This window comes from Phallusia mammillata, chromosome 2 (genome assembly GCF_965637545.1).
Source record: "Phallusia mammillata chromosome 2, kaPhaMamm4.hap1.1, whole genome shotgun sequence".
Lineage (NCBI taxonomy): Eukaryota > Metazoa > Chordata > Ascidiacea > Phlebobranchia > Ascidiidae > Phallusia > Phallusia mammillata.
This window is the reverse complement of record NC_137253.1, coordinates 3747497-3819180: the sequence shown is the minus strand read 5'-3', so window position 1 is coordinate 3819180 and position 71684 is coordinate 3747497. Positions and strand designations below refer to the sequence as shown.

The 71684-nt window shown below is 38.4% G+C and overlaps 5 protein-coding genes, 1 long non-coding RNA gene and 1 pseudogene across 11 annotated transcripts; 4 read left to right on the top strand and 3 right to left on the bottom strand.

Annotated features, from left to right (window-relative positions):
* Positions 1-12455: 12455 nt before the first annotated feature.
* On the bottom strand, positions 12456-16983 carry LOC145214771 (uncharacterized). 3 transcript variants are annotated; one of them, XR_013857124.1, is made up of 5 exons: positions 15826-16983; positions 14980-15531; positions 14762-14900; positions 14175-14362; positions 12456-13274 (listed from the first exon to the last, which is right to left on the bottom strand). It is a non-coding gene; the product is annotated as an uncharacterized LOC145214771 (long non-coding RNA). The 3 variants fall into 3 exon arrangements; XR_013857123.1 differs by having other exon boundaries at positions 14980-15160; XR_013857122.1 differs by having other exon boundaries at positions 14980-16983.
* An 8361-nt stretch (positions 16984-25344) lies between these two features.
* On the top strand, positions 25345-26778 carry LOC145212199 (receptor-interacting serine/threonine-protein kinase 1-like). Its single transcript, XM_080080238.1, has 3 exons — positions 25345-25359; positions 25662-25834; positions 25893-26778. The coding sequence occupies exons 1-3, from the start codon at positions 25345-25347 to the stop codon at positions 26776-26778; spliced, it is 1074 nt and encodes a 357-aa protein (XP_079936364.1).
* A 4554-nt stretch (positions 26779-31332) lies between these two features.
* On the top strand, positions 31333-32226 carry LOC145214599 (uncharacterized). The gene has a single exon (XM_080083160.1). The coding sequence runs from the start codon at positions 31407-31409 to the stop codon at positions 32214-32216; it is 810 nt and encodes a 269-aa protein (XP_079939286.1). The 5' UTR covers positions 31333-31406; the 3' UTR covers positions 32217-32226.
* An 8532-nt stretch (positions 32227-40758) lies between these two features.
* On the top strand, positions 40759-44400 carry LOC145213981 (uncharacterized). 2 transcript variants are annotated; one of them, XM_080082400.1, is made up of 8 exons: positions 40759-41031; positions 41163-41335; positions 41396-42246; positions 42407-42535; positions 42616-42672; positions 42762-42938; positions 43006-43110; positions 43640-44400. In XM_080082400.1, exons 1-8 carry the CDS (start codon positions 41014-41016, stop codon positions 44398-44400), a joined length of 2271 nt encoding a protein of 756 aa, XP_079938526.1. In that variant the 5' UTR covers positions 40759-41013. The 2 variants fall into 2 exon arrangements, with proteins under 2 accessions (XP_079938526.1, XP_079938527.1); XM_080082401.1 differs by lacking the exon at positions 42616-42672.
* A 4251-nt stretch (positions 44401-48651) lies between these two features.
* LOC145213982 (uncharacterized) lies at positions 48652-50429 on the bottom strand. 3 transcript variants are annotated; one of them, XR_013856938.1, is made up of 3 exons: positions 49179-50429; positions 48982-49114; positions 48652-48767 (listed from the first exon to the last, which is right to left on the bottom strand). XR_013856938.1 is itself a non-coding variant. In XM_080082402.1 (3 exons), the coding sequence occupies exons 1-3, from the start codon at positions 49942-49944 to the stop codon at positions 48747-48749; spliced, it is 837 nt and encodes a 278-aa protein (XP_079938528.1). In that variant the 5' UTR covers positions 49945-50429; the 3' UTR covers positions 48652-48746. The 3 variants fall into 3 exon arrangements, 1 of the variants encoding a protein (XP_079938528.1); XM_080082402.1 differs by having other exon boundaries at positions 49262-50429; XR_013856939.1 differs by having other exon boundaries at positions 48654-48719.
* A 7273-nt stretch (positions 50430-57702) lies between these two features.
* On the bottom strand, positions 57703-60994 carry LOC145214499 (uncharacterized; annotated as a pseudogene).
* A 4404-nt stretch (positions 60995-65398) lies between these two features.
* Positions 65399-70405, top strand: LOC145215411 (uncharacterized). Its single transcript, XM_080084113.1, has 9 exons — positions 65399-65793; positions 66401-67266; positions 67576-67692; positions 67927-68078; positions 68284-68314; positions 68581-68684; positions 69048-69212; positions 69614-69644; positions 69935-70405. The coding sequence occupies exons 1-7, from the start codon at positions 65606-65608 to the stop codon at positions 69186-69188; spliced, it is 1599 nt and encodes a 532-aa protein (XP_079940239.1). The 5' UTR covers positions 65399-65605; the 3' UTR covers positions 69189-69212; positions 69614-69644; positions 69935-70405.
* The last annotated feature ends 1279 nt before the right edge of the window (positions 70406-71684 follow it).

Here is a 71684-nt window from a genome sequence, read left to right as displayed (position 1 = left end):
CCAGGATCTAAAGCCTGAAAATGTTATGTTTACTGAAGAGCTTCATTGCAAAATTATCGATTTCGGCGGGGCCGAACTGGCAACTTATAGTATTTCGGCAACTGTGAATCCTTTGGCACGAACCAAGAAAGAAAGGCCACAATACACTCCCTCTTACACTGCTCCAGAAAAACTGAAGGATCCCACCATGAAACCAAGGAAGCAGCATGATGTATATGCTTTTGGCATGTTAACTTACTGGCTTCTTGCTCGTAAAGCCCCCCATCCACATCTGACCGGCGAACAGCTAAGAAAGCTTTTGCAACTAATCGAGAACGGAAAAAGACCAGACTGTGGAGAAATACAGAATTGGGTGCAAACTTTGGTCGGTGAAGACAGAGAAATCGTAGAGCAACTCCAACTACTGATGAAGCGATGCTGGGATCAAGATCCCACAAAACGTCCCACAATGACTGAAATAAACGAGGAAATAAAAACAATTTAAAAAAAACAAAAAACCACAAAGGTACTTTCTCAAGTTTTGGCGACTTTGACTCAAATGGATTTGGATGAGCAACCGCAAGTCAGTGAGAGTCGAGGCGTTCCTCTTCACTATTTTTCAACTCGAACCAGAAGTTTTCAAGGTAAATTAACAAACCAAGAGATAAAATTTCCTGTTTGCAATAAGCTTTTAAAGTAATTCCAAGCAGAAAAAAGACTCGGCTATTAGATACTTTGACCCCTAGGAACTTTGGTTATTCTAATCCTGTTGACAGATAAGAGGTTGCTTATTGTTTTATAGGAGTCCCCCGTTATTAAACCTCGCACTTTTCCAGTAGGACCAGCAGTTAAAACGGTAGTAAAGATGTATTAGTACCGAAATCTATTTGAAACACTGACGATATTGCTCAATTATGATTTTTATTTTCAGTACCCTCCACACCAGGTGGCACCGAAGAACAGTTGAGCAATCCAGCAGAGGTTGTACAAGTATATCCGTCATCTCAACAAGGAGAAATCCCCACCTGTAGCCACCAACAGCAACCAGGTATGAGATATATTGACAAATTGGAACTTGTAATTAAAATAATAAACCAAGATCTGAATAACTGGCAATTGTCTCGTAAAAAACGTTTGCTTACATAAATTAACCTAATGAAATAATATGGTCTGTTTTCCAGGGCTTTTCAACTTTTAAGTTTGCAACCCTTTACAATTTAAAGAAACTTCACGCCCCTATGCATAAAGTAAATGTTTACTCATCGGTTTAAGTTAGCATTTCCATTGTTTTGCATGCAGCATATGCACTTCGATTGTATTGAAGCAGTTATTAACTGGAATCTCACGCACATCAGTTTGATGGAAAGTCAATATTTGATAAGCTGCAGTCAGTGTACACTCTTTCGACCTATAAGGTCTCATTAGTGCAGCTGGTGACAAGAGATAGGCCGCATTGGCTAGTTTAGCCACATAACGGCGCTCCACTTTTTTATAAGTAACATGGGAAAAGCCCATGCCTCACTTAGTCTGTGCAATGCCACAACTAGTCACAAACCATAAATTTTCAACGTCTTCAGTTTGGTTCCCAAGCAGTTGCTTGGCCATTATGAGCCAGTTTCATCTGTGCTGTATGTCCAGTTGTGGCATCGCACAACAAGTGAGGCACGGGTTTTTTTTACCCACTTTCTTTCAACAAACTAGAGTGCAGTCGAATGGCTAAACTAGCCAATTCGGCCGATCTCTGATCACCAGCTGCAGCGATGAGACCTTATAGCTCGAAACCGTATGTACTGCCTGCAGCCCATCAGTTATTGGCCCTATGCTTTACAAGTCAATACTTGTTTTGCACTTTGTTAGCAAACAGCATTTGTCAATTAATAATAGTTATTGATTCTTATGTCTAGTAGTAAACCATCAATACTTTTATTGCCCTTTACATCAGGTGACTCGGAGAATCGATTAACCGAATCAACAGAGGGCGCACAGAAGCATGTACCGTATTTTCCTCAACAACGGGAAGTTTCCACCACCAGCAGACCACAGCAACAAGGTATAAAACGAATTGGCTTGAAACTTGTATTGATCGCGTAACAATTCTGAAAGTTACATTGTTAAAAAAGAATTGTTTTTCGAAGAACGATTAAAAATACATTTATGTGAGGTTTAGGTCCCACCAGACACGATTCCAAAGGACTCCTTACCACAGTACGAAAGTTCATCGCACGTTTGGGCAGCACATCACCACAACAACCAACAGGTGAACCAATCACAAAGTCACACGTTGCGCAAAATGATTGGAAATCGTGTGCTGGCATTCCAGCGCTTGACCTTGCTAATGCTGACGTTTCGTTTTCCATTCTTCAACCACAAGCAGTTCTGAAAAAATTACGGTTTACATTGCTAAGATGAAAATCATTTTTAAAAAACGAAAAAGAAGTTCTTAAAAAGTCGTTATAAAGTAATTACTAAGGAATTAAAACGCTTACAAACACTTATACGGCTACAATTACACTGAGTAACTCGACTGTTTGTAAGTAGATGTTTGTTTTTTTGATTCTATGTCACATTATCAGAAAACCAAACAACACAGTATGTATAATTAATGTTTGTTTGAGAAACCATATATTTACAGTGCACTTCACATCACAGAAGACCGAGGAACGATCAACCGAACCAACAGAGGGCGCACAAGTATATCCGTCATCTCAACAAGGGGAAATCCCCACCTCTAGCATCCAACGGCAACCAGGTTTGAGACATATTGACAAATTGGAACTTGTAGGTAAAATAATAAACCAACATCTAATTATTTGCAATTGTTTCGTAAAAACTGTTTGCTTTCATGGACTAATCGATAAAAATCATATGGTCTGTTTTCCAACTTTCAAGTTTGCAACCCTTTACAGTTTAAGAAACTTTTTAGGCCGTTTTGCACAGTAAATGTTTTGAAACATCTTGTCGGTTTGAGTTAACTTTTCCATTGTTTTGCATGCAGCATATGCACTTCGCTTAACTGAATTTTCAGCGGTTTAATAACTGGAATCTCACGCACATTAGTTTGATGGAAAAGTCAATATTTGATAAGCTGCAGACAGTGCACAGTGTTTCGACCTAAGCGGTCTCAATACTGTAGCTGGTGACGAGAGATCGACGGCATTGGCTAGTTTAGCCATTCAACGGCACTCTAGCTTAGGGGCATCAGGGTAAAACCCATGCCTCACCTAGTCTTTGCGATGACACAACTGGGCATAAACCACAAATTTTTACCTTCTTCACTTCGGTTTTCCAACAGTTGCTTGGTCGTTGTGAGCCAGTTTCATCTGTGCCTTTTGCCAGTTGTGGCATCGCAGGCTAGGTGGGGCATGGGTTTTTACCCTGTTACTCCCAACAAACTGGAGTGGCGTTGAATGGCTACACTATAGCCAATGCAGTCGATCTCTCGTCACCAACTGTACTGATGAGACTTTATAGGTCGAAACAGTGTGTACTACAGGTTAATTGTGTAACAATGCTGGAAATTACATAGTAAAAATTATTCACCTTTTTAGAAAAACCACGAATAAAACACATTTATATTATGTTTAGATCCAACCAGACACGGTTCCAAAGGATTCCTTACCACAATACGAAAGTTCATCTCACGTTGGAATGGAACATCACCACAACAACCAACAGGTAAACCAATCACAAAGTCACACGTTGCACAAAATGATTGGAAATCGTATGTTGACATTTAAGCGCTTGACCTTTTAAATTACGATACTTTTTGTTTTCATACTTAAATCACAGCCAGTTCCGAACCAACAGGGGGCGCACAAGAACATGCACAGTATTTTCTTCAACAAGGGGAAGTTTCCACCAACCGCAGACCGCAGCAACTAGGTATTAAACAAATTGACTGGGTAAAACTTGTATTAATCGTTTAACAATACTAAAAGTTACATTGTTGAAAATTTTCACATTTTTTGGATAAACATTGTTCCAAAAATTATGTCAAATTTTAATATTGTTCAGATCCTACCAGACACGGTGCCGAGGGACGCTTTACCACAGAACGGAACTTTACCAGACGTTTTAACAGCACATCACCACAACAACCAACAGGTAAACCAATTAAAAAGTGACATGTTTGACCTTGGAAACAAATTTCATTGTTTATACCATACGCATTTATCTACGCATTACAACGCCTTGCCAACTGTCAATAATTCATTAATCGTAACCAATTTTCCGCCAAATCAGTATTATCCGACAAATGTCAAAAGCTCAAACCTCTCACAAAAAAATCCGGTTTTCCATCCGAAACAATAATTAATCTAACGAAGTGTAATTTATCACTCAATATCTAAATGGTAAAGGGCAAATATGACGTCATTTTACATATTTATGAGCTGCAAATCTTCTTGTAAAAAACGACTTGAATTGTTGTCATAAAGTCGTCAAACGTACGCGACCTGTTTGTTGAAAAGTCTATATTTATTATGCGCTACTGACACAATCACACTCGGTAACTGGACAGTTTGTACGGAAATGTTTTAGCGTCATTGTCACTTTACTTGGATAACCAAACAAGACTGCATGTTAAATTACAGGATATTTTTAAAACCACAAATATTTTAGTGCTCTCCATATCAAACAACACTGAGGAACGATCAACCGAACCAACAGAGGGCGCACATGAGGCAGAACAAACCTCTATACAACAAGGAGAAATCCCCTCTTCTAGGAACCAGCAACAACCCGGTATGAGATGCATTTAACCGTTGTAGTATGTATTTATGCCGATAGCGTTAGTTAACAGATTAAACCTTCAGCTTCAGTTAATTGATGTCAGAGTTGAAAACTTTTTTGTTCGCGAACAATTCGTGTCAACGAATTATTCGTTCTTCACAGAGGACGAATGAAAATTGTGTTTTAATCATGTTTTCTCTATTTAAGCCATAAACCGTTAATTGTGAACCGCCAGTTTTACTCCAAATGTCGCGGGTTCCTGCCAGGAAGAACAAAAACGTTCCTGCCGAAAAGTAGACAATGTGATTTAAGCCACAAAAAACGGACTCGCCTATTAGATACTTTGACCCATAGAAACTTGCATTTAATCTAAACCTGTTGAGATATAAGGTGTTTCTGGTTGATTTGTGACAGTGTGCTTTTTTGAAGCTGAAACCAGGACCAACCGTTAAAACGGTATTAAAGATGTATTACTACAGAAATCTTTTTGAACCACTGACGATATTGCTCATTCATTATTTTTGTTTTTAGTGCCCTCCACTCCAGGTGGCACCGAAGGACGGCCAACCGAACCAGTAGAGGGCGCACAAGAATATTCGTCATCTCAGCAAGGGGAAATCCCCACCTTTAGCAACCAACAGCAACTAGGTATGAGATAAACTGACTAACTGAAACTTGTATTTAAAATAATAAACAAAAATCTCAATACCTGGCAATTGTTTCGTAAAAAACGTTTGCTTTCATAAACTAATCTAATGAAATAATATGGTCTGTTTTCCAGGCCTTCCCAACTTTTACGTTCGCAACTCTTTACAATTTAAAGAAACTTTTTCACGCCCTTTTTGCATTAAGTAAATGTTTTAAAACATGTATGAACTTGGCGGCTTAAGTTAACATTTCCATTGTTTTGCATGTAGCATATGCAGTTCACTTAGACGTATATTGCAGCGGTCTACAGACAGTGCACACTGCTTCGACCTATAAGGTCTTATTAGTGCAGCTGGTGACGAGAGATCAGCCGCATTGGCTAGTTTAGCCATTCAGCGGCACTCCAGTTTGTTGGGAGTAACAGGGTAAACACCCATGCCTCACTTAGTCTTTGCAATGCCACAAGTGGACATAAACCATAAATTTTCACTGTCTTAACTTTGGTTTCCAAGCAGTTGCTGGGCCATTGTGAGCCAGTTTTATCTGTTCTGCATGCTTGCAAGAGGTGAGTGACCTGCCCAACGAGATAAAAGGGTACGGCGTGAATGTCCAGAGCTATTTGATTTGTCTGGACTCCTGACGGAAAACTTGCGTTTAGCCTCCTTGTTGTTAAGGTGAAAGGCCGCTGAAACCGTTTTAGTTTCGCTTAGCTTTAGCCGCCACATCTGAAGGTAGCCTGACAGGACTGACATGTCCTGGCTAATTATCTTTTCCACGTGTTCTCTGTTATCGGAATGCATGATAGCCAGGTCACTGGCATAGGCATACTTATTACAGACTGTAGTGGGTATACCGCTAGTGTATGTGCTGAACAGTAGGGGAGCACAAACATACCCCTGGGGCACGCCGTTCTTGATTGTTGCTGGTCCTAGGGTGGTCTGGGCCCGATGCTTTACCAGGCTTTAGATGTTGAAGGTGCGCAGACAGGTTGGCGTCCGGCCCTCTGGCCTTTCGTATGATAACTCGCGAATTGATGCCGTAAAGTTTCCAAACTTTTTTGACCCACGATCGACTTTTGAGATAGTGCAACTCTCGAGATCTACCATTTAAATACAAATTAACGAAGAAATAGCGAGAACGAACAAAGTAACAATTACTACTGGAACTATTACTTTTGTAACGTAACATAGAGTACACTTATGAACTTATTAACATGTCGTTATGATTAATTCACACAATAATGTCATCCATGTACAGCAACGCGTTTCAAAGCAACTATTTTAAAAAGTTTCTGCAACGCTAGCGATCGAATTGATGTCAGTCCGAGATTGACCAGTCGATGGCGATCTACGGGTTGGGCAACCCTACCGTAAAGGTTCCGTTCTTGACCAATTGCGAAGCGATGGCGTTTGGGACACTTTGACGGAGGAGTTGCCGATTCTATTTATAGTGTCCATGCTTTTCGACTGGAATGTGTGAAGTCATGGACTCCATCGCTTCCGCCCAGCGATGACGACCTGTGACAACCTGGTACATCTGAAATTAGTTGATATCGTTGGGAGATCTTCTCATCGTTTCCGTACTATTCCTCTATCTCACAGCTTGGTACCAAGCAGTCTGGCGTTTCAGCCACGCATGCAAATTGTCATGCAGTTTGCTGGACAATCCCGCAACGAACATAGTCTTGCAGCTTGCGCACGATCGTATGTATGACGTCATAAAAGTCCCATGTGTTGGTGACGTGTACTGATTAGAGCTTTCTGTGTCGTTGACATATATTGCATGAGACAAAATCCTGACGTCAACTTTATTATTTACCTTTATCACAAAAGTATGGAGCAGTGGAACTTTTTGGCGCAGTACAATTTGTCTGCGGCGAAAAATGTCTGCAGCGAATTTCGAAATTAGGTTATTTTGTTTTTTGACAGAAGTTGTAACTGAAATCTGAAGGCAGGCCTATTTGATATCAATAGGTTGGGTACTGCAACCATAGAGTAAATGAAATGTCTTAGAAGCAGCGTTACGTACCAACGTAAAGCCAATGTTACTGTGTACTATTGCATTTCATATCCAATCTGCCATGACCCTCATTTGATGGTGTGCTGACTCTTAGTTTGTTACATACAGCACTAGAAATGCTTTCCCCAACCACTTTTCATTCTCCATTTTTAAAGCCAATCAGTTACTACAATCTTTGCCAATTAAGACTTTTACATTTCACCGAGGAAAATCAGTTCTTGCTGATATTTCACGGCTTAAAAAGCGTTTGCTTTTGTCTTAACATTTCACATTCCATGTAAAGCCCTTTTTACCTGTTATTATTTTCACAGCAAATATTATATTTGCCAATAAAAAATAAATTTTATCGGGCTGTGTTATAACACAAGTTCTAAAATTTTAACACCGCCCGATACGAAACGGTGATTTTTGCGTACCACAAGCGCTACTAATCGAACACTTGTTGGTGAATCGGGGGAATTTTAACAAAAAAACGTCTCATACCCATGTGAGCCATAAGATATTACGATGAATGAATTTCTAAAATATATGGCATTACAGACTAAAAAACACATATTTATTTCTGAAAAAACTGTGTTTACATTAACCGGTCTCAAAATATTAAAGTTTTTTTGAAACTTAATAAAATACAAACAACAATAGTTTTCATTTTCCTGCAGATCAAACTGACGAATTCAATCAACACATACAAAATTATGTTGATTTATTGAAAACAAAAAAGTATGACGATGCGAAAACGGCAAGACAACAACTTTCAAGGCCAATCACAGGTCTGGGGCTCACTGCAGAAAACCTGAAAGAAAAAGCCACAAAATTAAGAAATGAAGGCAAATATTTGGAAGCCATTATGTTGTTTAGCATTGCCGCAGATTTCTATGTGAAGAAAAATCCCGACTTTTATGCAGCGATAAGTGTAGTTGTGTGTGCGGAGGAAATTCAAGAAGCAATCGAACTTTTGATGAACAATTCTGATTCATCTTTGGACTCGAGAAAAACAGAAATCGTGCACGATCACGTGATCCCACTAATGTGTGACATGATTCAGCAAATCCGCGACCTTCAAATAAACGAAGAAATTCGATGGGAATTAGAGGTTCGATGTTTGCATCAGATTGAAGCGAGTCAACGTTACATCGGCGATTTGGCATCGCAGAAAACAACATTAAAACTTGGACTTGAACTTATGCAAACAAAGTTTGGAAATAAAAGTTCAAATTATCAAGTCTACGGTCACTTGTTGCACAATCTTGGTGTTGTTTGCAGAGAAACTTTACAAATCAAGGAAGCAATCGAATGTTACACAAAAGCAATTGAAGTTTACAAAACAGCGGAGGATTTACCTGAGGAACAACGACGAAAATGTATTGCAAATAGTCTAAGAAATTTGCAAAGAATTGGAGCATGGCATCCTAAACATTCCAAAGAAGAAATGGAAACAAACGTGCGTATGTTTAGCAGCAATAAAACATGACCAGAGCTGTCCGCTTGACCATCACTTACCTCCGAAAAACTAGATGATACGATAATCTCTAACATGAAATAATTACTTCAATAAGGGATATATAATTATTGAAACTGGATGTAACTGTAAAATATACTATAGTAGTTAATATATCTAGTTGAACACTAACAAAATGATAAAATACCAAAGTACTGTCAAAATTTGAAGTCAAAGATAAGTTCCCATGCAACAATACCCCAACATAAGGTGGAAAAAGTTCAGTCCCCTTACCCATCTACCCAGCTAAAAGCACAACCTAAACAAGTGAGTTTTTATAGTGTTGATATATGCACACTTGTCAAACACTTTTAACTCGTCTTGCCTTGTTGCCAACAGAGGCGTTGGATTCACACTGAATCACAAACCATTAGTTCAGAAGGAGGAACACTAACAGCCGGTGGTTGTCAAGTGAAAATACCTGAAAATGCCTGTAATAGAGAAGGGAAAATTGTAGTCTCTTCCCATTATGGACACCAAAATACGAAGGTGGTATTCAAAACTTAAAAAATTTTCATGATATGCTTTTTGGTTTGAAAGTGTTTTCAAAGTTGTCATGCAATATAGATGTAGATATTTTTCAAATTTCTTATATTTATCAGATGTTACAATTTTTTTGGCTGAAACGTCTTTTTCCCTTTCTTGCCAAAAGGAAGCAAAAAGCAAGCATACAGTCAATAACAGACTGTTTATTTCCATTTTTTAAGATTTGTCCGGCAGACATAGAGAATGATTACATCGGTCGACTCACTCCGATGTTGAAATGTGAACCAGAAGGTTTCAAGTTTAGAAAACCCATAGAAATCACACTTCCTACATGTTATCGGAATGTCGAAGTATCTCCTGTATCTGTCAAAGTGTGTAAACTGCTTTTGTGACTAAATAAGTGATGTTTGTCACTGTAAAGCATTGACATCTTTTCACAAATTTCATCATATTTCAATTCGTAAACATTTCAATCAGGTTTTTGTTTTTTGAAAAAGATTCGCCACAAAACAAACGATTCCGACTGGGATGTTCTGACACAATGCTCAATGGATCAAACAACGCGATCGTTTACCTTCCAAACTGACCACTTTAGCATGTATGGCATTACACACAGATTAGTAAAATACATCGTTGTTTGCATTGCTAATTAAACACTTGTATAAAGCTATGATGTGATCTGCACTGTTGGAAAGTTTATCGGTTTGATGAAAGAGACGGCAATCATCCTGGCAGTTTCTCCTTGCGAGGAAGACATCGTATCCGAAATTGTGATACATGTCCTTGTTTGTGACAACATTGAACCAACGAAAGATGTGACGCCCCTCAACTTGATTTTTGACAAGATTATTCTGTTGAGGTTGATTTTTGAGCCAAAAGCTATTTAAGCCTAAAACGTAGTGGTTACTAAGCACATTCTAGTGGTTACTATGCATCTTTGTTCAGATTATTATTAGTCCACCGTTTTTTCTTATTATTTCTTTTTGAGTAAATACTGATGGTATCTATTACCTAGGTGAAATAATAAAATCTAAACATAAAAAACCGGTGGATGGCTTCAGACTTGTTAAAATTTCCAGTCTATTGAATCAATGACGTAAATCTGTATCTTTGCAAATTCTCTTAATGCAGGAACCAAGCACAAGATGTCCAAATCCTAATAAGTTCTGAAAACACAATAGCAAACCCTGGCGAACATATTGCTACACTGGAGGGCATCAGAGATTCCTGGCAGTTTCGCCTCAAAAGGACGGACGGCGAAAACTGGAAACAAGGGATTAAGGAGATCAAACTGGAGATCAGTTTTAACAATCCAAATCTACGGGATATCGACAAGTCTGTTTTCTTAGAGAAACGCCATTTAAGTAAGTAACAAATACGACATCTTTTAAATAATATCAGCTTTTTCAGTTTAAATCCATGTAAAAAAAAAAACACTGAACAATTTTACAAAAAAGCGCTATAAAACTGTTACGGATATTCGACTGTTTTTAGTGTGAAATTGTCGTTGCTTGGAGTCATAAAAATGTAGAAGCTCATAGTCGAAGATTGGTTATGGTAAAACACTTTTAATGCATCTTACTCACACCAGGATTTTTCTTGCCTCAATCTTAACACTCAATTTTGTTTCGTTTTTAATTTAAACTTTTTTGAGTGGATGACTTGAGTCTTGATATCCAATATAGTTTGCAACACAACCCTTGTCAATAAATTTTTAATAAACTCGTTTGAATGCAATAAACTTTAATTTGTATCTTTAGCTCCAACTGGACCGAATCAAGTGACAAACATTGATGCGAGAGGAGGTTCGGTAAATTTATAATTAAAGGAGAAAGTCTTCACAACGTATTTTCATATTGTCGTTTCATTGTATACGCGATTACGTTTAGAAATGTACTTCTGTTTTTCACTCTGCTTGATTGCATTTTTGTTTTTCAAAGTGCTTTTTTTGTTTTCATTACATTTTAATTTGTTTATATTTTAAAATGTTAAAGGCGTGAATAGAATAAACAATTTGGATTTCGACCATTTTTTGCTGGGTTATGTAGCAATCAACATGTAAAAACATAAAATTATTAGTTAACAGTCAATCGCAAATTATAACTTGTGTCCAAGATGTGTGTGTTTACCTTGTAACGTCAGCGTCTGTGTTTTAGATTTATTTGTTGCGCGTGTGTTTGTGTGTGAAGGATTAGCAAGTCGCTGTTTCCTTTTGTAACTTGTGTGCAGACATTTGTGTATCCTGCTGTGTGCCTGTTTGTGTTATTTAGTGTCTCGTCATTTTTTCTCGTAAGAATTTCGTACCACGTGTTTGTGTGCATTATAAGGCCTTGTATGTTTCGCTTCTCTCTCTCTGACTCCTAATATCTGACTCGTAGTACGTCATACCGTTAATCAAGTCAGATCGCCGCTTTTACAAGTTCTGCACGAGTCTAAGGAAACAGTTAGCGACGACAGGCAGTTATTCGTACCAACAATTGAAGTAACGAGCTGCCACTACCGTTGGATTACGTGACGTCAGATAGCCGCCACAAGCAACCACTATTAGCTATTTTTTTAAGAGGGAAAACAATCGCATGATCATTTCAAACTCGTCTGTCTCGGCCAAATAACATGAACCGAGGCAAATAATGGGATGTGTACCTTTTGATTGACATAGGCTTAACGATAGCGGCTTGTTCTGCCACGCATCTTACTGTAACCGTGCTCACATTCCACGCTATAGGGGACGCCAACACACGGGGCAGGGACTAAGAGATAGCAGTTCAAAGTTTAACAAACTCTGTGACTGAGTGCCAGCAAACGTTACATCGGGGGTTTGGCATCAATGAAAACAACAATAAAACTTGAACTTGACCTTATGGAAGCGAAGTATGGCAAAGAAAGTTTAGAGTATAAATTCTATGGTGCCTATTTGAACAATCTCGGTGTTGCTTGCGGTAAACTTTACGATTCAAAGAAGCAATGTTCAGCTTAAAATCAACACGATTTCATCTATTTTCCGTTTGTGGGCACTCTATATTGCTTCGTGTTTGCCATTGACAATTCAACCTTACAACTTACTCCTGAAATCCCGTAAAACTCACTAACAGTGCAGCGTACTTCATGATGTATTCACTTTTATGCAATTTAATGAAATTCGACATGATGTGATATAACACCGTGAAATTGCAAAGATTTTATTCGGGTGAGTTCAGCCACAATGGAACACTTCTGCATGAGCAGATTGTTGAGCTTCGAACGCCATGACATTGTGCAGTTATTGCTCATGCTAAAAGGTACATAAGCGCAAAAAACTCTCAACATAAGGTTGAACAAACAAAAACGACCCTGCCCTGACATCTAGCGGACGGCCGCAAACCGCCACTGACTGCCCCAAGCAAGCTTAAAAACATTGACATTTTCTCATAGCCGAACTTGAGAAGCACGACATCACACATTCTTTCTCCAGGGCACCAACTAGCGATACAATTTGTCTAGGCATGAGTGTTTTTAGGCAGATAACTAAGATGTGCCCAATAGTCAATATAAATATAATGATTTTAAACAAACAGCGCAAACCCCATCTGTCATTTTTCATTTTCTGCCTGTGACATTTGTTAGAAAATAACACCAACCATAACCTGGACACCTGTAACTAAACATAAATGCTTTGTCACAATAAGAACATACAAACGAAAAGTTGAATTGGTCATCGAAGCAAACGGGTTAAATAAGTGACGCATTGTTTAACGGCAAATCTTATGGAAGGCGATTCCCTCTCTGTGAAGATGGACTGAGTTTATTGTGGTGTCGAAAAATCCCTTGTGGTCCCGGAGTCAGGCCTGCACCGAATAAACGCTGGACCCGGTTGTTGTTGTTGTTGTTGTAGGACGTTCCTCGTCCCAGACGAAACATTTTGTGCCGCTTGATTCTAAAGTGAAAAATGTAAAATTCGTAACGCCATGTCTATGAACAATCATGTGATGGTCAATTTTCAAATCGTCGCACGTTTCAACCGGGAATAACTGGCCGCTTGGTGGCGCAATGCGCGGTCAGTTACCAAAAGGAAAGACTTAGTGACGTCATTCCGAGAAGCGTTTACGATGAACGTTAAATATTTGTGAAGTGATATCTAACGACGGTTGAGGTTGGTCGTATAAGACAATATGTTATCTCGGGGGTGTCCAACAGTCAATGTTAGGTATATTATTGCCACAATTAAAAAAAATGCCACAAGTATGACAAACCACATTTAATTCTGTATGTAAAGCATCTTAATATGTGAAGCTGTAGTATACACCAGGGGTCACAGAACTTGTTTCACAAGTTGTATAAATTTTGTAATAATGCGTGAGGGCTAAATAGTTTAAAAAAACGAAAGCATGTGGTCTTTTTGGTGTCTTTTTTGGTGGCGCGACTTGTAAATTGCAAAATAGTGTGAAATATATAAGAATCACTTCTACCGATCAATGCCTCTTTATTCAATTACAGAATTTTCTCTGTGTTGTAACAAAAAGTGGCAACACTGCGAAACTAGGTAAAAACGGCAATACTACAATTTGCATCAAGTTAATTACGTTATAATATTCATGTCGAGCTTCACTTTATACATTTAATCGGATATGCTCTAAATGGACCATTAACTACACTAAACGTTTGTACAGACTGGAACACCGAAGTGGACACGGAAGCGTATACCAGTTGGACACCTTTCAGGGGTATCAGGTTTAAATAGTGGCCCAAAACCGACATGTTTTATTGTATTCGTACATTACACACCTTTGATACGCCCGACGTTTACGCCTTTTTTGAAGCTACCAGTGTGACATACCTTGAAGGGTGGTTCAGTGGCAAGTCGAGGTGTATTAACAAATCTGCCAGTGGGCGCTATTGATCCATGATTTAGTCGCAGTCGGGGATTTCCCGTTGTTGTTATCTGCAAAATTTGTCCTTCGTCACATTTATCAAGTGCCGTTCCACTTCAGTGATTCCTCCCACTAGTTGTAAAGGAAGGTAGGACTGCAAGAGAAAGCTTCATCAAATAAAGCATTCAAGTAATTCCATGTACATACCGAGAATTAAATTGAAACACCTTCAAGTTAAAAATGACACAAATAATCACGGTCAGAATGAGTCCCCTCACAGACTATTATGTTCCAGAATGCAATAAATAAACAAGAGGTAGACAAATTGGTCATTGCTAAAAACCAGTGGCACAAAATAATGTCACAACAACTAATTGTGTATGTTCAACTTAAGGTTATGGTAAACACAAAACTCCTGAAAACCACAAAACATCAACTATCGCATCTACAAAAAACAACATGGTATATGCTGTTTCACCATAGGAAGTGTTTAGTGAATATCGATTGTAATTTGTACTTTTGCACAAGTCAAATTGAAAATTTTAATACAAACCTGCAAACAGGCATCATGACTTTTTGTAGCCAAATCTTATCTTGTAAATCAGTGATTATTATCCCCACAGCATATCAATTATAATCATCAGCAGTCAAACCTTTTTAAGAAGTTAGCAGCCCAGCTCCCTAGTCTGATACTAAAAGTCAACAGTTTTAAATAAACATGTACAAATTTACACAAGTATTAATGCAAAAAACACAAGAACTGATACCTACTTTTGTTAACTGTAAAAGTTTCATCCATAATTTTGTATGCAAAAGGGTAACTTTGGAATCTTATTTCCACATAATGATAGTAGGTTTGGCCAATTCATGCTTTTATAATCTAGTAAGTGGGGCATTGTCATGTGATCAATGATCTGGACTGTTACATCACTGAGTTGTAATGTTGTTGGTCCTATTAAAGAAGAAATATTGCATTGAATAGACATACTCTACATTCAATGGTCTAAAATTAAATGCAGAAAACTTCAGTGGAATCAAGCTAAGTAAAACCAATATAAAAGTGTCATTTAGAACGCCTAGGCTTAATAACAAAGTAACACAAAATCAACGCTAAAATTCAAAAACCTGAACACAAAAAGACCTACTTCAGTTAAAAGTAAAATTGTATCCACAAATTTGTATCCAAGAGCTATTTGGGATTATTTTCTCATTCAATAATAGTTTAATTTTGGCCAATTTTTCATTTTTGTGATTGTGATTGGGGTATTGTCAAATGATCAATGATCTGGATTGTTACAACATTGAGTGGGAAGGTTGTTGGTGCTTTTAAAGAGAAGAAATACTACATTGACTAGACATACTCTAAATAATTAACCCACTATGGCCCAGCCAGAACACCAACAAAATTGTACAAATTAAAACTAAGATAAAAGTAATTCTGCTGTTGCTGCCAGGCATAATGTATTACCAAATGTGTGGCTCTTCTAACAGTTTTTATTATAACAAGCAAACATTTCAATGTTTAATCGTAAAAGTGACATTTAGAAAGGATGGGCCTGTTACAAAACATAAAATTAGCCTCTTATATGAGCACAATATAACTGTTTAACAACAAACCTTAGCCAAAAGTGCTTTTCCAAATGAGGAATATAGATTTCAACATATGGACAATTCAAATCTTTTTTTCAAAAAGAAAATGTGAAAACATTAGCAAGGATTTATTTGGAAAAAATACACAATGAATCAACTAAGCATAGTCCTTGCACAGTTACATAATATCTTTCCATTTCTCCATGTTGTAACATCCTGGAATAAAAAGACAGTTAAAATTTTTACAATTAAATGTTTGATACAAGTAATAAAACCAGACTAAACAACACCGATGAACAAACCAAGTAGACAGAATAGCTGTTGATGAAAATACCAGAAAAATATGGGTTAGATTAAGCTGGAAATAACCTAGGATGAAAACATTGTTGATTAGAAACTTGCACTTTATAAAGTTTGTGTGCACTTTAACTGTGACATCAGATTCACACAATGCTCATTTGTGACATCACAAATTCACAATTTAAGTGCACATCCAATTAGCGAACCGGTAATGTCACGAAGGTAAACTGAAGGTACGGATTTGGTGTTTTTATTTGTTTTAAGTTGCTTGGTGCCATCGTTTGGTTCATGCATTGGTTTTTCATCCACAATTTTTTTCCTTTCCACAAAATCACATAAACAAAAAGAAAGGTTAATATTGTTTATTTGCACATGTTGCAATAAACACAAGTTTTATGCGACGTTTAGTTAAAGAAGGAAATGCGCGATCTGACTCCAAAAATAAGAACTCTAAAGACTCCTGACTGATAACAACTAGAACGTTAAACAAGGTTTATTAAAAAAATATATATATAAAACTACAACAAACGTAAAGAATATAACGTCGGCGATAACTTCGTCTAAAGTGAATAAGCAAGAGAATGACCGTTTTATTGAATTAGCAAACGCAAATATATAGTCAAGCGACAACGTGGTATTATAACTCGGGGCAAAGGTAGTGTCGCTCCGAAACAATAGAAATAATTGCTGCACAACGAAGGCGGCTACAAGACACGTTTTTACGATTACTTATAAGTGCTAGGGCGTGTGGTTTTAGGAAACGCAATCAAAGGCCGCTAGACTTAAAAGTAAATACAAAATTGCCTTGACGTGTCAGATGTGCCGCTAAAATAAAAATACACAAAAATATAAAAAACACATTGCTACACACACGAAAACCCAGCAGTTGAAGACACGGTGAAATGTTTGTAGTCCAATAAATTTAATGTCAAGACCTTCGCTTACATCGGTTCCTATTGTGCGAAATAGATCAATTGTACGCCGCATTAGTTACCCAAACACAGTCCAGCGTCTTAGAAAAGATACCATTCAGAACTGCGCTAAAAAATTCGCTCTAGGTCAATCCGACATGGAACAAATCGCGGTTTAGTTCAGACAGTAGAGACAATTGTGATGCGATAAAGTTGAAAGTTTTTTTGGGGGGTGGTCGTTGTTTACCTTCATGGTTTTTAAACCGGCTGGAATCAAACCGGCTATTTTCTATTGTTTTATCGTGGTAACAACCGCTTGGTTTTCGCAGCTGTGTCCTGTGCTTTCCTGGCAACTTTATCATGATGTCTCATATACCTTCTATACTTCTTTAATGTACAAGTAAACAAAATACAATACACCCCACATAATATCGCCAACATTTAGATATTTTTACTCCTTAATATGTTGCATGACAACAGAATGTGGTTGTTGTAGCGGACAAATTATACTCACAAATATTACCAGCATGTAAAAACAATGATGACCCATAGAACGAATAATTTAGGTTTGGGTTTAAAGATCATCGATTCACAAAATGTTTTTGATTGGGGTTTGCAGCAGCCAGCAACACAGTAAACACATTAACCGCAGAATCACTCAGATTAATACCAACACTTGCTCCATGTAAATAGTCGCGTTTCTATCGTTGTGAAACGATACCAGGTGCGCTTTGGAAAAGAGCCCGTCACGCATTCGTGTCGTTCTTAAGACTAACCCAACCCACCAGCATTATTGTTGCCAATTAAGCGACGTGGCGAGACTCGGCTGAAAGCCTCCGCACCTATTTTTAACCTTTGGTTCTCTACCAATTAAAATTGCCGATAGACTTTTTGTTTTCGATTTACATGTTGCTAACAATATCGCAAATGCTGTCAATGTGCTTTAGATACGTTACTCAGAAGCGCTTGAAAACAACAAACGATTTATGCTTATTGTTTGGCTGCAATCCTGTGTTGGGCAACATTTAATGCACAAACCTAAATGACAAATTTGGACTATATTTAATTATTACTGTTTTCAAAATTAGTTAAACGAGTGGTTTATTGGTGTGGTGGGTGATTTTGTGCGTTAATAAGATTTCGAATTTCTGAGTAGTAGATGTCAATTTATAATTATCGTCGGCATATTTCTAAGCTCAAAGAAAGATCATAACAATGGCCTTTCATGAACCACGCTTAAATTGGTAGAAATATTTTGAATGTTGAACCGACCTTTAGCGCAAAATTAATTGCTTTTGTTTTCAATGGGGCGTGCTCCGTGCCTTTGTCGTTGTTTTATCGAAACGTTTTACCTTCAGAGTAGGGGTTAAATAACATTGCTGTAAATAGTTCGACTATTAATATGAGTCGTGTTGTAGGCGCAGGCTTCATTAAGGCAATCAGGTTGTGTGTAGTTCAAAAAAATGATAGGCGTAAATTAGAACAGAAAAACCTATCGCATATATTTTTGTTGTTGTTGTTGTTGTCAACAACTTTTGTCTCAACAACTTAGTATCGTGTGATAATATTAAAAGAACAATTTTTCCTTTTAAAACTTTTGTGTATGTGCTGACAGCGTGGGTGAGAGAAGGGTTTCTCTATTTCCCGTTTTTTATTCGGGATTTCGGAAGATAAAATAATTCTCGAAATATCGACAAAATAAATATTCCCAATTGCGCCATTCCAATGATAAAATTAGTATATATCCGCTACAAATGTCCATCCGACTTTAGCGTTAACATTATTATGTTAGAAAAATAATAACGCGTTTTTGTTTCGATGCCTTAATTTCAGTGACGTGATTTTATAGAGAAACAGCGATTTTCCTGTGGAAACATTCCCGAAAGGGAAACCTTGACTAAGAGGTAATACGACATGAAATACGAAGCATGAATTAAATTAAAATGATGACGTGACGTGTCGCTGTTGGGGAAATACGTGCACATGACACAGAAACCATTTTCACTTGCTTTTATACAGTAAGAGCTTCTGCAGTTAGATTCATTCTTTGCTGAAATATTTTGGCTAAAAACTAACTTTAACCCTTTGTCGTCCAAATGTTTTTGACCCAAAACGTCATAGACGTCCAAATTCTTTTTTTGTTTTTTCAAATAGCACAATACATACAAAACACGATATAAAAGGTTTTATTCCTCAATACAAATGATTATTTTTTTATGGACATTTCAAATATGGCTTTTTTCTATGTAGCCAATGCCAAAACAGCCTTATTTTTTACCAAACCAATCAATTCTAAAATCAACCAAAACCATACACCAAACAAAAAACATGAAATTATTGTTCAGTCAACAAAAGTAAACAATGATATTGTACATAAAAGACACCGTTTGTAACTTTGAAGCGTATGATACAGCTCAAAGCAAAAGCAATACCCAGGTTTTTGTTGCATAGATTTCAGCCACTTTTTTCCCTTTGCCACGCTTGAGTTGCTCCGTTGCTCTGCGCCGCGCCGTTGCTCCGCGGTAGCCACGCTGGCGCAACTTATACCTCCTTTGGGAGGTGTTTGGACTGGTAAACGCTGGCGCAAACAAAGGACCTCCCAGGGAGGTACTTGGATCTCATTACATAAACCATAAGGACCTCCCAGGGAGGTCATGTCGGTTCCGGGGGGCCTCGGGCGTAGATTTACAAGAAACACCCACTAAAAGTCATTTTCCATTTAACTTTGTTCCCGAATTTAATCGACTATTTCACATACTATTTTATAGTGAGGTTTATCACGCTCATTAACTATTTTAGACCCGCTTAAGGCCAAAATTAATACTGCGTTCTAATGCGAGATTGCTATCTACATTTTAAGGGGGCCACAGGTCCTACAAGGTTAACTTGCAGGAGGCCACAAGACTAAAAGTTACTTTAAGGGGGCCATGGTCCACGAAAGGTTGGGAACCACTGATTTGGGCGATTACACTGGCTCATTAGAAAAATAGTAGGCCTGAAACAGAAGCATTTTGTGCATTAAATTATGTTATTCATAATGAAAGTTATTCATAAATTGTATAGTACGAAAGGACTTTGTGACGAGCGGTAATATTTTTAAAATAGCTTTTCCTTTCAAGTCTTTTGTCAAGGCCAGCTTTTGTTTAAACTTCTGCATTAAGTTAACACCGTAGATGAAAGGTATGTCATGGATAAGAGGTAGGGTTATCATACTAGCTAATTTACCAAAAGTTGGTGGTTTAATGAAGTCATTGAGAAGATAAATGTTTCGCTGTTAGTGAATTTTTATATCTAGCACAGTAACTGTTTGTTGAGCAATAGATTGTGCTCCATAGGGTGGTGTTTATAAAATGCTTAGCGAGTCTACTGATCGAGTTCGACAAAACAGACAAGCACAACCTGACAAGTTATAACTGTGGTGCACCGCCTAGCCGATTATACCATAGTAGTTTACCACCATACACAATAAACTGTTGTTGTTTTTTTGTGTTCAGCCGTATGACATGGGTTTAGTCGTATGCAGTGTTCTGTACTATGTGTTTAGCCGTATGTATAGGTTAACCGTATATTTGTTTTTTTATCTTCTTTACATCTGGTCGTTCAAGTTTTATGGAAAGCTTTTGCGCTAAGCTGCTTTGCTTAATTTACCCCTTGGTGGGTCACGTACATCACAATTTAAAAACAATATGGTGGGCTGAATTATCTGTTTATGAGCTAACAGCGTAGATGAGATGTGGGACATGGATGAGAGGTAGGGTTGCCACACAAACGAATATAATCAAAAGTAGGTAAGAGTTCAGTGAAGTGGTGGAGACGATAAATGTGACGATGTCAGTAAAATATTTATATCTGACACAGAAACAGAACCTATTTGCTACGAAATAGATCGTCAGATTATACTGACGAGTCTACTGGACCTATAGGCTAGAGCAGGGGTCGGCAACCTTTTCAGCGACGCGTGCCAGTTAACTTTTATTTCTATGTGTTAATGACCTCGCGTGCAAACGTTTTTCAAAGTAATAGTGGTTTGTGCCTGCAGATATCAATGATAAAGAGAAACCAGAGTGTTTTGTGCATGTAAGGCTAAATTTGAAGACAATGGTCCTATAAAAACTACAAACAAGCAGTGTAACAGGTTTAATTGTTACTTCAATATAAACACCCAAATCGTTGTCGTGCCTTAAAAATCCATCTCGCGTGCCAGGCCCTGCCAAACCCTGCACTATAACTTCCAATTTAGCATTAACAGCGACAAAAAGACGCTTATTCAAAAACAAAAGTATTTCAGAATACATGTAGTATTGTTCCAGCAACATTGTATACCCCGCACATAGAAATTATTTAATTGTACACAGAAAGTAAGGGTACATTTTGGTAGACCAATACTGGCGAATTGATTTATTTTTAACAGCTTTGAACTTCGAACGCGTACCTTTATTTAACCATTGCACAACCGCAGCTAGATGGGTTCAATTTTCTGCCGTTTCAACAACTCTTCAAGTTAAAATCCTACCGTCGATTTCATGTCAACGACATGAACTTGTTTTTTTTTCCTTGGCCAATTTATACGGACATTTGTCATTCTCTTCTAACAATTAGTCCCGGTATGTGCTTATTTCTTCATAATTCGCTTACCGGCGCAACAATTCCAAACCGGCGCAATTAATTCACAACCAGCAGGTCAGTCTCGCATATGTCAGGATGTGATGCCTTCTTGCATTTCATAGAAAATAGTGACCTTTAATACACTGATCTAAGCTGCATTCCCTTCATTCACGTTTCTTCAGTCGTATAACTCAGTTTTTATGCGGTATGCACTTGTGTACAAAGTCGCTGCACATTAAAATGGATACAACTAAGAACGCGGCGGTCGTCTTTCATTTATGTGAGTTGCGTTGTAGGCGCAGGCTTGATTCTGGTAATCAAATTGGGTTCTAGTTAGAAAAAATGAAAGCGTTCAATGCAAGAGAAAACCTATGTTAGTCATTAGAATTTGTTTGCTATTAAAAGCAGTGTCACTCAAACCTTTGCGTGTGTTGCAGTGGGTGGTGGGCAAAGCCATATTTTATTTTACTAAGAGAAAAAAGATAGAAATGTCGCTATCAGTGGTGACACAGAAACAGTTTCCATTTGTTTTCAATACAGATCTATTGCAGTTAGATTGATTCTTTGCTGAAGTATTTTCGTCCATACCATCTGAAACATGACTTTGCCGAAGGAGGTAAGGAAGTTCTGATAATATTCTGTTTTTGTTTCTTTCTTTGTTTGCTGATTTATCCACCTTTTTGAAGAAAAACCGTCATTTTTAACCAATTATTTTTTTAATTATTCAAATCAAAAGAGACTGTCTGGATTTAAATAAAACTATTTGTTTTTAGTTTTTGCCTAAATCCTAAAACTTTTCCACCCCATTTGATTTTTTAAAGCCTATGGTTATGGGCCGCCGTTCCAGATTAAGTTGCAGCAATATAGCTAACCTGCAACAAAGCATAGCTATCTTGCGTCGCAGTTTACCCCGTGGGAAATGTCCCACAAGATAGCTGTCACAAGATAGATAAGTTTTGTAAGGCTCTTCTGGCAATATATACAAAATGTACTCAAAAAGAGCAGCAGACGATCAGCGTCAGTGTAACGTTTTATTTTTGAAAAACAGAAATATTAATTTCGCCTATTTGGGCATCGTCAGTTTCCGTCTAAAAAGAAAAGAACGATAAAAACACATAAAAGCTAAAACGGTAAAATACTAAGCAAGTAACAGCCGCAAAATCAGACTAAAGCGATAAAAAACAAAGGAGAAGGTCTGCAACTAACACCAAAGCTGAATGACTGCTAAAAAGGCTGGTGGCAATAAAGGCGCCGGTAGCAAGCAAAAAAACTAACACATTTAAGAAGGCGATAACGTCATTAAGTGATAAGGGGTCGTGTGTACAAGGTGTCAGAAAACTGATTATTTTACCCGTGGCAAAATTATTGGTTGCATGTTTATGGACGCCTTTAGGTCGTTCAACCATTTGTCCTCACAAATATCTAACCGGCTCATAGGCGGCTCTTCAACAAATATTACCGAAAAACAACTTGATATGTTCGTTTTTTTTGTAGACAGGGATGGGAGATTAGGTAATGTTTTGCCAACGCCATCTTGTCGCTCTTGCTGTCTGTTACGTCCCCTGTTCGCCACGTTGATCTGTGTGCGTTCCATCTTGTGCTAAAATGGTTTTTCGTTTTTTTTTACGTATTGTTCTTTGCATGTGATGCAGGTGGCCACGTATATGCCATAATTTTTGCATGTCAGTTGTTGCCTGAGAGGAATAGAGTGGTTGGAAGGGGTGGTGACATAGGAAACGGAAGGAACCATAGCTTTGAACCCCTTTCTACAACCACACAATGCGCATTTGCCGCATGGTCGTGAATATCCACCAGCCTGTTGACTCGACATATCCAGTACGTGCTTATTAGATAGTATTGCGCCCAGTGTTTTGGGACGTTTGAACGTAATGCAAGACCCGGGTTTCAGCGCTTTTTCTTTGCCTGTCAGGTGAAGGATGCGTGGAAAATTTGTAGCCCAGACAACTCTTTTGTGTGGCTCCTGCGGCATAGTTTTAGGTCCAAACCGTTGTTTCCAGGTGGAAGCTAGTGTGATTATGTCCGAAGTCATTTTCTTAGGAAAGCAAGTAAGTATACATTTTTGCTGCAACCTCTTAAAGCTGTGGATGAAGTCGGCATCATATTCATTCAGGCGGCGCATGCGTACTGCTTCCGAAAAACAATTGATTTGAATACGCAAGGAGGATGGTGCAAAAATCCATTTAAAAAACGACGGGATACAGCCGTAGGTTTAACGTAATCTTTAGTTGTAAAACCTGTTGCGGTGGTGTCGGACGTTACATGGAGAACGTCGAGGAACTCCAATTCTTTTCCAGGTGCAGCTGTGCATATCTTTCGAAAGGTGAGGGACAGGCCAAAACTGGCAAAAGTTTTTCTTAATTCGTCCTGTATATTTTTTGCATCATCTGCACTTTTTGAAATCCATATAATGTCGTCGATATATCTTTTAAACACCATCGTGTAATTTTGTATGGTTGAGGCGCATTGATAAATGATGTGGTGTAGAGCTATGTTTGCCACCGAAACCGAGTGATTGTCGCCGGTGATGATGCCGGTCTTTAGTGAATACAAGCTGTTCTCGAAGTGGGTGACAACATTTTCCAAACAGTGCATAGTGAGCTTGACCAGCAGGCGTCGGCCTGTGACGCTGTGCTTAGTGTATTTTTTAAGGCACAGACCAGTGCTATTTTTGTCAACTTTCGGTCCAGGTTTGGATAAAGGGCCTCTACGTCGGCAGCCTTAATAACTAAACTATCCGTGTTGCCGTGTGCTTGGTACTCCAATTTCCACTTTTCAATTTCCAAAAGATATTTTTTGCTGTCCTTGCAGTATTCGTCCACAGCTTTGGTGTTAGTTGCAGACCTTCTCCTTTGTTTTTCACCGCTTTAGTCCGATTTTGCGGCTGTTACTTGCTTAGCATTTTACCGTTTTAGCTTTTATGTGTTTTTATCGTTCTTTTCTTTTTAGACGGAAGCTGACGATGCCCAAATAGGCGAAATTAATATTTCTGTTTTTCAAAAATAAAACGTTACACTGACGCTGATCGTCTGCTGCTCTTTTTGAGTACATTTTGTATATATCTGATAAGTGTAGACAGATCCGTCGGTCACCACCCTGTCACACAGGCTGATTCTTGTAGTTTGCTATGACATTACACTTACGCTCTTCTGGCAAGTATTGTTTGTTCCGACGTTTCGACGTCCTTCGCAGGTCGCCTTTATCAGGATAAATAACTTGCGGCAACTTAGCTAACTTGCAACGAAACATATCTAACTTGCGGCAACTTAACTAACTTGCAAGAGTTTTGTTTGTTTTCAAAACGGCATAAAGACGTCGTTAAGTTAAAAGTTAAGGTTCAGGGGGATTTCACAACATGTTTCATTTTCTACCATGCCAGTGTCATCATGAGGTTTTACGGATATCAGCGTGAATAAAAAGGATTAATTTATAACACTCTGAAACTATACCAGGGGTCGCCAACCGCGGCTCCGGAGCCGCATGCGACAGTTTGCTCCCTGTGATGCTGCTCAGTTTATAAATTTACCAAGTGCTTTGATTACACTTTATGTGACGATTATGCCTTTTGCCAAGTGCGCCTAATATGCAAGAAACTAACTGACAACAAAAACTCGAATTAATGTCCCGAGACAAAAACACTTTTGCAGTGGCATTTAATTTCAAAACGGTTTTGTGGCTCTCAGCGTTTTTTTACAATCTGAAATTAGTCCGAATGGCACTTCGAGTGGTAATGATTGGCAACACCTGACCTAGACAAAAACATTTTTTAACGAACTCTGTTTGACTTGATGTAACGAAATTTGTAAGACAGTTATTGTTTTAAACTAAATGTGCTTTAAATAAAATCAATTGTAATAATTTACTCAGCGATTATGAAAGCTTGACGGGATTTAAACCAATAAACTTTTGTTTGCAAATCAGTTGCACAAATCAATAGCAACTCAATTGAATGATTTAGTTGTATGGCTCGGGTGGACATCAATAAAATGCATATTTGTCATTATGCGTAAAAAATATTTTGTGCCACAGTTGCAAAAACTGGACTGTGGTGACATCACGTGCAACCTTGACAAATTCGTGGCCGGTTCAGGAGGTTTCGGAGATGTTCTATTTGGATACCACAATGGGTTAAAGAAGGAAGTTGCCATCAAAGTATTTGAGGTGGCAGGTGGAACGCAGAAAAAGTCGATGGCTGCGAAAATGTAAAATTGGTCAAATACATAAACTACAAATAGCCATATTTATCGGAATATTCTTTAGGATAAGGGAAGAAATGGGACACTTGTTGAAAGCAGATCATGAAAATGTCGTTCAAATTTTTGGCTACGTTCAATGGTCTTTCTCAATGGGAATTGTGATGGAATACTGCAAAGGTGGAGATTTAGAAACGCTATTAATGGATACATCTAAAGAACTGGGTCTTGCCGTGCGCGTTCGCATACTATACGAAATAGCATCAGCATTGGATTTCTGTCACAACTTACCTAACAAGCGTTTAATTCACCAGGACTTAAAACCTGGAAACATTTTGCTTACCAAAGAACTAAGCTGTAGACTGGCTGATTTCGGGGCCTCCGAACTGGCAACTTACAGTACTTCGACAACCGTGAATACTTTGGCACGAACCAAGAAAGAAAGGCCCCAATTGACTCCCTACTACACCGCTCCAGAAAAACTAAAGGACCCCACCATGAAACCAAGAAAGGAGCATGACGTATATGCTTTCAGCATGTTATTGTTTTGGGTCTTGACTCGTAAAGCTCCCTATCCACGTCTGGCAGAAGCAGAGCGAAGGGAGTTATTGGAATTAATTAAGAGAGGAAAAAGACCAGACTGTCAGGAAATACAGGAATGGATGCAAACTTTGGTCGGTAAAGACAGAAAAATCGCACAGAAACTCCAACTACTGATGAAGAGATGCTGGGATCAAAACGCAACAAAACGTCCTACAATGACTAAGATAAAAGATGAATTAAAAACGTATTTAGACAAACAGAAAACCACCAAAATACTTTCCCAAGTTTCAAAGACTTTGACTCAAATACATTTGGACGAGCAACCGCAAGTCAGCGAAGGTCGACGCGTTCCTCTTGACTACTTTTCAACCAGGACCAGAAGTTTTCAAGGTAAAATAATAAACGCGTAATAGAAAATTCTTTTAACAGGGGGTATCTCCCGCGAGAAACAGAATACATTACCCATGTTGAAGATAAACTGATTTGCAGAAACCTCTATTTGTCCTAATAATGGTGGTAGATAAGATGTTGCCAATTGGTGAGTATTTTCGATGACAAGAAAATTTTCCTGCCCCATTCTTGGGACATAATTGTTTCACTTTGATAACTTTGTTATGGTCTCTAGCAGTAAACCCTTAATATTTTCAGTGCCCTCCACATCAGGTGACACCGATGGAATTCCAGCTAGACCGACAGAGGGTGCACAAGGGCTAGTGCAGTCTGCTTCCCAACAAGACAAAGCGTCTACATCTGGCAGACATCAGCAACAGGGTATACGTTCTACTAAATGAAATTTAGTTGAGCAGATATTGCAAGCAGTTACTTTTATGATATTTTCTGTTATTTTTGGCTAAAAGTTTTCAATGGTGGTATTTCATGTCATATGTTACTGCATCATACCTCAGAATACCGCATGTTACTTTTGTTACGACATGGTTTGTGGAATGTGGAGTGTAAGCCTCAACAAGGGTAAACGAGATCAGATTGAAGTGTTATTTCAATTACAAACCCTCACCCCAACCGAAATAGCTTTAGCTACCAGCGTTTTCCAATATCGACACATTTAGAATTTTTGCATAAAGTATATTTATGTCCTAAAACTGACCACTATAATGCGATAACATGCGGTATTTAGTACCACCGAATTTTTGTGAATACAATGTTTTTCTTTGCCTGTGTTTTAAACGACACTTTTTTTTTTGTCAATCATTTTTTTGAAATCATTACTAACTTATTATATGTATTAAGTACATGTTGCTTATATCTTACAATAACAATTTACAAACAATAGTTTACAAAAGTTTGCATAAGGTTATGCAAACTATGTGTCTTGTTTGGGCGAAACGTTAGGTTCATCTGTCATTTTTGTGCTTAGATTCCAGTAGCCCTGCAAGTGCTGAAGTCCAGCGCTCCACCGCACAACCAGAAATCGCCCATTCCAGCAGCACATCACTACAACAACCTGCAGGTAAACCAACAAGCAGTTTAAACTTCTACATGTTTGTTGACGTCGATTACTTATATCCCATACAAATGATTAATCTTTTGACACTAAACTACCTGTCACATTGTCATTGTAAGAGTCTTTGTGTCTTTGCCAATTTCTATTTTGGTTCGGAAAACAATGACTTATTCGAACATATTCTGTTAACAGTTATGTTATTATCACCGAATAACGAGTGGAAAAACGTTTCCGACTTATCAAAGATCATTTGTCAATAAACCATTACTTCAGATCGTATAAGACACGACACAAATGCTTGATCTTGCAAACACTAATTTAACTTTGTATACATTAGCGTTGTTGATTACGCCGATGACAGCACGCTTACAACAGGTTTGCAAGAAAGAAACTGTTCTTTTACCTCTGAACTTAAAGGACCCTGTGTTTCATCTGATTCTGTTAAAACCTACCTTACAAAATCTTTATACCTCTATTTTTGGGGGGCGACAAACTAAATATGCAGTTGACAACAGAGACAGAGTGCAGAATTGTAGTCTAATGAATGTAGAAATTAAACTGTCTAATCAGTCATTATCAACAGTTACTGCTTTACAGTAAATGCATTTATGAAAGTGAAGATTCTTTTTTGTGACTCACCGTCAAATGTGACCTTCGTCGAGCCCCTAAAACGCCCCCTTCGAACCCAGGTTAAGAACCACTGCGATAAGTGTATATCACTGGTGTAGATGTTTATTATCAGGGGAGCCAAAACAGATCCCTGGACAACGACCTGCTTGAGGCGGCGTAGCCTGCTTTGCTGGTCTTGAATAAAAAAGTTGCGGTTGTGGAGGAGCGCTATGTACGTCATCGTTTTCGCTCCTATTTATTGTAAAAAAGTGGAGGGTAAAGGCGAGAAAAAGAAGAGCGAAAAAAGAGTGGTATTGAAAAAAGTAATGATGAATAAAGAAGAAATGCCTTGATGAAAAAAGAGTAGTGAAAAAAAGGGTACTAGTAAAAAAGAAGAGCGAAGAAATGCCCTGTTCAAAAATGGGTTGAAAAAAGAGGAGTGGTTTGTAGGGAGTTCTTTTTCTCAGGAGGATTACATATTTTTTGTGAGTTTTGTGTTTAAAATGAAAATTTTTTTGTAAACGCGTCATAGAAATGTGGTTGTTTTCATCAAAGAAGACATAAGTTAGTTTAATTGGTTCAAGATTTCTTTTAGAGGCATAATTTTCTTCAAATTTTTTAATTTAATTGGTTTAAGATTTCTTTATTCTTCTCTAATAAGGAATCTAGACAATTCCTCTTAGCAATTTTTTCAGCTAAGCGTTACTTAAATATTTTAGTTCTCTGTGTAAATTCAATGTATGAAGCTTTAATTTATTATTGAACGATGTTTCGCCGTTTTTACTTTACAGTTAACAATGCTTTGTCACTCCTTGTTTTCACTCGTAAGCGCTTTCTCCGCTTATATCTTTTTCCTCTTGTGGCCTTTTTCACTTCTCTTTTTTCACTCTTTAAATCACAGCATTTTTTCGCTCCTCTTTTTTATCCACTCGCTTTCACCCTCCTCTTTTTAGGCGCGGAAACGACGACGTATATAGTGCCCCTCTAGCAGACTCTTAACTACTAACCAATTTAACGGTTTCCGCTACCCATCGTTCCAACAAGCAGCAGAAACCAAGGGTGCATATCATATCGCTAATTAACACTCGCCTGACAGTTAAACGACTGGAACTGATATTCACTACCATTATTTTTGTTGCCGGCTTTTGCAGCGACCACCAGTGGCTAAGAATAAACAGGTTTCGAAATTCTTCCGCTCACATCACCGATAATCGCTTTCACGGCAGGCAACCGCGTGTCTCCAGTATATGCAAGAATGCAAAAGTGCGGTGCAATTGGTGGAACGTTTATTGTGACCACGCTTCTATACGATGCAGAGTTGTAAGTCGGGCCGGGCTTTTAGGGCCGTGTTCGGTCCTAGGTTTCTTAAAAGTAAAGGGCTAGCTTCGGGCTTGACTTTACACTCTGTTATTAGCATTCTGATACGATGTCCCGAATAACATGACTTTTGCTCTTTAATGAGTCAGATGTGTTTTCTTTTACAGTACCTCTTAGCGGTGGTGACCGTTGTCGATCTCACCCATTCTAGTTGGAAAGGGCAGTAAAGTATCGGGCCATAAACGTTTTCGCACAGAGGTTTGCCGTAACTGCACTTCGGGAAATCTGTATAAAAACAATGGTACTAAGTCATCTAACCCATTTTTACAAGCCGGTTGGATTCAGGCACGGCAAATCAACACCGAAACAAGCGAAAGGTTGTTGCCATACTATTCTTCCATCTCACAGCTTGGTACAAAGCAGTCTAAAGCTTCACTTTCACATGCAAATTGCTTCACATGTTGCTAGGCAATCACGGGGTCAACGTAAACTTGCCGCAGGTATGACGGTATAATACATGTCAAGAGATTTTCCCATGGTTGTCATATAATTCTTTACATAAAAATCAGCGATTTTATTGATTTTTATCACAAAACATGAAACAGTTGAAAAGTTAAAACTCAAGTTAAAACAGAGAAGAATGTCTACAACAAAATGTCTGTTGGAATATTGATTAGGAAACGTTGTGTCCAACGTAAATTGGGGAGTCTAGCGTCAAACATCTGTTTTAAACTTGCACGTTGAGAATTCGCACAGTGAAATAAACAGTTGGTTGTTTTGTGTATATTCGTACTTATATATGTATATAATCCTGTTCTGATCTAAGAAGGTAACAAACATGTCAATAAACGGCGCGTGGCTCTGTTGGAAAAAACTGACATGTTTATTTTGTTTGGAAAACAGATTTTGTTTGAAATCAGTTACCAGGTTGTGAAAATTCCCCAATACAAATATCCATTAATTAATCCACCAACTTTGCCAATATGGAACTGTTTTTGCAAAGCAAGTAGGGCGTTTAGCTCCTACAAGCTGTTTTAAACACCACGTTGAGAATTTGTACATGGAAATGTGGGTTGTTTTGCTTTTATACCTCACACATGTTATTAAAACAACAAAAATTCTGATTTGATCTAAGAAGGTAGCAAACATGTCAATGAAAATTGCGCGTGACTCTGGTGGGAAAAAACTGTCAGGTTAATTTTGTTTGGAAAACAATTTTGTTTGATATCAGTTACCAGGTTGGAGAAAAAATTCCCCAGTGCAAAATCAAAACAAACATCCAACTGCAGCAATACTTAGCATTATGTCATCACAACCTAGTTATTACGTCACACAGACTAACATCTTCTTACGTTTTAATTTAAATTGTTAACATGTGGTCGTTTTTAAGGAGAAGATAATAAAATAATAAAATTACCGAAATAGTTGGTATTTAACACTAAAAAGCACATATTTATTGCAAAATTTTTTTTTTATTTACATGAACTAGTGCAAAAATATAATATATATTTTTTCATGAAACTTAAATCAAATACAAATATCACAAATAAATATTTTTTTTATTTCCCTGCAGATCAAACTGACGAATTCAATCAACGCGCACAAAATTATGTTGATTTATTAAAAACAAAAAAGTATGACGAAGCAAAAATGACAAAACAACAACTTTCAAGGTCAATCACAGGTCAACCAGGAATCACTGCAGAAAATCTGAAGGAAAAAGCCACAAAATTTAGAATTGACGGCGAATATTTGGAAGCCATGTTGTTGTTTAGCATTGCCGCAGATTTCTATGTGAAGAAAAATTCCGACTCCGCTGTAGCGAAAAGCGTAATGATGTGTGCGTGGGAAATTCAAGAAACAATCGAACTTTTGATAAAAAATTCTGATTCATCTTCGAAGTCGAGAAACAAAGAAATCGTGCGTGATCACGTGATTTCACTGATGCGTGACATGACTCAGCAAATCCGTGACCTTCAAATAAACGAAGGAATTCGATGTGAATGGGAAGTTTGGTGTTTGTTTAACATTGAAGTGAGCCAATGTTACATCGGAGATTTGGAATCGAGAGAAACAACAATAAAACTTGGACTTGAACGTATGGAAACTAAGTTCGGGAATGAAAGTTCAAAGTATCAAATCTACGGTCACTTGTTTCACAATCTTGCTGTTGTTTGCGGCGAAACTTCACGATTCAAAGAAGCAGTCGAATATTACACAAGAGCAATCGAAGTTTTCAAAACATCTAAGGATTTAAGAGGAAGAACGAGGAAAAGTGATTGCAATAAGTGGGAGAAATTTGCAAACCAACAAAACAAAGTTGCAAAAGTGATTAAGTTTGCTTGGAATATTATTATCAAAAAAATTCCAACCACATTTTTCATGCAAATACACTGTGTGTTTGATTTTCTTGACTTTATGCGAAATCGCTGTAAACGACCGTTATTTGTACAAACGTAAAAATATGAATTCTTAGATTGTTGATAAAAACTGTTTTATTTTAAGGATGCTGCAATTTTTTAGGAGTGCAGACGGTTCCAAGTTTGACAGTTGAATTCGTCGAATGCCACAAGCACAATATCAAACACCATACGCCTGGCAGCAAAACTCAATTTGCACAAGTTTTATGTCTACATACTGTTCGCGTCTTTTTCAGGTTAAAACTCGTTCTCTCACATATGTACAGCGCCTATCCTGCATCGTAAAGCACGTGCATCTGGCTGTGGAAACAATCATGCAATAAAATATCCCGTAGTTCGGAAACATAAAAAAATAAATATGATAGAAAACGTTGAAAAATATGATAGGAAACGTAAAAAAAATAAATATGATAGGAAACGTATGTTTAGAGAGAGAAAAAGAGAAAACTAGACACCCTGCAGTTAGCGAAACAAAACAACTATAACCGGAAGAAGACGTAATGGAAGCGAAAGTGGAAACATAGAAACCGGAACACAACAAAGAAATAGAATTCACCACAACCACTAAGTTAATTGTCGTTTAAGAAAATTCCTTGTGGTCCCAGAGTCAGATCTGCACTGGAATAAACACTGGCCCCGGTTGTCGTTGTAAGAAGTTTCTCTTCCCTTGATACTAAAGAAAAAAATGTAAACTTCTTGACGTCATATCCATAAACCATAACGCTTTTACGTCAATTTTCAATAACGTAGTGATGTCACGCCGAGAAACGTTTACAATGAAAGCTAATGTTTGTGACGAGAAATCTTACGACGGTTCAGGTTGGTCGTGACAACAACCGACAGCTAGTACTACTTTGGCATAATACACATATTTCATACGCCCGACGTTTACACTCTTTTGAATCGCTAAATGTTATGTACCTTTGTGGGTTGTAAACTTATAAACCAGTGGTATTTGTCTGCGTCAGTGACAAAGCGATGTACGTCAACTAATCCGCCAGTGGGCGCTATTGACTCATGAATTAGTCTCGACCGGGATTTCCCGATGGTCGACTGTAAAATCCGCCTTTCATTACATTCCTCTGTGAGCAGCAAGTGCCCTCTCGCTAAAGTGATTCCAACCATTAGTTCTTAATTGATTAGGAAGGTAAGACTGTCACAAGCTCTACCAAGTAAAATTTTGCGTAATATCCATGCACAAATTGCTGGTGCTGTTTGAGAAAAGAAATATTGCATTAAGTAGACAGAATCAACAAATTCAACTTACTATGGAATAAAGTTAAATGCAGAAAATTCAGTAGAATCAAACTAAGTAAAACCAATATAAAGTGTCATTTAGGAGGGATTGGCTTATCTCAAGATTAAAATTAACAACTATTATCAGCTTAATGTAACTGTGCAAATCTTAGCCTAAAAATTATTCTTGAAAAAGCCATTCGGAAAATAAAGATTATAATATGTGAACAATCCAAATCATTATTGTTTGTGCAGAAACTGAAAAGTATAAAAACAACAACAAGGTTATGTTGAGAAAAAATACAGAATATATCAACTAGTCAAAGTTCTTGTCAACTTACATAATATCTTTGCATTTCTTCATATTGTAACATCCTAGAATACAAACAGTTTACATTGCTTTTATAAATCAGGTGTAAAACAAGCAATGAAACCCAGACTAAACAACACAGCTTAACAAACCAATTAGACAGAATAGCTGTCATTGAGAAGCTAGAAATGGGTGGTTAGATTAAGTTGGTCAAATTCATTTTATAAACCATAGTTTGTCTTCCCTTCGCACACACATTATATGCACTTTAAGTATGACATCATAGTCACACAGGGTTGTAGTTGCACTTGTAAGATTGTCAGTTTCAAAAGCAAAATAACCCAACTAAAATAACATAAGTTCAGTGAGAGTTTATACAAAGTAAATGCATTCTTCATAAGGAACAGAGGATGAGGACAGGGTACCATATACAACCAAACACACATTGTAGTTCGTTTCAGCAAAGTTCAATCAAGTACAATATCTACGTGCTCCTCTTAACTGTAAAGTTTGAATGTCCAGTAAGTAAATTTTGTCGTTTTCTACTGTTGTTATCTATTTGCATATAGAGATATTTCGTTCACACCGATTCGCGACGGGTGTGTATAAAAGGAGGAACGCTTAGAGCTGTTGGCTGTCAAGTCAAAATACCCCAAGGTGCTTGTGATGATGAGGTGGAAATTGTAATCACTTCACAATATGCTTCCACAAACGGAAAGGTCTTAACATTTTAACTTTAATTAAAAAAGAACAGTCGCAATTTGTTTTTGTTTAGTTTTTCTGCCTTTTTTCTTTTTCAGATGCGTGATTTTTTTGCTTTGCTTATTTGTTTGGCAAAGGACAAGTCCATGGGTAGATTTGAATTTTAAACCTAAAAACATGTCATACCCACGTCTCTGAAACCGTGAAAAACTCCACAAAAAGTCCAATATTGACCCTACTACAGCGCGGCAAAGGGGTTATTGAAAATAAAGTTACATGTTTTGCATGATAAAAGTTTGCACATGTGTGACAAAACCCGTTTTTTTGTAATCAGAAAATTGGGGAGTTAGGATCAGTTTGTTGGAAAAACCCTCGCTTACCCAAAATTTACTTCTTTTTGTCATGGTTGTCTTTTAGGTTTAACTACAAAGTTTAAAACCACAGCTCGAAACGTACTGTCAGTATGTGGCAATCTTTAACGTAAAGTAACTTTTAAAGACTTGTAAAGTACGTCATACGCTGATTATGGACACTTCTGATGCGGTAAATGCTTTAAATCAGATTACCAAAGGTTTTTTAAACCAAAGTTTAACCCAGACCTGCCTCCAAACGCTTTGAGGCGGTATAGGTATTTTGTTAACCTATAACTGTCGATCTTGTATTGCAGATTGGTCATAAAAACAAAAGTTCCACCTGGGAGGTTCTGACACAATGCTATATAGACCAAACAACGAGATCTTTCACCTTCCAAACTGACCACTATAGCTTGTACGTCCTTTACTATTTTGTTTACATGCCCTTAGTAATTATCTTAAATTCCAATTTTTTTTTTCCAAGCTTTAAAGGAATTTGCACTGTTGGAAAGTTTATTGGTTTAATGAAAGATATGCCAATCATCTTGGCAGTTTCTCCTTACGAGGAAGACATCGTATCCGAAATTGTGACACATGTGTTTATTTGTGACAACGTTGAGTCAACAAAAGATGTGAAGCCGCTTAATTCAGCTTTTGATATGACCGTGCTGCTTAGGTTAGTTGTCTGTGCAAATGAAGGGTGCTCTTTTATGTCGTGTTTTTTTCGTTTTCGTGTTTTTTTTAGCGGCAAATTCCGACAAATATGGCTAAACATCGTTATTATAGAGGATAGACATTAACAAATAGGCTTCAATTAAAAAAAAACAAATGAAAAGCAAATTTTCGTGAAAGAAAAGTGTAAAAATAAAATCAAACACGCATGCTGTGATACATCACTTGTTCTATATACCGCTATCTAGTGGCTAATTAATCGTTTTTGGTTTGTACATGCAAAATCATCCATCATATATGAGTAAAACCAAATACAGAAACCAAAAGGAAGACGTCCAGATCAAAGTAAGTGCTGAAAATACAGAGGCGGGGCCCAACGAGCATGTCGCTACACTAAAAAATATTAGAGACCCCTGGCAGTTTCGCCTGACAAGACCAGCCAACGAAAACTGGAAACACAGAAGCCAGAAGGTCAAACCGGAGATCAGTTTTAACAATCCAAATCTAAAAGATATTGTCAAGTCTGTCTTCTTGGAAAAATGTCATTTAAGTGGGATACTGCTTGTTTTAAACAGTCTCAACTTATTCAGTTGAAAGTCAATATTATAAACAAAAACTGCACAATTGAAAACAAACAGTATCATATTATTACTTGTATTAAATCTTTGTACCTGTGGAACTCGTGTTGCCTGTTGTCATTAAAATGCTGAAGGTTATTGGAAAGTATAGGTTTGGGTAAAACACTTTAAAAGCATCTTACTCACTGCAGTATTTTTTCTTTGCCTTAAATTTAGATTTGTTTTGTTTTAAACTTGATGTCTGACTTGACTTCTGTCTTGGGTATCCAATCTCATTTGCAACACTAAAATACCGATAAGTGTAAGTTTTCAAAAATGCTATTAACTCCAATTTCTATCTTTAGCTCCAACTGGACCGAGCCAAGTGACAAACATCGATGCAAGAGGCGGTTCGGTCAATTTATAGAAGAAAAGGTCTCCACGAAATAATATTCAACTATGGCGGAATTTCGAAATACGAAAGCTATTGTAGCTTGTTCCAGCCAACCACGAAATATCTTAACCCTGTTCACATTTCACATTTTACTTCTAAAATTGAAAAAGAGGGTGGCAGTCATGTGAAAATTGTGTCGTAAACTCTGTCCGGGGTAACAAAACGACACTGAAGTCACATTCATGTCACGTGGTCGACGTTCATTGGTAACAGGTGACATTTTTGTTTGCCAATGCGCAACAGACTGACCTGTGGCAATCTAGTGTTTACCCACTAGATCTGCCTGACGCGCCACCGTTAATACACATAAACTGAATATTCACTCGGATTGGTACGAACACAGAAGATACGCAACTGCGTTTGAATCGATGTGAAGTGAGATAGAACGCCGAAAGTCAACCAAATTTGTGAAAAAGGCAACGGGAAACGCTTTTTCGTGTTTTATGCTAAAGGTCATTAAATCAAATGATTTTTCTTCCTCGTCGTTATGTCACAGCTCAGCACAGTGACTATTTTGTAACATGTGTGGTGCCATACAGATTTTGCTTCGCATTTTTTTCTTTTTTTTCTATTTAACTTTTCACTTCAAGTAGAAATCGTTTGTACTTTACGTGAATTAAGTCATTAAAAAGACCAATGTCGCAGTTTTACTGCAGATTTAAATCTGTCTTAATCAAAATTGCAAAATCACAAAAACTTGCAAATACGCTGTCAGTGGCCCCGAAGACATATTCGTGACTTTGTGATTCAGCGCTAAGCCAGTCACAAATTATCAAACTGGCTTAGCGCTTGCATTAAAAATTGTGATGAAGCCTCGGCATATTTTTCCCTTTCCTTTTCAATTTGAAAAATTCAATTAGCAACTTGTTTCATGATTGCTTTAATTTCGGCAATTTTTAGTTTTTACCAAAATGAAGCATTGTATTTTAGCATCTGTACACAAACATGAAAAAGATGAAGTAATCAGTTTTTGCTGCCAACAAAATTTCGTTGTGTTTCTGCTTACGAACAACACGAACAATGCTCTTTGCACAACCATTTTGCTAGGACGGTCGCATCGCAGGTTCTTATTTCACCAACTGCCACGATTTACCGGCTTATTTTTGTTTTAAAATACTTGGTTTATATTATGTATTTACCATCTAATAGCGCCCAAAATGCCCAGATTAATTTCTAGCTCGGTGCATAGATTGGGCTGAACAGCGAGTAGATCAGTCTTAAGTGTTTATGATGTCATAATCTATATTATGATGCTTGTGGTATCTGTTTTGTTCGCATTGTTGGCACACAATAGACGTACAAAAAAGTGTGACACAAATGGTTATTAGGCAGATAATACTCTTTTTAGTACCACAAAAACTGTTTAGACCAGTTTAAAACACCCATGTCTAAGTTTAACCTTTGCGGGGACTAGCGTGCGCGCCCGTGCTCGCGTGTTATTGTTTAATTGAAAGCTTGATACTTCCTCTGCTTCTCGTGGCTCGTATCGGTCGTCTGCAGTAGCGAGTAACTTCATTATTACGATTCTCAACGCTTGCTGCATAGAGCCGACATGACCCACAAAAGATCAGTTTAGTTCTTGTCTTTTATTCTGGTTACGCAACACGCATCGAGTCTCATTTATCTCAAGGAAAGAATACGATGGAAAAGAGAGGGATCAACGATAAACATTGGCTTTTAAACTGATACTCGTTTTTCGTGCGATCATTCCAGAACAGTACCTTCTTTTACTCACATCAGTTATTAGTTTGTTTAAGTTAAACGCTTGCAAAGATTTGCAGCACTGCAATGAATTGCACAACTATTTCGAAACATCCGGTTTACGCAACAGCCTGTCTTATGGTCAGGCTGTTGGAACATATGAGGAAGACGGGGACATGTAACAACGACACTGAATATGTGCTTCCAATAGTTACTGAATCATGAGAACACATGGAACAGTAAAGTTACACCGCCCGATACAATAAGTCGCAAAAGCAGCATATAAATTCCATGTAACGAAAAGTCATGGTTGCAAAGTTAAAATTTTCCATTACTTAATGCTTAGCCAAACCAAAGTGTCAAAATGATGGTTTAAAAGCACGTGACCGCTACACCTTCCAGTGTTTTGACATTTAGCAAATACAAATTGCCGTTTTTAGCGACTATAGACCCTAAAGTTTGACAAAAACGAGTGTTTGTATTGTGCTTTAAAAAGACAATCGTCGAACCGCTGATTTGGCGTTGCCGAACCCCTCGGCTTCGATTGAACCCCAGTTAAGAACCACTGGTATAATGCTTCTACAGGGCAATGAATGACATATGCGGGCACAAACGAAAGTGTACAAGAGCAGCGGGATAAGATGAAAAATAATCACACAAAGGCTCTCCGTTAAGAGTTACGTGCGCTACAATATTAAACATCAGTGGCACAAATCAATAGACTAACAAACAAATTATGTATGTTTAATTAAAGGTCTATTCCTGGATCGGCAAAACATGAACGGTAGCATCTATAAAAAATCGCACGGTATTTGCAGTTTCAGCATTGGAAGTGTGAGCGAATATCGTGGAAGTGAAGAAATGAAACACAAACCGGCAAACAGGTTAACATAGTAAAACGAGCTGCCGGTGGAGCATGCAACTAGTGAAAATAATTACTAACGAAAATCGTTTGCAACAAGGTGACACAGTGATCGCGCAGCAAAGCGGTTGGCGTTGACCAACGCCAAAAAAAACATCCAGCGCATGATTCTACAGCATGTTCGTTAAATCCGTTTTCCATTAACCTTATTACTTTCTTATCGTATTCTACACCTCTATGTCTTTCTGTTTGCAACACACCTGCAGCAGACTTGACAGTCCGATAACAGTTCTTCGTACACTCTGGAATAATTTTTCACTATAGTTGGATATTTTATGCCGACAGCATGTTTTACTTTTTATTGTTTTGCTATTTTACTATTTTATCGCTTTTATAGCAATGCTGTATTTGTGCTCACAAGAACTGAACATTACATAAAAAATTGGTAAACTTTATTCTGTTACTGTGTACAACGGTTGATTTTGTTTCGAAGGTTTTGGATTATATTTGTGTAGAGAGCGGTAATCATCGGCAAACTTCATTTTAAACTAAACTTTGTATCATACACAGTAAACGTAAGTATTCCCGCGGACGCGTAGTTTTTCGACAAACATCTAACCTCTATAGGTACTTGTCATTAAGTTGTGAAGAATCATAACACGGAAAACATAAGGTTAAGCGAACCTATAAGCAAACAAGTTTCGTGTTGATATTGAGGTGTGTGTGTGTTGATATTGGAGGAAGTGTACAAATCTTTTCAGCGTGTTAAATCTTTTTAACAAATTTGGGTGGTTAAGTAACACCGTTCTAAAAACATAGATAGTGTAAGCAACATGAAAAGATGTTTTTCGTTGCAGTGAATTTCGCATGTAAAGAATTTGACTCAGAATAAATTAAACGGAACAACACGCAAAAATGACTTGCGCAGACGTCATGCGAACTTTTCATGGTGGACGGTAAACGTGGTTGAGGTCGGTGCGATCATAAACTGCAAAGCACAGCGATCCGAATTAACAGTTCACAGACAATGGTCGTCGATTGTTTTGTTATGGGGTTTTTATGGTCTGTAAGGCAGTAAAAGTGTTTGCAATTGGGTAGATACTGTAATGGTCTGGCTTTTATATCATTGCGCATACAGGCCCATTTCGGTTGGTGTTTCGCACTCATTGATCCAAAAATACATAGAACACTTTTCACGGTGTTAAAATAGCGATACCTTGTAGTTCCTCTTGTTACAGACGTTTTGTGTATTCCTATCAAGTACACTATCTGTGTTGAAAGCGTTTCCGCTTTATCTGGTTGTATACTGAATTTGCTATCATTTTAAATATTTACAACACAATTCTGACATGCAGGCCGCTGGTAAAGCTCGGCTAGTGGTTCCTAAAACCAGGTAATTTGCACAAACTTGCAATCAGCAAATGACTCAAACCTGCACTAAAAATCATTTAATTTGTGGAACTTCTGATTGTCATGGATTCGGTTTTTGCTGTACCTAAAACATTATTCCCGGGTGTTTTTTACCTATTAATTTCAGCAAAACACAAAATTAAGCAGAACAATTCAATAAAACTTTACGGCCTTCTAGCTGTTCGGCGGCAGAATCTCGTATATTTTTATGTTTTCAACCTTTTGACGTTTTGCGACGCGACAGCCATAAACTGCCGCTTTTTCATTGTGGCTTTTGTTTGCTGAACGGCAGTTCCAACGCACGAAGCATCAAAGTAAGCCCATAACAAAAAGGACGTTTTGTTAACATCACTTCAGATTAAGCGGGATTTGAATGTATGTTGCAAAACAATTAGGTCGTTGGCGTCTGTCACCAGTTTGGTGAAAAATAATCTGTTAAAATTTAGCTGGCACCAACTGTTTCACTCAGTAACAGTAACAGTTGATAAGGCAGAACTTTGAGAAGCAAGGCATTTGATTGAAACTGTTTTTAGCATCCACAAGCGCAGAAAAAGCTTAAAAAACTGATATTGATCTCATCATGTCTTCAACAAATGAAGTAAGTAAAATTCTTGATATATAATGAACTTTCAGTGTTCAGAATTTTTTACAAACATATTTTGTTTTGCTTAAAAATTTACTACCTTTGGATTTTAAATGTCATTAAAACCGTTTTACTAAAAAATACAGTTGAAAGAAATTGCCAGTGATGACATCACGTGTGATCCTAATTCCTACGAGGCCGGTTCAGGAGGTTTCGGGGATGTCATAACGGGTTACCATGAAGGTCTAAAGCAAGAAGTTGCTATCAAAGTTTTTGCAATCACTGGTGGACCACGGGAGAAGGCGCGTCTGGAAAAAATGTATGTTAAAAGATATTTTGGTCAAAATTTTTACACGTTGATATTAAATAATATTCCTAGAATTAAAGAAGAAATTCAACACTTGCTGAAAGCAGATCATGAAAATGTCGTTCGGGTTCTTGGTTACGTCAAATGGCCTTTCACAATGGGCATTGTAATGGAATACTGTAAAGGTGGCAACCTCAGAGAGCTACTTCTTGATACATCCAAAGAACTGAGCCTTGCTGTGCTCGTTCGCTTCTTATCCCAAACATCATCGGCAATGGCTTCCTGTCACAATTTACCCGGCAAACGTTTGATACATGAGGACTTAAAACCCGAAAACATTATGCTCACTGAAGAGCTCCAATGCAAGGTCGGCGACTTTGGTAGCGCGGAATTGGCAACTTATAGTACTTTGGCAACTATGAATCCGTTGAAACGAAGCAAAAAAGACAGACCCCAATACACTCCCTACTACACCGCTCCTGAAAAACTGAAGGATCCCACCATGAAGCCAATTAAAGAACACGATGTTTACGGATTTGCAATGACAATCCACATGGCACTTTCTCGCAAACATCCCTATCCACGTGGAGATCAAAACCGATTGCTTGACGCAATTATGAAAGGCAAAAGACCAGACTGCCAGGAAATACAGGATTGGATGCAAACTTTGGTCGGTGAAGACAGAGAAATCGCAGAGCAACTCCAACTATTGATGGAGAGATGCTGGGATCAAGATCCAACAAAACGTCCCACAATGACCGAAATAAACATCGATTTGAAAAAACTTTTAAAAAAACAAAACCCCGAAAGTCTACGTTCCCAAGTGTCAAGTGTTGCCAGGGAAATGGTTGTAAACCATCCATTCAACGCAGAAAGTCGCGTACCGCTTCATTACTTTTCCCCAAGAACTGGTCGTTTCGAAGGTAAAACCACTAACAAAACATTAGTTAAATCATCTTTTACGGGGTTCGAACCTAGGCCACTTCCGGGGACGAATCCCGATCAGGTTTTTAATGTGTGTATATGTGTCAAGCGCGCCGGATCATTCAGCATCCTTTTTTAATAAACTGTTTTAATGTTCAGTCCCATCTACTTCATCCAGCGGCTCTGAGGAACAAACCACAAACCCAACACAGGGCACACTAGCACAAGCACAATCTCCTTCTCGACAAGTAAAAACTCCTACCACCAGCAGCAGATCACAGCACACGGGTAAGCAACACACTGATTACGTTATATGTATATTCTTTTTACAATTAAACGTTGTTTTTGCAAAACCAACACCTCTATAGAAATCACACAACTGCAAACATCTTCTGTCGAAGTTTCAGGGAAGAGTCCCCTACTTGGTATAAAAAATAAGTACCAATTTTACACAAAAGTAAATATACCAAAAAATGTTTCAGGTTTGTCGCAAGGTTTTTTATTTTCGTGTTAGATTCCAGCAGTTCTTCAAGCACAGGAGTGGGACGCTTCCTCGAAACTACAGAGGAAAGTGTCCGCATCATCACATCACTAGAATATGTACGTGAACCTATAGAGGGCGCACAACAGCAAGTATCTTCGTCTTCACATGAAAGCCATATTCTCACGACGAGCAGAGCACAACAACTAGGTACAAAAAACAACCAAAGTTAAACTAAAAAGTAGCAAACGTATTTAAAGTCTTTTAATGTGTTTAGATCAAAGCAGAGATGCAAGCAACCGGGGTGAAGAGGGAGCTCAAACTCAAACACCGCTTTTTTCATCGCAACACATTCCTAGACTCGTCAGAACAGAGCAAACAGGTACCAGAATCACAGCATTTGTTTAACGATACATGCTTTTTGTGTTTGCCGTTGTAAATGAGCAACAGCTTTGTGATCTGCAGTTTCACTGATGGCCTTGGAGGACTATACTTACAATCAGTAACACTCCCTGACATTCAAAGTCAATAGTTGTAGGATAATATTGTTTGATTTGGGTCTACAGATTAATACGCTGCAAATTCAAAATTAGATTTGCCTACCGACCCAAATCTTTTATTGTATAACGAAAGCAAACAGCCCCTTTCTATCTGTCAAAACTTCAACAAAAGTTAATTGAATTGATTTTATCAGCATTCTTAGCATGAGGTTTGACACAAAAAGTCCGCGCTGGATGCGACCATGTGCGTAAATCGTGTTGTTTTATTAAAAACCATCCGTGTTCATTGAAAAATCACATTGGGACGTTTTTGTTAAAGTAAAACGACATATGTTTTCCGTTTCTATTAACAACACAAAACCTGTTTTACGTTCTCCAGTTTTTGCAAATAACAACTTTTTTTGCTTTTAGGTGAAAGTGATCACTTCAATCAACAAATCCTAAATTATGTTGAATTATTAAAAACAAAAAAGTATGAGGAAGCAAAAACCATAAAACAGCAGATTTCAAAGTCATTCGAAAGTCAACCAGGGGTCACTGCGGAAGACTTGGAGGAAACAGCCACAAAATTAAGAGATGACGGCAAGAATTTGGAAACCATTTTACTCCTTAGCATTGCAGCAGATTTCTATGTGAGAAAAAATCCCGACATCGCTGCAGCGGAAAGTGTAGTTGAGTGTGCGGAGGAAATTCAGGAAACAATCGAACTTTTAATGGAAAATTCTGATTCATCTTCAAAGTCGAGAAACAGAGAAATCGTGAGCGATCATGTGATCCCACTAATGCGTGATATGATTCAGCAAATCTGTGACCTTCAAATAAACGAAGAAATTCGATTATTAGGGAAGGTTTGGTGTTTGAATTACATTGAACTGAGTCAATATTACATCGGGGATTTGGCATCGATGGAAACAACAATAAAACTTGGAATTGAACTAATGGAAACAAACTTGGGGAATAAAAGCTCGAAATATGAAGTCTATGGTACCTTGTTTAACAATCTTGGTGTTGTTTGCGAGGAAACTTCACGATTCAAAGAAGCAATCGAATATTTCACGAAAGCAATCGAAGTTTACAAATCAGCCGAGGACTTAACTGAGGAAAAAAGAAAAAAAAAGATTGCAAGAAGTGAGATGGGTTTGCAAAACAACATAGAAAATATGAACAAGTGATTAAAATTGCTTATTGTTAAATCACAAAAAATGTTCGTTGTAAATAAACTTTTCGTTTGATTTTTCAGCGTTGTGCAAAATTTTTATTTTAGCGATGATTTTTTTGCTCAAATGTAAAAATAAATTCGCTCATTTAAAAGGTTGACATAAATTATGAACTCCACATTTTTTGGAGATCATTTAGTGAACATTATTTCCATTCATTTCGCATTGTTTACATTTTAGCGTGTAAAGTTATATTTTGATCGTCGATCATCCTGTTTATTCTTATTTCAGATGGTTAAAATCAAAGATTTTAGTCTACTTTAGTCCAGTTTATATCATCAAATTCAAATTCAATTTGTCCTTTTTAAATTAAACAATTTGGACAGCATTGCATTGGCAGAACTAGGTACATCATGGAAAAGTTGGCTTTTAAAGTTTGAAACAGTAAAACCAATGGACAATCCTTGATAAAACAGAATCAGTCGGTTCAAATAAAGGAATATATATTTCGCCAATGTGGCATCATCAGTTCCTGGAAATCTAAATCGATGTAAAAATGAATGTTAAAACAAACACGCTCAAATAATTAAAATCAGTAAAACAGTTTCACAATAAAACACGGGATTGCTGTCACTAACCACCAAAGTCAAAACTCAAAACCCAAACTAAACTAGAAAGCTGTGTTACCGAATTGTTTTGACAGCCCGGAATTGGGTCTAACGATTTCGGGTGGGGGTATTATCTTTTCCAAATAAGTCCCAAAAGCCCTGCCAATCTGATCTATCCCCCGAGATTGTCTCCCCAATTCTGTAAACGGTCCAGAACCCTGCAATGACGGCTCACCACGAAAACCAGATCTACCTAACACTGGTTCTGCTAAAAGAGCGTCTCACAGTTTGTTATATTATATATTATTTCAATACTACGGACTGTTCACTACAACTCCAGTACACAAAACCTCTGCACATAAAACAACCACGACACATAAACAAAAAAGCAAGGCACTACAACAACCGTTCGCGAGACGCCCAAGAGAAGACTGCCTCGTCTTTTACACCACGTACAAAATCGAACACAGCTCGCGGGTCGTTGACCAATCAACCGGCTCGCACAATATCACAAGGTTTCCCGGCACATCCGGGAGCGCTAATCAACGATGCGGAAATGCGGCCAGGAAAATACAGTGCGTGGAAAAAAGCGTGCCACTGGGACAAAGAAAAATAAGGCAAATGAAAAACAGCATTAAGTGGAAATAAGGGATTAAGTGAAAACAAAGAAAAGATGTAAGTGACTTTAGAACATGTAAGAAATACATTTAAATGAGAAAATAAGTGAAACATATAAAACAAATAGGTGAAACGTGAACATAAGTGAACACGAATAACATAAAGCCAAATAAATAAATAGATGAAAGAAACGTGTTGTTTGAAACAAATCGACAAGAAAATGCGCAGCGGCGGACACGTGAAATATTTTTGCTACATTCCCCCATCCCAGAATTTGTCCTAGTCCTGTTAGACTACTCGGATTCCGGATAAAACCTTGTTTGTTTTCGCGTGCGTGTTGGCCTAACATCATCTCTTATCTTCTGTCACCGGTGGAAATTCTTACGGCCAATCACGTGTGCGGCCTTCGAGCGATTCCGCCTTGTTCTCAATAGATACCTCTGGCATGTTATCCAACGCCCCGTTGGCACATGACGATGTTTGCGTTGCACCTGGACAATAGACATGGTAAAACTTGTTCGGTACAGGGCTCGTCTCCTTATCCTGTTCGTCTTCCTCGCTAATGCTGCATTGATGAAACCGGTCCGTAGTTGCCTATATTCGGTTATAATGTACTGTATGTCGATTTCCGTCTCTATCTTCTATCACGTAATTTACCGGACCTTGGGTTTCTACTACGCGATATGGTCCCTTATATGAGGGTTGCAGCTTCTTACATTTGCCCTGTGGGATTGGCGGATTTGTAAGTAAAAAGTAAAATATACTTTCCCACCTCATGCGACTGGCCGTACTGTCGCTTGTTGTACCTTTCCGCCATTCTTTGTCGCTGCACCGAAAGAGTCTCTCGGACAACTTCCTCGGCGAGTAATAGGCAATCCCTCACTCGGTCGACTTCTACCTCATAGGAGCACCGTATGGTCGGGTCCAGACAGGTCGGCAGGGAGGCGGAGAGGGCGTCCGGTAAGCAGGGTATGTGGTGCAAAACCGGTGCTTTCATGTGCGCTTGCGTTGTAAGCTGCAACGACTGCGGGGAGAGCCTCATCCCATCGACGATTGTTCTCGTTTGAGCCAGTCGATCACCTCCATCAAATCGTCGTCTGATGCCTGCTCCTCTTGTAGTTCGTCACAGTTGTACCCGATTGACGCACGAAAATCGACGACGTTGCCCTCTTCGGTTGTGTGATCCGGAGCACTTTGGACCAGTTTGTAAGGGAAACAGTCTTCCTCCACGTTTAGTCGCGACAAAGCATCTGCATTGCGGTGCTTATCACCTTGGCTGTGAGAAATGACAAAATTGTAAGACGACAAGTGTTCGACCCACCGGGCGCACTGACCATACAGTCCCCTGGACCTCTATAGTCACCTTAATGAAGCATGGTCAGTACGGAGTAGAAACTTTTTGCCCAGCAGGTAGCAACGATATAGCTTGGTTGCGAACACTACAGCGAGTAATTCTTTACGGGTCGTCGAATAGTTTCGTTCAGCGCGATTAAGGGTTCGACTGCCATACGCGACTACAGACTCCTTACCGTCAGTCTCTTGTGAGAGCACACATCCTACAGCTGTATCCGAGGCGTCCGTGTCAATAATAAAAGGTTTGCTGAAGTCAGGATATCGCAAGATTGAAGAAGTCGTCAGATGCTCCTTTAGAAGTGAAAACGCCTGCTGACACTTCTCGTGCCGAAATAAATAATAATAGGAAGTTAACCCTAAAAAATGCCGGACCTCTTTAACGTCCCGTGGTACGGGCCATTGTGACACTGCCTGTATTTTACATGGATCGCAGCGAATTCCTTCTTTTGACACAACGTGACCTAGATAATCAACTACCACCTGTAAAGAGTGAACACTTGGACGGCTTTAGCGTCAGCCCGGCGGATTTAATGCGTCCCAAAACATCAGAAAGCCTATGTATATGTTCTTCGAACGTTCTGGAATAGACGATTATGTCGTCTAAATATGCAAGTGCACCACGCCATTCAATTCCATTAAGCACCAGGTGCATCAAGCGCTGAAAGGTTGCGGCAGCATTGCACAAGCCCATAGGCATCACATTGAACTCAAATAACCCGACGTGGCTCGTAAAAGCAGTTTTTTCACGTGATTCTGAATCTTCAGTAACTTGCCAATACCCGGATTTTAAATCTAGGGTAGAAAAATAGACTGATTTTGACATTTGGTCAAGACTATCGTCTATGCGCGGGATGGGGGTAGCTATTCTTTTTTGTTAGTTCATTGAGTTTACGGTAGTCTACACAAAATAGAGTCTCTCCTGATCTCTTTCTTACCAACACGATTGGGCTACACCAGGGAGATTTCGACGGCCGTATCAAACCTTGGCTCTTCATTTCCCTAAGTATCTCCTCGACTTTTTCTTTGTTGTGGTGGGGCATCCTTCGAGAAGGTTGCCGAACAGGTTGGTGCTCTCCAGTGTCAATGTGATGACGCGCGACTTCAGTTCGACCGAGAGTTTTTTTCGAAGCGGCAAACGCATCACTGTGTTCTCACAACAGCTGGTCCAGCTCGGTCCGTTGCTTATCTGACAAATTTACACCGATATTAACTTGTTCTAATATGCAGTGAAGTTGGTCATTTGCTACTACAGGTGCAGATGACACAAAACACACTTCAAGCTGCGAACCAAAACAATCAGGGTGGTTACACACATCGTCGCGTCTCTCAACGACCACATACGTTTCAGGCAGGTAGCAATTAATATCGCCAAAGACAGACACCGGAAGGGCGTGCGCTACTCTTAATCCACTAGGTAAACTTATCGTTTGGTCCCCAAGGTTTGCCAGGAGCACTGTAGTGCTGTCTCCTGCGGCTGTACCTAAACTTGCCGCTGTCATCAGGCCATACTTTTCGGTAAACCCAGACAATCTTTCTAAAAACACGGGCAACGAGCTAGTTGGGTCAAAAGGCCGGTCGTAACAAATCCGACAAGACGCACGTACCTCGGTAAAAGGGAAACTTCGATATCCTCCATAAGGAAAACATCAGCAGCGCTCAGGGATGGCATGGGTGACCTGAGCAAAGGCACCTTTCCTTCACCAGCGGATAATGTATTGGAATGATAACATTGGTGACGTTGTAAGAAGTCCAAACCTAGTATGACGTCGTACTTTAGATCCTTTACGACGTAAACATCTGTTTCTGCGAGACGAGAACCGACATTAATCATTAGGTTTACCCTACATTCGACCGACAGTTCGGCTCCATTAGCTCCCATTAATCTAGCGGTTAATGGTAGTCTGTTACTTCCCGATACAAGACCTACTTGCTGGAATTTTCTTGAGCTAGTTATAGTAGCACTGGAACAGGTATCTACCAGAGTGCATGCATATTTGTCGTTTACCAGTAAACTCACAAATCGTGCGGGAGCCGGGGCCGAAGACGAACGGGAGTTGTCGGTGTTGTTTACGTCGACTGGCTGAAGCTGTTGCTTCCAGGCCCGAGATGGTGTCGTTTTCTGTCGTTTACTTCGCGTAAGGTCCGCGTGTCTAGAAATGCAAGAATTCATTGATCTTTGCCCCTTGGGGCCACGCGCCTTTGCGCCGGTCGTACCTAGAAATGGACATTCACGTTTAAAGTGACCGGGTCTGTTGCATTCGAAACATCTGCGCTCGCCCGAATGTACTGGACTGTACCGTAATTGTTCGTTCGTCCTCTTCAGCGTTGATATTTCTGCTTCCATGGCGCAAATGGTCATTGTCAGTTCGTCGGTCCTTTGCAGGGTCCGGATTTCCATAGCTTCGAGCTTTTTAAGAATCTTCTCCATATCCGGAGTATTTGATTCAACCGCGGCTACTTCAATAACAGGAGAGCTGGTATGATCAATAACTATTTGAGACGCGCCCGCGAAATCGCGCGAGTATTTGATGAGAGATGGAATTGAGTTGGCCAATCGACGGTCGTGCAAACCTCGCAACAAAGTCACATACAACATCTCGTTCCTCAACGCCGCATCGGAACCATTGCGGTATGCGATATCTCGTAAAGCGCGGAGTGCGTAAACAAACTCGCGACTGGATTCACCGGGCAGTTGCACGCGTCCAATCAGTTCATCCCTGCGGTGCTCACCGTGTTGCCCACTGTCCCTGTGGCGCAAAGCGCGTTCCTTCAACACTTCGTACTCGACTTCATCCAAGTTACAGTCCTTGTCTTGCAGTGCCCATTTTAGGTCATTATCTATGGCCGAAAGCAACAAATGCCGCTTTACTTGATCAGAGGCATTAACGCAGGAGCAGTAGGACTCAAAGACGATAAAATACTGGGTTAGATCGTCTCCAGGCCTCAGTGTTGGAGGTTGCATCATGAGGTCAAAAAACATGATAAAAATAATAAAAATGGAATAAAATGTAAAAACCTAATAAAATACAATAAAAAAACAGTCTTCCTACCGAAACCAGTGGGTCGTGGTGGCAGGGTCCTGGCGTGCTCGCCAATTGGTTACCCAATTGTTTTGACAGCCCGGAATTGGGTCTAGCGATCTCGGGGGTGGGATTACCTTTGCCAAATAAGTCCCAAACGCCCAGCCAATCTGATCTATTCCCCGAGACTGTCTCCCCAATTCTGTAAGCGGCCCAGAACCCTGCAATGACGGCTCACCACAAAAGCCGGATCTACCTAACACTGGTTTTGCTAAAGGGGCGTCTCACAGTTTATTATATTATAAGCTATAGCATAAACAACGTCACACCAACGTCAACAAGCCAGGTCTCTTTACCTGTCAACTATCACAGCACATAAAAACAACGACACAAGAAAACAACCGTACAGTAGACGCCCACCAGAAGACTGCCTCGTTTTTTATCAACACGTGCAAAACGGAACTAGGTTTGCAAGCCGTTGGCCAATCACCGGCTCGCACAATATCACAAGGTTTCCCGGCACACCCGGGAGCGCAAATTAACGATGCGGAAAATGCGTCGAGGAAAATACAGTGCGTGAAAAAAGCGTGCCACTAGGACAAAGAAAAATAAGGCAAATAAAAAACAGCATTAAGGGGAAATAAGGGATTAAGTGAAAACAAAGAAAAGATGTAAGTTACTTTAGATTAGGGTTGCCATTCGTCCGGATTTTCCCTGACATGTCCGGGAATTTACTGTTTAAATCTGCGTCAGGGAGAAATGTTAAAATGTACCTAAAAGTCCGGAATTCAAGAAAAAGTATTTGTATATATTATTAAATTAATGTACCGACGGAGAAAGTTTCTAGTAGATAGCTACAACCGCGCCTATACCATGAAACGATAAGAGGTAAACTGGCGGCGCGCAGGTTAACGTACATGTTACTGTTTGGTGTGTGTGTGCGCGTAACAATACCTGTTTGTTACTAGATGTTTAACAATATGCGTTAAATACACAAATAAAAATCCGCGTCCCAAGAAAACACAGCATTCGAAGCTACATGAGAACGGGGGAACTTTCATTTAACTGTGTACCTATTATGCAGGGAAGTAACTTACAACTAAAAGTCAAGTGCGTGAGACATAAGAACATTTTTACAGTTGCATTTTACTTCAAATTTAAAAAGGTCCTTGTGACTCCCATCGTTTAATTGTTTTGGTTAAAAAAAACTTAACTAAACAGAGGGTGCGCAGAAAGTTAATTGACAAGGATCAGAGTATCGTATGTAACGTTTTCTCGTATCGCTGTCCGTGTGACTTCCCAATATTCTAATTTATTCCGGAATAGAAGTGTTTGGATCGCAAAAATGGTCAACGCAGCGGTTCTCAGACTGGGGTCCGCGGTCCTTTAGGGCATTTTGCGGGGACCTCGAAAAGGTGGAAGTAATTTTATATCCTTATTTTATCCAGTTTGTGCAACTAGATAAGTTGAAATCAAAGTTCAAGTGAGAATCGACCGTCTCCATTGTTAAACAATAGGCTTTATTGCATGACAACTAACAAAAATGCAATTGTTCGCGCACAATTGTAATGTTTTTTGTCCTGTCGGTGATGTCAGGTTTGGATCATTGTTATGCGCAATTTTGCATAACTAGCTAAAATCCTGCAATCAACTTTAGTTTTTCTGAAATACACGACTTACGTCAACACATTTACACTTAAAGTTTGAGAAAAACTGGGTTCACGCAACCGAGATAAATTTTGTCAGGGATTGTGTTTCATAAAATATGGCAACCCTACTTTAGATATTCTAATGGTTAATTCAACATGATACCACTAACTACATGCAGTGCTCATTGCTTTTTTAGTACACATGATGGGCCAAAACTGCAATTGTTTTGATTGGTCGAGCAGCAAGCATCTCAAGTTAACGCTCGGTGTATTGTGACGTCCGAAACATTTCCAATCCCATGCTTTTCTTTTTCTAAGGCCCCCTTTTTAGCTTCCAAAGCCGTACTTAACATGTATAGGTCCTTTCTGCATAACATGTAAAGAGAGCCAACGCCAAGTGAAACACCAACGTTTTTTATGTAACAAGTTGCAACTGAAATTGTTAGCACACTACTTCTGTACGTCAGCAGTAAACAAATCACACATTCAATTGAGATGTCACAAAAACCGTTATGACTTGCCCGTTACATTATTGTGTAATAAGCAAATAATCAATTCGTAGCACGGTTTTGTACTGATTGTCCGAACGCAGGGATTATCAAACATTTTTCACTGCGGGCCGGATAATATTAAAAATATCTTGCGAGGGCCACATAGTTTGCAAGCCCTAACGCGCGTCTTTCCGGAACCAACAACATTGCAATCTTTGCTAGAGTCAGATCGTGCTACTGTCAAATAGTAAAATTGTTTCAAAAATTATAGAATCTTTGCTGCAGGCAAAACTCATTTATTCTATCACAATTAACATTAGAAAGCAGTTTCTTCACGCACAATAATGAAGGCGTTGATACTTTTGGTTTGGTCTGTGATAAAACAAACAACTTTTGGATCCTTTTGAGTGTTCTGTAAAATTAGGTGAATTTAGTCCTACATGTTATTGCAGAAATAGTTTTACATTAAATTAACTTTTATTCCAACGTCTCAGGGTAATAACACTGAATGCGACTAGTACATTGCACGATTATCAAAGGGGCATGGGCCTTATTTAAAAAAACACTGGTTTAGATCATCTTCAGGGCAACTTTATTTAAAAAAAAAATTTTTAGACAATGTCGCTGTTAGCAAAAAAATAACGCGCACAGAAAAAAATGTAAACTTTTATCGTTTGCACGCACTTAAAGCATGACATCACAGAGAGTTGTAGCTTCAATTGTGGATTTTGGAGTAGGCTACATAAAAACACACCTAATAGCTATTTCATGACCAACACTTTGAAAGCACTGCTTACGTTTGCGGTAGAGCGTGATCACGTGATTCCACTGATGCGTGAAATGACTTAGCAAATACGCGAACTCCAAATAAACGGGAAAAATCGATCTAGGCCTAATTGGTAGGTTGAGAGTTTGCATTGCTATGAAATGAATCAAGGTTACATCGGGGATTTGGCATCGATGGAAACAACAATAAAACTTTGGCTTGACGAAAATTGACATTCAAAATGAAAAAGTGGTTATGTTTGCTGCAAAACAGATGAAGTTTTGTCAGTAACAAAATCCTTTTACCAAATTCAATTTTTCGTGCTAAATAAACTTTATGTTGGATTTTTTGACTTTGTGCACAATCGCTTTATTTAAGAAATGGTATGGATTATCAACTAATAAATGGATCAACGACAACGAAATAAAATTAGAATCAGTTGTCACGTCCATCTCTTTCAATAAACACGTGACCGCTTGTGCAACAACCGTGACAGATGCACGATCTCAATAAGGCGTGACGTCATAACGTTTCGCAGTAACAGGCGTGTTGGTGTCATAACGTTATTCTATTTTATAATTGGCTGCCCCGACAAAACCACCTTACAATTACAACATGTCGCTGTGCATAGCTACTAGTAGAGTGTGGTTTCTTAACTGTGGTACACAAAGGCTTTTCATGTGGCACATAAGCTTACTATAGTTGGCAAAAATATCGAAATATCGTATAATGAAAAAATTAAGTAGTGTATTTGCGCATTCTTGCCATGATCACGTTTACAGGCCTTTGAAACGTTTATGACGCAACAAACAGTACTATCATGATGATGGCTGCTACAGTGTAATCTATATTTGGAAAAGTGAAACGCGAAAACTAAGCGATATCTTCAAGAGTTACGCGAGTAGAAAACGTTTTGGAAACACTGCACTAGAAGTTTTGCTTTGCCATTATCCGAAAGCAACAGTTGTTACGCACCACGGCAAACACATAAATCGCAGAACCACTCAGACTGGCGGTGGTTATTTATCACATTAAAACGTGACTAGCCATCGACTAAATAAGCGGTGTACGTTGTCCGGCGACAAATTTCAAGAAGATACTCATGTATTTGTAGTATTGTGTTGATAATGAAGTATTTTCTTGTAGAGCTTGCTACCCAAGTTAAAAATGCAAAAATTTTAGCCTCCACAAATCGGTGTTTCAAACCAATTTGAAGAGAGCCACAAGTATTTGGTCCTTCAAAGATTTTTGAAAATCACAAAACTTAATCAGCATTGAAAGTGCAAAAGGTACAGATTTTGTTGCAGAAACGGGGAAAACTATAGCTTGGATACAAGGGGAACCACAACCAAATCACTGCAGACGGTTTTAATTTTGACATTTCATCCCGGTCGAATGCAGCAAGCACAATATCACACATCATAACTCTGGTGCACCCCCTAGTGGATAAAAATATTTGAGTATTAGACATTAACATGTGACGTGTTAACGTGAAAACTATGCTTTTAAACAAGATTCCCAAAAATGTGATATACAATCCATGGGCTGAGTCAAACTCGTCACAATAGGAAAAACTTTTCATCAATTTACACAACTTTTTGTCCACGAAGTGTTTTCGTCTTTGCCAGGTTAAACTTGTTCCCATGTCACAAAGCACGTGCATCTGTCTGTAAAAACAATCATCGAAATAAATATCACGCATCTCGGAAACATGTTGAAAAATAAATGTCTTTAGGTTTAAGTCAGATAAGCAAAAAAGCATATTTGACCATCGAAGCAACCGATGGTCAAAAATTGACTAAGTGACAAATATTAATGGCGGATCTGAAATAAAAAACATCTTATGGAAGGCGATTTCGTCTCTGTGAAGATGGACATTGTTACGTCATATTTATGAACTACAACGCTAAGTTTTCAAATCGTTGCACATGGACAACACGTCGCTTAGTGGCGCGATGCACTGTCAGTTGCCCAAAGAAGAGGGTTTCTAGGTACTCAGTGAAGTCATTCCGTGTACTGAACGTTAAATATTTGTGACTTGATATCTTAAGACAGTTCAGGTTGGTCGTACGAGACAATATGTTAACTCGGGGGTGTCCACAGTCAATGTCAGGTATAATATTGCCACAATTAAAAAAATGCCACAAGTACGACAAACCACATTCAATTCTGTATGTGAAGCATCTTAGTATGTGAAGCAGTAGTATAAACCAGAGGTCACTAAATTTGTTAACAAGAAGTTGTATGAATTTGGTAATAATGCGCGAGGGCCAAATAGTATAAAAACCGAAAGCCTGTGATCTTTCTGTCGTCTTATTTTTGATGGCGCGACTTGTAAATTGCAAAATGGTGTGAAATGTATGAGAGTCACCTCTATCGAGCAATATTTCTCGCTTCTATTACAGGTAACAAAGGGTGAATGTTTGTCGACAACCATGATTTGTTAATTTTCTCTGTGTTGCAACAAATGGTGGTTATTCTACGAAATAGGTGAATACAATCCTACATGTTGTTGCGGCATCACTTTGCATGGAGGAAATTATGTTGCAATATTTATGTCAAGCTTTATTTTATACATTTATTCGGAAATGCTCTAAAGGGACTACAAAATAAAACGAACGTTTGTACAGAGTGGAACACAGAAATTGGCACAGCACTGTGTACGAGTTGGACACCCCTGGGTTATCAGGTTTAAATAGTGGCGTAAAACCGACAAGTGTTTTTGTAATCGTAAAATACAGACCTTCAAACCGTCAAACCTTTTTCCTTTTTCGAATCTAACGATGTGACGTACTTTCATGGGTGGTGAATTCAGTGGCACGTCAAAGCGCGTTAACATATCCGCCAGTGGGCGCTATTGATTCAAGATTTCGTTTCAGTCGGGGATTTCCCGTCGGTTGTTGGCTGCAAAATTTGTCCTTCGTCACATTTATCAAGTACCGTTCCACTTCAGTGATTTCTCCCACTAGTTGTTCAGAAATGTAGGACTGTAAGAAAAATTTAATTACATCACAATATAAGTTGTTTAGTAAACGTTTAAAGCTCCATCACATAAAGCATTTAAGTAATTCCATGCGCATACTGAGAATTAAAATTGAAACACCTTTAAGTTAAAAATGACACAAATAATCAAGATCAGAATGAGTCCCATAATAAACTATTATGCACAAAAATGTAACAAATAAACAAGAGGTAGACAAAATGGTCTTTGCCAAACATCAGTGACACAAATTAATGTCATAACAAACTAATTATGTCAAGTTTATAGAGCTCTTCTGGCCAATGTATTTGTAATTATGTATGTCAAATTAAGTCACTATAAACACAAACTTCCCAGAACCACATAACCTGAACCAGGGGCGTATCCAGAAATTTTTAAAGGGGGGGTCCAACAATTTTTTTTGGGAAAATCCCCAATGACGTCATTATGACGTCACACGTCGTTCAAAACGACGCGTTATGCGGCAAAGCACTTTTTCCAAAATTAGCGGTTTCTCTACCCATCTAATTGACAGGAAGAACAGGTAATTTTAGCGAAAGCTTTGTAGTTTTCTGATTTCGCCGCTGCTATCCAGCTTACTCAGCCCAACTGCAACTGCAAAATAAGCGTGTGTAGCCCGACCTGCCTCGATGGCGACTTGTTAAAGGCGGCTACAATGTAAACTATGATGTTCATTGCAAATTGTTTGGTGAGTCTGATCTTTGCATCTCAATAACAGCTGGCTGATTAACAGCCACACATATGTCTCTTCTTTCTTTGTATTCTTGAATAACGTCAAAGGCGAACGTTCAAATCAGCTACACATCCACATGGGATAACAATAGAAGCCCCAAAATAGCCGCTTTCCCGGTGGAAATAGCAGGAACAAATAGAACCCACAAATAGAACCCAAATAGAACGACGAATAGAAGGCCGAAAATAGCCCCCCGCAAACATCAAAGTCCACGCTTATATAACAATGCGAAACATAAGCCGGTGTACGAATTCTTTTTCTCATATTACTTATATTATTTATTTTAAGGTAGCCATGTAATTTATAGTGCCATAGCGCCTTTTGGTGAACACCATATGCTTTTTCACAGGGTGGAAACGACGCGTTCTAATACGAATCACAACTGCGGAAACATTGCAAATACCGACGGAAATATGTGTCATAAGGGAATAAACACTATGTTTACTGTTAGATCTTTCTGGAACCCGAAAAATGGCTGAAAATAACTTATGACTACTATAGAAACGGAAATATAAACATTAGTCTATGCAGAAATGAGGGTAAACATTTCCATTTCGTGGTGTGAAACGTTATTGCGAAATAACATGCAATCGTTTTCATAAACATTGCACAATAGTGTTGTAACCGCTACAAAAAGCTCCCCCCCAAAAAGGGTGCACAATGTGTTTGAATGAAAAACACATTTTATCAATATTAATGGTCGTTAGCGACACGCGACAAGAGAGATTGGTCAATAGATGGCGGTAGGTGATGACACGTGGGGATATATACGTTGGAAAAACATGCACAATTAAAGACGGAAAATGAACATTACAATTATATATCTTGTCAATAAGGGTATGACTCTTCGGCTCTTAGAATAAATATTGTAAGGAAAACAATAAACGTCGTCAAAACAAGGGTGGAAACAGAGAATATAATCTGTAAGTATAGACTGGCGATACATAAGTTGACAAAATTGCACACAAGAATGTTTTATCGATTTATAATGCGGTTTGATAGCTATGATATATATATATATATATATATATATATATATATATATTTTTTTTTTTTTTTTTTTTTTTTAGTTTTATAAGTATATGCGATACTTGTATAAATATATTACTTTACATTCATGTGAAAAAGGAACGGGCGGAATAATGTAATGCAAATTCATATGACAAAGTAATGTGTGCTATTGGATTCTCCACAGGTTTCGAATTTTGAGTTTTTAACGTTATTTACAAAACATTGATTATATATTTTTGTAGTGGAGACACAATAAGGGTTTCTGCACTTGAATGAGAAAGGCGAAAACAAAGAAATACTTATATATGCAAAAAGAAATTGTCATGCAGAAACAAGGTTAGTAATATTCACGGATTAGATATATATATTGGTTTCCCTAAGCAAAATTTGGTTGACTATTCTAGCAGAATGACAAACGTGAAACGTTAAAGTTAATGTGTTGTGGTATGATCTGCCAAACGGCTAGAGTAATATTACGTTCAGGCTTAGCTGAGTGTGTGAAATGTTTAATATAGTATAGTGTAACATATGCTGTTCGCTCAGCAACTAGTCTGGGAACAGTATTTCAGGCTTCTGGTTCTGTGTTAATCGCTTCCTGAAACTGTCCATTCGTGTCGTCATCGTTGTTTTGTTGTTGATGACGTAAATTCCAGCGGCGTTGTAATTCTGCAACTGCCTGGTTGATTTTTGGTCTTGCTATTGGTTGAATACGTTGAAAAAGATGCTTTAATGTCAACAGGGACAAGGCTATTCCCCAGAACAAAGCTTGGATAACGAGGAAGGAGAGGAATGCATTTGCAGCAGGACTGGTCACAGAAGATAAAAGGGTGATGAAAGCTGACTTGAGAAGATTTTGCGGCAGAACCTTGTCATCAATTCCCCCTTCTGTGGAAAGGTTAGTTTGTGAATCGAAGAAGAAATTCATTCGTTCGTTGTTTAGTTGAGTGCTTGAGAGGACGTCTAGAACGTCCGATAACGCGCGATTTTCACTAGGTATATATTTGAGAAGCTGGGCCGCTTCAACGAAATCATAAGATTGAAAAGATTCATTTATCATCTTGATAATAGGAGAAAGTAGCTGGATATTGGTTTCGACTCTTGCAAGAGTATAATTGACGAATAAGTAATAAGTATTATGAACTTTGAAAGTGAACATTCGGTTGGGCCGAAATGTTTCCTTGTAAACTAGGTCTGGGAAAACATTACTCTGGTCATAAAGTTGGTAGGTCTTTTCATCGTTGTTCACCTGGCCAGTATGAACTTTTACGAAAAGAGGCCTTGTAGCAAAGTAATTGCTATTCTTTATTCGCAGACTTCGCAACAAACGCATTTTTGATGTGGTACAAGCGGTTTCTAAGAGCATGTCGCCGTGCGTCATCGCTGCTGTCGGTTTCCCCTTCAAGTAGGATAATATCTGGCTTGGGGAAATGTGTGCACTGGACCCCGCCAGTAACGCCGTTATTTGAGTAGATTGGCATTGAAAGTATAAGATGTCTGACAGCTGTCTTCTTCATGTTTAGGCTGAGTCGTAAATGTAGGACTCAAAAATATCGTTTGTAGACTTGTAAATAGTTGGAGCATGTTGCTCGAAATGTCTTTTTGTAGACTTGTAAGTAGTTGGAGCTCTTAGCTCATAATTCGTAGAATTGTAAATAGTTGGAGCATGTTGCTCGAAATGTCTTTTTGTAGACTTGAAAATAGTTGGAGCTTGTTGCTCGAAATATCTTTTTGCAGACTTGAAAATAGTTGGAGCTTGTTGCTCGAAGTGGTATGCACCATGCAGACAAAATATGGCGTAGAAACACGTCGTGTTTCGGCTAGGATGCTTGTTTTCTTGGGTTTGGGCAATTGTCCCCAGCGTGACTGAGCTCACTTGTTTTTGACAGGTTCGTTGTTTACATGTGAAATTTGTGTGTGGAAAATGTGTAATCTTATTAAACAGCTCAAACCAGGGAGTCAATACATATCATGCAGCGTTAGTAGTGAAATAAAAACGTTTTCGGCATGACAAAACCGTTGACATGAAACGTGAAACATAAATTGACGGTGAGACACATCGAAGAACACGTTTACAGTTTGACACTAGCAAAATATTTACTTAGGCTATATTAATTTTTAATTTACTAAATTAGTAATGCATACACACAACTAAACATGTAAGTATACACAGCTGATTTATCTTATAAAGTGTTACTTAGCGAATAAAATATAGATTTCACAATATAGAAAATAGTCAAGTGCAGATTTCACACGCACTTACTTAAGAAAGGAAACACGTCTCCATCGGCGCAAACGCGTGAATGTTAATTCCGTGATCTTGGTAGTCGAGTTGTTCCTCATCTTTTGTTTCTGATTCCAATGGGATGTCGGTGGCGTTGCACATAACTAAAATGTCTGGTTGTGCTCGAAAAGTCTCTGGTAAGTTCGGTCGAGCGTCAGGGCAATCTGTCAGTAACCCTTGTCCAAATGACGACTTGTTCGAACCGTTTGGGGCACCACTTTGAACGTGCTGTCCGAACCTTGCTCGTAAGGTACCAATTTGAAGCGACATCTGCCTGCGCTGGAAGCGAGCTCGGAAGGTGTGTAGTAACTCGTGGGCACCACTTTGTAGGTGCTGCTGCCTAGATGGCGGCCTGTGAAGGACCGCTACGGTGTGAACTATGATGTTCATTGCAAATTGTTTGGTGAGTCTGATCTTTGCATCTCAATAACAGCTGGCTGATTAACAGCCACACATATGTCTCTTCTTTCTTTGTATTCTTGAATAACGTCAAAGGCGAACGTTCAAATCAGCTACACATCCACATGGGATAACAATAGAAGCCCCAAAATAGCCGCTTTCCCGGTGGAAATAGCAGGAACAAATAGAACCCACAAATAGAACCCAAATAGAACGACGAATAGAAGGCCGAAAATAGCCCCCCGCAAACATCAAAGTCCACGCTTATATAACAATGCGAAACATAAGCCGGTGTACGAATTCTTTTTCTCATATTACTTATATTATTTATTTTAAGGTAGCCATGTAATTTATAGTGCCATAGCGCCTTTTGGTGAACACCATATGCTTTTTCACAGGGTGGAAACGACGCGTTCTAATACGAATCACAACTGCGGAAACATTGCAAATACCGACGGAAATATGTGTCATAAGGGAATAAACACTATGTTTACTGTTAGATCTTTCTGGAACCCGAAAAATGGCTGAAAATAACTTATGACTACCATAGAAACGGAAATATAAACATTAGTCTATGCAGAAATGAGGGTAAACATTTCCATTTCGTGGTGTGAAACGTTATTGCGAAATAACATGCAATCGTTTTCATAAACATTGCACAATAGTGTTGTAACCGCTACACGTGACTGTCAGGTAATCAAAATCGTTGCTTAAAAAACAGGGTCCAATTTCCAAAGAACTAAATCTCTTGCTGAAGCGGTAATCCTACTGTTAAGTTGCGCAAAGTCACGAATGCACTAAAGGTGGTAACTGCAGAAGGCATAAATTGTGCCTGGCAAGTAACAAATTACCCTAATAACATAACTCGATTTACATCGATCTAATGTTTTTGACAAACTATTACGTGTTTGGCGGATCAAAGCAACACAACATTACACGTTTTTAACACTTTTACATTGTTCAAATGCAAAAACAGTTTGATATGTTGCACTTAGTGCAGTTACCACTTAGCAAGAAACTGCTATCAGCGTCCTAGCGGGAACGTAACTTTCCGATTATTAGCGCATAAACCTCCTTATTAAACCCTTGTTACGTCACAATTGGCGATTAGATAACAAGCGAATACAAGAGATTGAAGGCTCACGTCTTTGAGATAACGACTCCCTGTTATCACGCAGTGGTAAACGGAACGATTTTGGCCTATTTAATTTACGCATAACTTTTTGAAAAGGGGGGGGGGTCCGGACCCGCTATGGTAAAAAACTGAATGCAGAAAACTTCAGCGAAATCAAACTAAGTAAAAGTGTCATTTAGAAAGGATAGGCTTAATAATAAAGTATCACAATATCGATGCTAAAATTCCAAAAACTAAACACAAAAAGACTACTTCAGTTTACCCTAAAATTGTATGCATAAATAGTTATAAACGTGTCATTTGGGATCTTTTTCTCATTCAATGATAGTTTGTTTGGCCAGTTTTTGCTTTTTCTCTGCTCATTGGTGATTGGGGCATTGTCATGTAATCAATGATCTGGACTGTTACATCACTAAGTGACACTGTTGTTGGCCCTATTTAAGAGAAGAAATAATACATTAAGTACGCAAACTCATATTCAACCCACAATGGTCCAAATTTAAATGCAGAAAGCCCCAAAAAAGTTATATCAATGTAAAATGTCATTTAGAAAGAATAGGCTTAGCACAAGATATAAAATATCATCTATTATCAGCATAATATAACTGTTAAAGAACAAACCTCAGCCAAAAGTCTTTACTTGAAATGGAATTTAGAAAAAATAGATTCCAACAAGTGGACAATCCAAATCTTCCTTGTTCGCTTAGAAACTTAAAAAGTATGAAAATTAGCAGTCAGGTTTTGTTAGGTGCATAACAGATCGAATAATCATAGTCCTAGCAGCTAGCACACAAACAAAACATATTTGCATTTCTCCATATTGTAACATTGTGACATCACAATTGTTTGTGTGAATAAAGAATTAACCATTCAACAAATACGATGGGTTGTGGCTACAAACTTGCAACAGGGAAATTTTCATTACCTCTCAACACAAGTTGTACCTTGAGCATATATGATTGCTTTTTAACTATTTTTTAGTTTTGCAAGATATTTTTATTTATTTTACTATTTTGCAATTTTTGCAATATGAAAACATCCCATGAGTGAACGCGTAAAGTCACGAAGTTGGACTGAACATTCAACAGTGTACGGGAGTTTTTGGTATTTTTTGCATTTCTTGTTGCTATCGTTTGATAGTTTCACATACACAATAGACTTTCCTTCCCACAAAAACATCAACCAAGCAGAAGGGTGGGTATTTTTATTGGGACGAAAAAAACTATCCAAGAAAAAGCTTGGGGATGTATTTGACACACGAATTACACAAAAAAAACAGTCCAGCTTGCTGGAAAAGATATCTCATACTTTCTATAATATCTTATACTTCGTTTGCCTTGCTAATGTACCTGTGAACAATACAATACGACCCACAAAACATCAGCAACGTTAGTTTTTTTCTACTCATTGGTATGTTTCATGGCAACGAAATGTAGTTGTTGTTGCAGGCAAATGATAATGACAAAGATTACCAATATGCAAAAATGTAATAACCTGCAGAACGCGTTTCCGCGAAATGAATAATTGAGGTTTGGATATAATCATCACCGATTCACAAATGTTGAGTTGTGTTTGCATTTGCAGCAGCCAGCACCACAGAATCACTCAGATTCATACAAACAAGTTCGCCGTGTGAACAATGGAGTTTCGATCGTTGTGATGATACTTGAGCCCCAAACTTGGTTACCCGTCACGCCTCAGTGGCGTTCTACCCCAACCCATCAGCTTTATTGTTGCAAAGTGACGTGGCGAGACTCGAATGAAACATTATTTATGTTTTCACATCTGTTTTTAACCTTTTGATCAAAAATTGTCGGTAAACTTTTGTTTTTTATTTACACGTTACAAACCCTGTTTGCTTGAGATACGTTACGTAGCAGAGCCTGATAAACGAACGTGGAAAGGTTGGTAAATGCTACGGATCACACTCTGGAATAAGAAATATTTTACATGACTGTTTAAACGTGTTTTCAAACATTTTAAAACAATTGCTGATTTTATCACTAAACACTTTCCATTTTTCAGCAACACAGCATAGAGTAGTCATAACAGCGTTTCGCAAAACACTTAAGATTCAAGGTTAAGTTTTAGCGCAAGCTCATTCGTTTGATATGGGCGTTTTTTTTGTGCTTTTGTCGTTTAATTTACTGGGAAACGTTTTGTCTTCAGCCCCTACATTGTACGGTCTAGTGACAACTAAGAACGCGCCGGTCTCGGTGAGTTTGTGAAAAACACCTTTTCTCGTTTCAGCTGATGCACATCAGGCGCATTTCAGACATACTAGTCGTGTTGTCGGTCCGACTTTTGTTCATGCAACTGCACATGCGCAATAGAAATAGATGTAATAAAAAGTAAATTAGGTGTTCAATGGAGTGTTGGAGGCGATAAATTTGACGATGTCATTGAAACATTTATATCCGAAAGAAAATTAATTACTATTTGTTAAGTAATAGGTTGTGCTACATAAGATGGTGTTTTGGTTTAGCATGTTGAGTTCACTAGCCACATGTGCTAAAGATAGCTCAAATATCAAATAAGTAGTGGAGCGGTGATGCTTTTGAGGTGCGTAATATCTCATTAATAAGGAAACAATGTCGAAAGTGTTTATGGATAAAAGTATCTCAGAATACATACAGCGGTGTTGCCATCAGGCATATTTCATAAACTCTTTATTGTGCGCAACTAGTAATTGTATATTCTGTGATTACTAAAGAAACTGATTACAAGTAACGAAGGTTTTTAGAATTGTGAAACACTCTAAATTAAAATTTTAATATCTTTAAAACGACAAATTTTATGGCAGAAGGATTTCCACAAACACAGTCAGGTGACAACTGCGTTATACATGCTTCGCGAAAAAACAATTTGTCTGCTGATCGATATGTTGCTTGGCAACGAAATATAGTTGTTACTGTGGACAATTATTACAAATTAATGAGTAAAAATGATAATGTGTCAAACTAAAAAGTAAGAGTCGTGGTTGAGAATCACCGATCCAGAACAGTTTGAAATTCCTTTTGTTTGCAGCAGCCAGCACACAGAGCACAACCCAAAAGCAGAATCACTCAAGTTGATGCAAACACTTGCGCAATGTAAATAGTCGCGTTTCTATCGTTGTGACGATACTTTACTTCCCACGTTGGTTACCCGTCACACCTCAGTGGCGTTATACCCCAACCTACAACATTTATTGTTGCAAAGCTTTGTTTTGCCTATTCTTGGCCTTATAGTTCGATACCGATTAGAGTTCCTGAAAAAATTCTGGTTGTTGACTTACACGTTGCTGACCGTAAAATCTCGTTTTCAATTAGCTGTTGCAAGTGTTTTTCAGTTAGCTTGTGAATCAGATCTGGTTGGACTAGCGCAAATAATCTGTTTGGACTGCCATTTGCGCACCCTGCAGGAAATACTGTGGTTAAATCTTGTATCTGTTATCTTTCCATTCTTTCGTTTTGTCTGACACGACAGAAACAGTGTTTTGTGGGCGTCGCTTTTGTTTGTCAAGAAGTTACGCCTCACCAAGCCTCATAAACGCGTCCCCAAGCCTCATAAACGCGTCGCCATATTGTCCAATAGTGTTGTCTGGGTAAAAATGCGTTCTGTTGCAATTTAGACTCATTATTGAACTCTGTGAAGTTTGTTCTACATTAAAGTAATGCAGTGCTGCCAAAAAAAATAAAAAAGTTTGGGCTACAGGCATTGTTTGTTTTAGCCATTGAGATTTAGTCTGCAATTACGTGTCCGCTAGATTAATATTTGACCAACTTTAACTGATACCAGACATTTTACTCAGCAAGAGGAACTGAGCTGAATTTACTTATAGGCTGGATTTAGTGTAAGAGTTAAGTATTACAATGGCTGCAACCAACGAAGTAAGTAAATTATATTTAAAAATAGTTTAACACCGGTTATGGTTTTAAGAAAATGTAACATACAGTACGGTTTGATGAAGTACGGTTTAAAACTTAATTAACATATAAAAAAAATAGAGAATGCGGGTATAATAGTGAATAAAACCGCTAATACCATTTGGCAGTTCCAGGTCGATTTCCGCGGTGTTAGTAGCAAAGTTGTTTTAGCCAACATTTTAGTGACCTCTGTTTCGTAACAAGTCATAAAGAAAATGTAAAAAGATTTGTGATTATTTACATTGTCATGTTGCTAAAACAGTTACGCGAATTGGATTGTGGTGACATCACATGTAACCTTGACGAATTCGTGGCCGGTTCGGGAAGCTTTGGAGATGTTCTAATTGGATATCACGAGGGTCTAAAGAAAGAAGTCGCCATAAAAGTCTTTGAGGTCGCGGGTGGAAAACAGGAAAGGGCTCGAGCCACAAAAACGTAAGTTTTTAGGTCGCATACAGTGATGTACATAAATTACAACTGTTAGTGAGGGTCTTTTAAAAGTGATTTTGCTTTGTCATTTCTTAGCGGACAATTTTAGCAAACTCAAATCAGTCCGTGTATTTCTAACACTGCAAATACCGATTTCGCCCTTATAATATAGCATCATCAGTCATTATTGATTTAGTAAAAAAGAAATACATACACAGACCGATTTAAGTATGGTGAAATAGTCAGCTAAGATATGTCAAAATATTTTAACGGAATCGTCTGAAGTTAAGGAACCGTGAATCAGGACGATTTCTATATTAATACATCTTTGATTTTGTGTGATCACAGAAATTTGTAAAAAATCACGACGTAACCGTTCACACAAAAGAGTGAGAAATAGCTAATGCAACCAGTTTGCCAATTGTGGTTTTTAACTAACTTGTCGATTAATTGTTGTATGAAATGATTGTATGATGTATGAAAAAAAACGACGCTGTACCTAAAATGATCAACCTGCTCGTTACCTCGCAGCGTATGAGAAGCAACATTTACTTTTGGGGAAAGAGAGCATAGCATATAAACATCCAGCGTAATATAAAACTCATTACCTTAGAGTTAAAGAAGAAATGGAACACTTGATGAAAGCAGATCATGAAAACGTCGTTCGAATTTTCGGCTTCGTCCAATGGTCTTTTGCAATGGGAATTGTGATGGAATATTACAAAGGGGGTAACCTTAGAGAGCTGCTTCTGGATACGTCAAAAGAACTGGGTCTTGCTGTGCGCCTTCGCATTTCATATGAAATAGCATCAGCAATGGCTTTCTGTCACAATTTGCCTGACAAACGTTTAATCCATCAAGACCTAAAGCCTGAAAACATCATGCTTACTAAAGAGCTTCATTCCAAAATAATCGATTTTGGCGGGGCCGAGTTGGCAACTTATAGTATTTCTGCACCTGTGAGTCCTTTGGCACAAACCAAAAAAGAAAGGCCCCAATACACTCCCTATTACACCGCTCCTGAAAAACTAAAGGATCTCGCTATAGAACCGAGAAAAGAGCAAGACGTTTATGCATTTGGTATGCTAATTCACTACCTTCTTAATCGTAAAGCTCCCTATCCAAATCTGGCAGAAGAAGAGCGAAGGGAGTTATTGGAGAAAATCAAGAAAGGTAAAAGACCAGACTGTCAAGAAATACAGGATTGGATGCAAACTTTGGTCGGTGAAGACAAAGAAATCGCAGAGCAACTCCTACTACTGATGAAGCGATGTTGGGATCAAGATCCAACAAAACGCCCCACGATGTTTAAAATAAAAGAAGAATTAAAAACGCTTCTCGACAAGCAACAAACAACCAGGCTACTTACTCAAGTTTTGACAACTTTGAAACAAATGGATTTGGACCAGCAACCGCAAGTCAGAGAAGGTCAACGCGTTTCTCTTCACTTCTTTTCAACGCGGTCTAGGAGTTTTTATGGTAAAATGACAAACCAAGTGATGAAAATCTTGTATTAATAAGGGAAATCATGCAACAGAAATAGATCACAGACCATGAGTATAAAATGATTTGTAAGAAACGGGTAAACAAATTGTTGAGTTATACTTCAAACTGGTTAATAGATGTCAAATACCTACCACTACCAGTTAGGTTGATAAACTATTTGTCTAGCGCGAACTGAAATAACGTCACTGGAAAACAGGACAGTATTTCGAAACATCGTTTTTGTCTAGTTGGTTTACTTGGAATTTTAAAATCTTTATCTTATTGTAAACCATTGTGTTTTAGTGCCCCCCACACGGGGTGTCAATAAGAAACAATCAACCGAACCAACAGAAGGCGAACAAGAGCATGTGCAGTCACGACAAGGGGAAATTCCTACTTCCAGAAGACAGCAGCAGTCCGGTGAAACATGCATTGAATGTTTTTGCAACTGATTTATACGAATCCCGAAAGTTAAATTTGTTGAACATTTCTGATTTCGGAAAAACACATTCGCACAAGTAGTTACACGTCACAAAGCCTTAACTTGTCCCGCAAACAAATGGTTCCTGGTATCCAATGCATTTATAAATAAGTAGCACTTAAATTATAAAACAAATTTTTTCATCATTATTTGATATTCGGTTGTTATTTTAGCTGTTGTTCAATTTGACTACGAGGCAGAAGCACCTGATGAACTGACACTTGAATTTGGAGACGTCATAACCAATATTAAGCAAGTTGAGGATGGTTGGTGTGAGGGGACTCTGAAGGGGAAAACTGGAGTTTTTCCTGATAACTTTGTCAAGGTAGAAAGCAACCTAAACTTTTCTGATTGTCAGGACAAAAATGGGATATGGCCTAAGTTCAAGATGTTTAAACCAACATTTGTACTCGCAAGCATAGAATAACGTTTTTGTTTGCACAGCAGTTAATTTGCAACACTATGTCTTTAACATATAACCGATTGTTTTATCGATTATAATACAAACACAAATTGAAATAACTTTTTAGATGGTCGAACCAAACGAAGCACAGAAATATGGTAAGCATATTGGATAAATGTGGCATATACTAAAGCAAAAACTATAATTTGAAACTTTTTGGTCTTTACATTTTGACTATATCATCTATATTCCCGATGTTAAACTGAAATTCATGCGCTTTGCTGAGAAAATGTCTTGCCTCCCCCCCAAAAAAGGTTTTGAAAATGTTTTGTTACACTTGGTATATATTCAAGCAACGTACTTTTTGATTAGACTATAACTCAGGGCCAGCACACTAAATTTATTCCATCTTTGTTGTGAGCAGTTATAAAGGTGATTCGACGTATGAAAGTTTTATTTTCCTACGAACCAAAAGATTTTGATGAACTGCAGTTGAAAGTTGGCGATACAATCGACGTGTATAGAGATGTGGGTCTTCATTTTGTTGTATTTATAGGAGTAAAACAAATCCCAATGCTTCATTTTTCGAAAAAGATAAATAATTGTGTTTTAAATATGATGCTATCATTGACGATGTTAAAACTGTTTTCCTATTAAATCGATTGATGTCGACCAAATAAGTTTTTTTTTAATTCTTTGACACTATAAGCACAAACAATCGCTTTACAAGTAAATAGACGGCAAAATGCACGTATTTTTACCAGTCAAGTTGTTACTTGAAAACAATGTTAATGTAGAAGTGTTTGCCAGTCGTAGACATATGGTATTTAACTGTCTGGGCGAATTAAAAAAAAATCTTGGAACAAACCACTTGCTTCTTATGTTAATTAGATAGAGACGGGTTGGGCCAGGGGTCACTGCAAAGGAAAGCAAGGACTTTTTCCAACAAACTTCGCTGCCACTGTCGACGAGGAACCTACAGCACCAACAACATTAGCAGCATCTCAACCACAAGAAGTGGAAGCTGAATAATCAGCTCAAGTAAATGCTAAAAAGGTGAGTGCTCCAATGCCACACATTACTTGAGGTGCAGAAAAGAAAAAGTTTAAAATTGTTTTTTTCAAAAACCAAAACGTACGAAGAAAATCTTCGAAACTTGGATCGGTTTTTACCATATTATCATTGCAGTTGTGAGCGCTAGAGATGCATACATTTGGTTGTAATTTTATGGATATTTACGTTTGGTGATAATATTTTTGATTTCTATTTGGAATCTTGGTTGTTTCTTCAGTAAGAATCATAAATCAATATAAATGCAGCTGTTAATTCTGTACTTCTGTCCAACCCTACATAGTTGAGGGGAAGTACATTCGATTACATTTCCCTCGCGTAATGAGTTGCATATAAACCAAACATAAAATGGACGTAGCAAATCAAGTACTTATTTTTAACCGCAGGTGATGGAAACCAAAGAGAAAAACAAAATAGGTAAGTGCATAAATAAGATTACTTTAGATTGAAAAAGAGATTATATTTTATGATTAGCATAAATAAACTGTACTTTTATTAACCATTGGCAAAGGATATTAAAGGATCGGTTATCGGTTCCTGTAAAACAAATAATTTCTAAAGTAATCTTGCTTAAGAGAAACCTACTTAAGACTTCGACTGTCGTAAATTAGCAATTAAAATAGGTTTGTACAGTAAAAAAGTATCTTTGAAGGTTGTATATCAATCGCAATTTTCCTGAATATTTGATATTTGGTTGTTGATTTTAGCTATCGTTCTATTTGACTACGAGGCAGAAGCATCAGATGAACTGACACTTACAGTGGGAGACGTCATAACAAATATTAAGCAAGTGGAGGAAGGTTGGTGCGAGGGAACTCGGAAGGGCAAGACTGGAGTTTTTCCTGACAACTTTGTCAAATTTCAAGCGCAGCATAACCAGAATATACATCAAAGTTAGCCTACAAAAATAGATCGAAAATTGCACATGAACGGATTTTATATTTATATGTGTGTAAGAAACTATAGCTTCAAAAAAGTTTTGTGTTCTCAAATGAAAACACTCAAAATTTTAGTGCTAACTGTCAGACATTTTACTTTGACTGTCAACTGGGTCGAAAAGCCATGTTGTTGTTTTTCGTGCTATGTTTTGCGTGGTTTAGAATACGTTGCTGCGGGATATCTCCCGAGATCAATGTGTTTCTTTGGTCATCTTACAAATTACATAATAAACTCAGTTTATTGGAGTTTTGACTTAAATGCGCAAGCACATGCAAACTGGCAGTTTTATTGTAACCACGAATGGAAGAGCCGTTTAGGGTGAAGGCTGGTATTCTGGGCGAAACAAAATTGCCTGGAACGGTGATGGCAGAGACGTAAACAAGTTCGGCCGTTGAAGCCTGCAGGTCTTCTTTTGAAGCTGTGCGGATTCCAAGCATAACCCATGGTAGCTCTTCGTCCGAGTTAGGGCCCACTAGACGTGCCACAAGCGCATTTTTTATGTGACGATGAAAGCGTCCGCCAGGCCATTAGCTAGAGGGTGGAAAGAGGTTGTGCGGTACAGTTGAATTCCAAGAAACTGGGTGAAAAACGTCCATAGATCGGGGTTAAACTGAGGGCCGCGATCTGATGATATTTCAGAACGAACCCCGAAACGAGATACCCAATGGAAAGCAAATGCGCGTGCACACGTTATGGAGGTGGCATCAAGCATAGGAATTGCTTCTGACCAACGAGTAAAACGGTCGACCAAGGAGGAGGTATCTGTTACCCTGCGAAGGAACAAGCGTTCCAACAATGTCGACGTTGAGATGCTGAAGTCGTGCATGACAGGGGTGGGTAGCTTGCTAGAGGCGCACGGACCTGGAGTTGGACTTTTGCCTACACCAAGTCGGTTAAAAACGAGAGATGATATGGAACCTTGCCAAGCGCCAACTGAAATTCCAGGGACACGTTTTGAGGAAAGAACAACTCGAAGAAATCTGTTCAACTGTTCCAATTGAGGGTAAACGATCTCCTGGACCGACAGAGAACAAATTTCTTTGCCTGGATGCTCAGGGCAACGGGAATGTAGCGGACTCTCTCACTACGATTTTCGTGCTCTTGCAGACTACAGCGAACCGGACAGATTGCCTTCTTTCTTTGATTCTACGCGGCGTATTCGTACATTGTGTTATTCTATTAAGATGTACCTCGAATAAGCACTTCGCTACATGTTCAAACATCCCACGAGGAAACGGCTAAAGGTTTAAATACACAACAGACTTACCCTTTTCATAAAATAACATAAGCAAAGTAGAAGGGTTAATAGTTTTACAAGCGCCAGAAAAATTAGCATTCCTGTAAAAAGATCGGTAAATCGATTTGTAGTTAGCCCAGTGAATCTAATCTGATGGCCTTTGCTTTCATCGGATACCGCTGGTACAAAATAAGGCCACATTAGTTACACAAGCAACAGTTCAGCATGTTGGTAAAGCTATCATCTCAATTTGCGAAAAACAACAAAAGTTCCACTTTCTT

Bases quoted from the DNA above. Each gene is read 5' to 3' on its own strand.
- LOC145212199 (XM_080080238.1), top strand. The intron at 25,835-25,892 runs GTAAAATTGGTC...AATATTCTTTAG, and splicing joins AAGTCGATGGCTGCGAAAAT to GATAAGGGAAGAAATGGGAC.
- LOC145214599 (XM_080083160.1), top strand. From the start codon at position 31,407: ATGACAAAACAACAACTTTCAAGGTCAATCACAGGTCAACCAGGAATC.
- LOC145213981 (XM_080082400.1), top strand. The intron at 41,336-41,395 runs GTATGTTAAAAG...TAATATTCCTAG, and splicing joins AAGGCGCGTCTGGAAAAAAT to AATTAAAGAAGAAATTCAAC. The intron at 42,673-42,761 runs GTATAAAAAATA...TTTTCGTGTTAG, and splicing joins AGGGAAGAGTCCCCTACTTG to ATTCCAGCAGTTCTTCAAGC.
- LOC145213982 (XM_080082402.1), bottom strand. From the start codon at position 49,944: ATGTTTTTTGACCTCATGATGCAACCTCCAACACTGAGGCCTGGAGAC. The intron at 49,115-49,261 runs GTACAGTCCAGT...TTGCATTTCTAG, and splicing joins AGGACGAACGAACAATTACG to ACACGCGGACCTTACGCGAA. The intron at 48,768-48,981 runs GTGAGTTTACTG...CTCGTCTCGCAG, and splicing joins CCCCGGCTCCCGCACGATTT to AAACAGATGTTTACGTCGTA.
- LOC145215411 (XM_080084113.1), top strand. From the start codon at position 65,606: ATGTTGCTAAAACAGTTACGCGAATTGGATTGTGGTGACATCACATGT. The intron at 65,794-66,400 runs GTAAGTTTTTAG...TCATTACCTTAG, and splicing joins AGGGCTCGAGCCACAAAAAC to AGTTAAAGAAGAAATGGAAC. The intron at 67,693-67,926 runs GTGAAACATGCA...TTGTTATTTTAG, and splicing joins CAGAAGACAGCAGCAGTCCG to CTGTTGTTCAATTTGACTAC.